Here is a 72,089-nt window from a genome sequence, read left to right as displayed (position 1 = left end):
AAGCTTGCACAGGATAGAGTAGCATGGAGAGCAGCATCAAACCAGTCTCAGGACTGAAGACCACAACAACAACGTTTGTCAAGACAATGTGGTAGATTATTTTATGTGTTTGTCTATTTTTCGTTTGTCTGTTGTCGATGTATTATGCTGACAGTAAAATATCGTAACAGTGTGACAAAATTGTCTCTGATAGTGCTGTTAAAGGAATTAGTGTTTGTTGCGCGTATGAAGAGTCTTGGGAGAGAAGGCTGGATATTTTTAGCAACTATTCATCTATGAGATTGCAGGTTCGAGTGCTGTTGTCAACGTCTCTTCCCGTACACGTCGCATTCAATCTGAAACAATTCTGCTATTTCAATACTTCCAAAAATACTAATAAAGGTCGTGACGCTCACCTTTGTTCTCATGAAATATCAGCGGTTTATTGTGTCTCTTGTACAATTCTCCACATAACCTCAAAAGAATCGGACAGAAAACTTTATTTACCCTTAGTTACGAGTAAACCACAGACAGAGTAACATTCCGAGTCAACGATATAATTGTCATAGAGTCTCTCAGATAACGTCTTTGCCACTTAGCTTTCTCACAGCCGATTCAGTACATTACATATTTATTACACTGCAACAACCAAGAACACTTAGGATAAAATATATTTGAGGTTGGTTTCGGCACGTTTTAAGTGTAGTGGTCTTGAGAGAATATCGTGAAGTAAAGCATTACTGGCCGACTTCAGTCTGCTTATTCTCATGAGTTGTTGCCCTTTCATGATGACAGTGCGAAACAGCAAAGTTTAACCCTAAAACCCTACCTGGGCTACTGCAGCACATCGTGCTATATATATTCCTCACTTTATGTAAGCTAGTCGGCAGCAAAGACCTATACATCTGCATACCGTCCTTCTTGCCCTTGAAGTTGTTGGTGAACAATTGTTGAAATTAGTAACACTGGGATTCAGTTTAATTCCAGATGTGACTTTGCAAATAGGGTCTGAGATTGCTGTTGATACTAACATTATAGACAAATCTAGGGAAAAGTCACATCACATGGCCAGTAGTAGTAGGCTATCTGAGCAAGATATGCAGCATCTTCTGACAAATGATGAAAATTGTCAGGATTTAAAATCTATTAAATATGAATACAAGAGGGTAATAAATCACTTAAAAATTGAAAACAAGAGATTGCACAAAGACGTGAACTGGATAGATGTTTACAATACCTCTGATTCAAACTCAAAGCACAAATCATTCATTAATAAAGTTATTTCCTCATTTAAAAATGGTTTTATCCTAAAGCTAACTCAAATCAAACAGACGTGTAAAAATAAACGAGGAACCCAAATATTATGTGGCACAAATAGGATACTACATCTACTACCTATGAACGACTCTGATGTTAACATTTTAATTCATTGCAAAGAATACTGCAAAATACTGAAGCAAGTAATGCAGAAATGTAAGCAGCTCTATTATGAGAAAATGTAAATTGCATCAGGCAACAAAATATAAATAAAATGGAATTTAGTGAAGACAGAGACAGGTGGAGTCTTAAAGGCACAGAAATGATTGAGACGTTGGTAAATCGTGCTTGTACTGTTGCAAACCTCTGAATCTAGTACTTTGTTTCTGTTATTGACAGCTTCAGGTCATCACATTGACATGAATATCCAACCAGGAACTGTTAGACCACTGGAGTAAACATGTCAGTTAGATTTCAGATTTGACAGTACTTGCTGACAGCACTGAAGATTAGATATTTTATGTATGATAAATTTACTAAAAGTGCATAATTATGTTTCATTCTAACAGTGTATTAATGCTGTAAATATTAGCAATTCCAGATTACTGTAATGTATTCATATATCTGGACTGTTTCCTGACAAATTAACCGGTAAGTGAGTGGTATATTCATACGTTCTATATACATTATGTTATACTTTGTGGCATGTTTCACATCCAGGAGAATCACCTCATGTTTGGATCTACAGAGGGATCTACACTGAATCTAATGTAATCTAATCTTATTAGCTGAGTGCAAAGCTTCGGTAAAGAGGTGGTATTCCAGAATGTTATGAGTACTGCTGTATCAGATTCTAGCTTAATAGGATAACATACTTGTGGTTTTCACATGAAACTGATGATTCTTATGAACTTTCATCTTTTTAAGTCTAATACTTAGCGCCTTCGATTTTTGTGTAAAAATATCTATTTTGAGCAAAATATTGCTCCGATGAGGCTGAAACTTATAGTTTAATTTGAAATACATGTTATTTTGTATGAAATTTTATACTGTTTTAAATAATAGATAGATAGATAGATAGATGGATATCCAGCTATTAGAGGCCCTACAGGCCACGCTCTGCTTCCACAAACTGCCTCCATTTCTTCCTGTTTTGTGCCCGGTTTCTCCAGGCGTCTTCAGTCACCAGGGCTGCTAGGCCCTTCGCTATGTCGTCTATCAAGTTCTGCCTTGGTCGTTCAATGCGGCGTTTGGTATTTGGTTTCCCCTCTAGCGCCATCTTCGCCTGTCTTCCATCTGGCATATGGTCTACATGGCACACCAATTACATTCTTTTGCTCTTTCAATTTCTGTAGGGTAGCTGGTTGTCGCATCAGAAGGTAGACTTCGTTGTATTTCCTTCTCCTCCATTGTCCGTTATCTAAAATAGGTCCCTATATCTTCCTCATTACTCTTCTTTCTAATATTAATAGTATTTTTCCTTTTCTCTCTTAGACCTGCTCCATGTTTCTGAACCATATATTACTGCTGGACTTACCACTGGGTTGTAGATTTTCACCTTAGTGTTGAGATCGATTTAGAGTAGGGCGTCTCTCTGAGGGAATGCAAGCATTTCATTCCCACTGCTATTCTCTACTTGATGTCCATTCTTATGTTCTTATCCATGGTAAACCAAGATCCCAAGTATTTGAAATGGTGTACACTCTTTAACCTCTTGCCATCTATCTCAAGAAATTCTTAATGCTCTTGTCTTCTTTCTAATTGCATGTAATCTATTTTGTCTTGATTCAATTTGAGCCCTACCTTCTGTGTATAATTGTCCATTTTCTGATACATTCCTTTCAACTCATGCTTTGATTCACTTAGTAGCACTATGCCACCTGCATCTGCATATGCGAGACAATTGAAGTTACCGTCCATCTGTACTCCTGTTACCTAAACTCTTTTAATACTTTTTCTAAATGACATTGAACAGGTCGCATGAGAGAGAATCCCCTTGCCTGAGGCCTGTCTCAATCTGGAATGTTTCCGATTCGGCTACACTGAAACGTACTGCTGCCTTTGACCCTTCCATACAAGCTTGCACCATTATCACTAGCTTCTTAGCGATTCTGAAGTCACGCATTGCATTGTATAGGCTATTCCTCTGGATGCTGTCATATGCACGTTGAAAATCGACGAATAGGCTGTAGATATCTTTATCAGTGTTTTTGAAACAGTTGTCTTAGAGTGTAAATGTGGTCTATTATCGATCGGTTTGGTCCAAAACCAGCTTGGTACTCCTGTGTATTGTTCTCTATGAATGGTGGCAACTTTCTGAGGATAATGATGGACAGTACCTTATACATTACATTCAACAAGCTGTTTACTCTGTAGTTACCTCATTCCATTTTGCTCCCTTTCTAGTATATTGGGCATATTATAATCAATTTCCATTCTTCTGGTAGCGTCTCCTTCTCCCATACCAACGGGATCAGTTTATATATCTCTAAGTGTAAGCTCTCACCTCCATCCCTGATTAACTCTGATGTCGTCCCATGGGACTTTGTTGTTTCTGAGTCCTTTGATTGGGATCTTCAAGTCTTCTTCACTAACTTCTCATTCTTCTTCATCTTTCCTTTCCTTCGTAGTGTCTGTAGGTAACAACTCATCTGGGTCTTGGAGATTCAGCAGTTCTGAGAAGTATTCTTTCCTTCTTTGTAGAGTTCTTTCGTTATTATTTATCAATTTGCCGTTCTTATCTGTAATGAAAAAAGCTGTGCTCTGAAATCCACCTTTCGGATTTTATGTGTACTGGAAGAATTGCCTTGAATTGTTGTTTTGGCTCTCTGCCTCAACTTGTTCTAGCAAACTGGTTAGACATATTCACTTATCTGCTCTTAGGATTCGCTTTATCTCCCTTCTGACATTGATAATATGTTTCCTTTTCTGCTCACTCTTCCTGTCATCGAGCCACTTCTCCCTCAACTTCCTTCTCTTTTCTGTAGCCTTCTGGCATGTGTCTTCTTCATTATCTTATCTCTTCCCAATATATTCTCCGCTACACTTAGTACCGCGGAATTTCTTTCTTTCCACTTTCCTTCCGCGTTCTTTCTTGTTTCCAGGGTCTCCAGGACCAGAAAACAGTTTTTAATTTCTATAGCATATTGTTCTTTAATGGTAATTTCTGGCAGTTTCTCAACATTCACAGAATTTTCTAGTGTCCCCTACTTCTTATGCACGTAGGTGAACATGAGTTTAAGCCTGGCTCTGTTCGGAGTAAGTCCAACCTACTCTCAGCTACTGTGATATAGCTAAGTTGATCACCCTCTGGCCATTCTCATTGGTCTCATCATGCAAACTGTGCCTTCCTATAGTTGGTATCTAGATTTCTTCCTTTCCTGCATTTTCAGTAAAATCTGGCAGCACTATCCTGATATCTCTAGTCGATGTGCTATTAATTGTTTGTTCTGGCTGGTCAAAGAACTCTCCCTTTTCCTCATATGTTTTATCCTCAGTGTGCGCGTGAGCATAGATGAATGTGATGTCTGACTCTTGGTTTCCAAGTACTTTGTAGGATGTTCTCTTGTGAACAGCTTTGATTTCTTTAAACGAATTTACTGGTTTGTTGTGTATTACAAAACCACAATAATACGTGTTTTAAATATGTAGGTGGTTTGTGGCGAAACAAGCGCTGTATCTTTTGAGAGATACAGAGGCGAATGAGTGTCCCGGGAATTACCCCATTTCACTACTACTAGCGCCTTTATGTCACCATAACGCTTTTGTACGTAGCCTAAAAGTATTGCAGCATAATGTAAGTATGAAATTGAAAATTAAATATGCTTTTACAAACATTGTCAACAAATGCTTCATTATTTTAATGTTTAAATTGTCAAATCTTAGAGTGATCAAATGAGTATTTTCCTAAATACATCACTTTAAGAAAAAACTAAGTGGCGTTAAATAATAAAGCTATTAAGCCAAAAATTGGTCAAAATGTACAAATGTACGTCAAAATAAATTGTAAGTTTCAGCTTGATTGGAGCAATATTTTGCTCAAAATAGATGTTTTTACGCAAAAATCGAAGGCGCCAAGTATTAGACTTAGAAAGATGAAAGTTCATAAGAATCACCAGTTTCATATGAGAACTTGAAGTATGTGACCCTATTAAGCTACTTCTAATAGTTTTCGAGTAATTTACTGATAACTGAATTTCGAACAAAAACGACCTTATGTGTAGTAGATAAAGTATTATTTATATTAATAGTAGAAAATTTTTATCGCAGCACCTGATGAAATCCATTAAATAATAAAACTATAACAAGTTTCAAGATTTTGATATAAATAACAAACAAAACCATTTCTCTTATAGTTGTAGTTCAGAGGTCATGTTCTACTGTCAGTTCCGCTCTAAAAATTGGAGACGACAAAGTTTAAACACACTCGAGCTAATTGTTTTTCTGTGATTACAGTCAACTTAATTTCATTCATACAAAATTTACGGAAATTTTAAACTAATTCTCAGCAGTGTTATAAAATATTACGTGTCGTAGGACGCTGCCATTTACAGGCTATTACCGGGGACGTAGAGTGGATGACAGCAGGTGTTTCCTTCGCCGTCCGCTGCGCCCACATACAAATACGACCGGGCAGTGTTAAGACTGCCCATCTACAGTACGGTCCGCGTCAGTCAAACGCCGGCTTACGCACTGCCTCGCGTGAAGTCACAACATGACCGCTACTAATTCATGTTTGTAGTAATAATAGTGATCCCGCGAGGACTGTACACCGTCCCGGGTCGTTCAGATTCCTGAAAAGACTTCACTTCACACCGTGCTACGATACGGTCCGCGTCAGTGAAACGCCACGTTGCGCGCTGCCTCGGGTGACGTCACAGCTATACTGTGGCTAAATGTATGTTTTTGGCAAAAATAGGAAGGGAACTCGCGAGGACTGTACACTGTTCTGGATCGTATAGATTTCGCGGAAGTGACTACGTGACGACAGTAATGTTAACAAAACCATGCACGCAGCAAGTGACGAGATTACTTCCCACATTTGTGTAGAGTAATTAAATTAGATTAATAGAAGTCACTGCGAAAGACCATTTGTTGGGAACCTACCGTAGAGGTCACATCTGAACTGCTCATAGTGCTGTTTGTGATAGAGACAGCATTAATCTTATTATAAGCAGTTATACTACTACTTTGCACGCCGGCCGGTGTGGCCGAGCGGTTCTTGGCGTTTCAGTCTGGAACCGTGCGACCACTACGGTCGCAGGTTCGAATTCTGCCTCGGGCATGGAGGTGTGTTATGTCCTTAGGTTAGTTAGGTTTAAGTATTTCTAAGTTCTAGGGGACTGCTGACCTCAGATGTTAAGTCCCATTGTGCTCAGAGCCATTAGAACCATTTGAACTATGTGGCGCATGCGAAAGTTAACAAATATTTTTGTCAATTAGAGCTCGAAATATTCAGTTATAATCATAGATTCGGATTCCGCTGAGTAAATAGAGAGTAGAAACATTTCTTTCCGTAGGCAAGACAATAATGTGGATTTGCAGACTGGAAACTGTGGTCAGTACATTCTCCATCACTTTCTGACTGACCACAAAAATAGTTTTCAGGCTCTCGTACAAGACGGCGCCGCCGCCCCACAGATTGTGCTTTATGAACTGAAAACCATCTGCTTTTCTTCAGATATGGTAGGCCCAACCCAAGTTGAATTATTGTTATCTGTAGGCGACTACGACATTTTAGCAAAATGAATAGCGCTGACCAAAAATGAAATGCTCACGACCGCTGAGTGAGAATGAAGTTATGGAACTATTACTGAAATCAAATGATGACTGCCCCCACCCTAAGTGACTTCTTTTCGACAGTGAATGAAAAGTAGTAGTTAAAAACAACAGGCCCGAAGGTAATAGTGATATCAAGTGGAGGAAAGAAAGTAGTCCTTCAGGGGATGTAGAGAAGTGTATTTCACTAACAACTGAAAACAGGTCTGAAGAAAGTAATGTGCATGGGGGCTTAATTAAATTTTTTGTTTATGCAAATAATTTTTACTGTCTGTCCGGCTACGCAGTCTCGTAACCGGTTGGCCCTGACTAGTATTTATGTGTGTGCAATCTGACTGCATAGAATAACAACAAGAAATGAAACAAAACCTCCGTTAACACAATTAATTAATTAAGTGCCCAGCAACTATAAAACCTACGAAACAACAAAACACAAATGTAACTGTTCTGTGTGTGGAAGTGTGATTCAACGTACACATCTGGCACGGTACTTCCTCAATAAGACAAGATATTTTAGATACCATTTAGACTGAATTAATTAAATAAAACTGAAATACTATAATTGCACATAGAAACCCGAATTATGGTCTAATACATGAACACGAGCCAGATGCTTTGTTGACTGAACCTGTGACCAAGAGGCATTATATTTTAAGACATTGAAATAATAAAAAAAGGAATTTTGTACCTTCAAATATGTTGACGAAAAGTACACTCTAGTCCATCAAAGCAATATGACAATATCTGAACAAGCACTCTCCATGGGATATTCTCAACAACGACTCGCTACTGCAACATCTCCACAAGCACTCTCTCCCACCGCTTCTCGACAAGAACTCTCCACCACCGCTTCTGAACAACTACTGCCTGTGGAGGCGGCTGAATAATACTCTTTGGCGCTATCTCTGGCGCTGTGACTCAGTGTAGCCAACTTTCATATGCCCCTCCTCCATGGGCTAGAATTTGATGGTATTTTTGCCAGCATTGGTGGTGAAAATACCACCAAATTCGTCCAAAAAATACAGACAAAAATAAAAGATAATATTAATAATTAAATATCACATAACTAGATAAAATTTTGGCTTTGCATTGACGCTTCAATAACCTAATATATAAAATACAGTAAGGAATACAAATGGTTGCATACATGTGATTTTACATAATAGTTTACATAAGTATTATTCAATCAATGGCATCAGAAACGACGAACAGGTGTAGGTAAGAATCTCATAACATTTCATAAACAGTAAACATAAAAAAAATCAGTTTTTACAAATATTCAGATAAAACCCTTTCAATAGTTAAATAAACAAGTAGAACTTCACAGAGTAGTTGACAGTTCCAACAGTAGCACCCAGCAATGATCAACAGGTGCAAATAGCAGTCTCATAACATTTCATCAGCAGTATTTAAACAGCTCCAACAGTGGCACCCAGGAATGTTGAACAGATGCAGACACCAACAAGTGATATCCTTTCAGTAGAAGCAGTCCATTAGTGGCACCCAGTAATGCTGAACAGGTGCAGACACCAACAAGTGACATCATTTCAGTAGAAGCAGTCCATCAACGGCATACACTAATGCTGAACAGGTGCAGACACCAACAAGTGACATCATTTCAGTAGAAGCAGTCCATCAACGGCATACACTAATGTTGAACAGGTGCAGACACCAACAAGTGACATCATTTCAGTAGAAGCAGTCCATCAGTGGCACCCAGTAATGTTGAACAGGTGCAGACAGCAACAAGTGACATCATTTCATTAGAAGCAGTCCATTAGTGGCACCCAGTAATGTTGAGCAGGTGCAGACACCAACAAGTGACATCATTTCAGTAGAAGCAGTTCATCATTGCACCCAGTAATGTTGAGCAGGTGCAGACACTAACAAGTGACATCATTTCAGCAAAAACAGTCCATCAGTGGCACCCAGTAATGTAGAACAGGTGCAGACACCAACAGGTGACATCATTTCAGTAGAAGCAATTCCATCAGTGGCACCCAGTAATGTTGAGCAGGTGCAGACACTAACAAGTGACATCATTTCAGCAAAAACAGTCCATCAGTGGCACCCAGTAATGTAGAACAGGTGCAGACACCAACAGGTGACATCATTTCAGTAGAAGCAGTTCCATCAGTGGCACCCAGTAATGTTACGCAGGTGCAGACACCTACAAGTGACATCATTTCAGTAGAAGCAGTCAATCAGTGGCACCCAGCATTGTTAAACAGGTGCAGACAGCAACAAGTGACATTATTTCAGAAGAAGCAGTTCCATCAGTGACACCCAGTAATGTTAAACAGGTGCAGACACCAACAAGTGACATCATTTCACTAGAAGCAGTCCATCAGTGGCACCCAGCATTGTTAAACAGGTGCAGACACCAACAACTGACATTATTTCAGTAGAAGCAGTTCCAGTAGTGGCACCCAGCAATGTTAAACAGGTGCAGACAGCAACAAGTCACATTATTTCAGTAGAAGCAGTTCCATTAGTGGCACCCAGCAATGTTCAACAGGTGCAGACACCAACAAGTGACATTATGCCAGTAGAAACAGTTTCCATCAGTGGCACCCAGTAATGTTGGGCAGGTGCAGGTAATAGTCTATAATATTCACTATCACTAATTAGACAGTTCATCAAAGTTCATTAGCACAAATTAAACAGCTCCTAGTGGCACCCTTCATGTTGAACAAGTGTACATAACAGTCCGTAATATTCACTATCACTAATTAGACCGTTCATCAGAGCTCATCAGCAGAAATCAAACATTTCCAAGTGGCACCCAGCAATGTTGCATAGGTGCAAGCACGAACAACAGTTTGAAGGCACACACAATTGCTTTTACAAAATCATTATCAATGCTCTTACACTAAACATACAAAATAAACCAAACACAGAAATGATATCAGATAATTGTCATATTAACTATTACAAAGACACAAGTATCAGTAAACCAATAATATTTATGGGTGTCAGTGCAGGCCACAACAAACAAGTAAAATAATATTTAGGAGATAGGTCAGTACCAATTATTTGGGATTAGGAAATGAAAACACACAAAACACTCTCACTCATCTTTCATCCACATTAAGTACTACTGTGTAATTGAATAGTGTTAACTGTGTAAATGCAATTCTGTCCAAAATTTTATGTTCAACTTGTGTATCAAGTCGTAGTGGCAGCAATGTATAACAGTCAATAATAGTTAGTCAATGTCATAGTCATCATGTCAAGACCAATGTTTGCCAAGCCAGATCAAAATGTACGGTTGCTGAACAACTGTCAGTGTGCTAAGATATGCAATTACTTCCTCTCTCCAAAAAAAAAAAAAAAAAAAAAAAAAAAAAAAAAAAAAAAAAAAAAAAAAAAAAATTATATATATATATATATATATATATATATATATATATATATATATATATATATATATATACTTATTATTGGTTTAACAAGGTGTGTGTATAGACAATCTTCTTTCCACCTGAGCGTTCTCATCTGCCATCTTTATTCTCCTTGTTCCATATAGACCAACAAAAAAAAAAAATGCTCCTCACTTACTTTACGTCTTATCCACCAAAACTCCAATAATCATCAGCATCACATAATCTTAATACTTCAATAATACCTCTTACGTCGATACATATAAACCTTATCATCAATATCAATTACCTTACCTCTTGTCCACCAAACCTTCAATAATCATCAATTTTACACAATCTCAATACCTCAATAATACCTCTTCAATACGTCGATACATATAAACCTTATCACCAATATCATTTCACTTCCATAACAACTCTTTCCTCTAGTCAGTCTCCTCGAACAAGTACAGACAAAATCCTAGTGCAAATTTCAATTCATCACCCCATACAATCCGAAGACACAATGTCCACACACAACCTCTGTGTAGTCCACCTAAGCCAAATCTTCTACTCATTATGAATTATAAAATACACTTTGGTTACCTTGTCCATCATAAAATAAAAGAAATGCATACATGACCTCTAACAGCCTTCAGTTTGAAAAACTTTCAGTAAGTAGGTGCGAGTACGTAGTATTAAAGATCACATAAGACTTTGAGTGAAATATAATATTTCACAGTGTGTACACCACTTCAAGAATCATGGCAAAACAGAAGCAAACATGTGGAGTATTTCTTGTGTCAAGTGTCACTTGCTATTTCAATTGCTCACGAAGAATGCAGTGTAATAACTGTCAATGGTTTAAACCTAGTGTTGGTATTTTATGTCGTTAGCTTCCTTTCTATTAGCATAAATTTGTACAGGTTCCATAAAACCTCCAGCTCATTTGACTTCTATGAAGTTTCTTGTACCAATGTCGTTCGTCGAATTATAGTAGTTCATTTTCTTATCCTAAAAATATAAGGCACTGAGCGTAAGCAAAACATGCAATAGCGAGTAAATATACCAGTGAACAGAATGTCAACAAGTGGATGCAGCACAATTCCTACAACGAGGCTCTGCCAAGCAAACAATCTATAATTAATACCATAGTGTGACGTAAACTCCATGTTCGTACACAGTATATCAGCATTTCTATATACCAAATTAAAGAATAGTTATGACAACAAGCAGAAATGTGTAAATATGCAATCCATACGCAAAGCAGCAATTATATATCTTACATAATAAACAGGTCATTAGCATCATACAGGGTGTTTCAAAAATGACCGGTATATTTGAAACGGCAATAAAAACTAAACAAGCAGCGATAGAATTACACCGTTTGTTGCAATATGCTTGGGACAACAGTACATTTTCAGGCGGACAAACTTTCGAAATTACAGTAGTTACAATTTTTAACAACAGATGGCGCTGCAAGTGATGTGAAAGATATAGAAGACAACGCAGTCTGTGGGTGCGCCATTCTGTACGTCGTCTTTCTGCTGTAAGCGAGTGCTGTTCACAACGTGCAAGTGTGCTGTAGACAACATGGTTTATTCCTTAGAACAGAGAATTTTTCTGGTGTTGGAATTCCACCGCCTAGAACACAGTGTTGTAGCAACAAGACGAAGTTTTCAATGGAGGTTTAATGTAACCAAAGGACCGAAAAGCGATACAATAAAGGATCTGTTTGACAAATTTCAACAGGCTGGGAACGTGACGGATGAACGTGCTGTAAAGGTAGAGCGACCGCGTATGGCAACCACAGAGGGCAACGCGCAGCTAGTGCTGCAGGTGATCCAACAGCGGCCTCGGGTTTCCGTTCGCCGTGTTGCAGCTGCGGTCCAAATGACGCCAACGTCCACGTATCGTCTCATGCGCCAGAGTTTACACCTCAATCCATACAAAATTCAAACGCGGCAACCTCTCAGCGCCGCTACCATTGCTGCACGAGAGACATTCGCTAACGATATAGTGCACAGGATTGATGATGGCGATATGCATGTGGGCAGCATTTGGTTTACTGACGAAGCTTATTTTTACCTGGACGGCTTCGTCAATAAACAGAACTGGTGCATATGGGGAACCGAAAAGCCCCATGTTGCAGTCCCATCGTCCCTGCATCCTCAAAAAGTACTGGTCTGGGCCGCCATTTCTTCCAAAGGAATCATTGGCCCATTTTTCAGATCCGAAACGATTACTGCATCACGCTATCTGGACATTCTTCGTGAATTTGTGGCGGTACAAACCGCCTTAGACGACACTGCGAACACCTCGTGGTTTATGCAAGATGGTGCCCGGCCACATCGCACGGCCGACGTCTTTAATTTCCTGAATGACTATTTCGATGATTGTGTGATTGCTTTGGGCTATCCGAAACATACAGGAGGCGGCGTGGATTGGCCTCCCTATTCGCCAGACTTGAACCCCTGTGACTTCTTTCTGTGGGGACACTTGAAAGACCAGGTGTACCGCCAGAATCCAGAAACAATTGAACAGCTGAAGCAGTACATCTCATCTGCATGTGAAGCAATTCCGCCAGACACGTTGTCAAAGGTTTCGGGTAATTTCATTCAGAGACTACGCCATATTATTGCTACGCATGGTGGATATGTGGAAAATATCGTACTATAGAGTTTCCCAGACCGCAGCGCCATCTGTTGTTGAAAATTGTAACTACTGTAATTTCGAAAGTTTGTCCGCCTGAAAATGTACTGTTGTCCCAAGCATATTGCAACAAACAGTGTATTTCTATCGCTGCTCGTTTAGTTTTTATTGCCGTTTCAAATATACCGGTCATTTTTGAAACACCCTGTATCAGCATAAGCAAATAAATGTTCATATGTAATCTTAATAAGTAAACATTAAGGCGCAAGCAGATAAATCACAAAGTATAACTTACATACATAACAATATCAGCACAACTAATCAGGTGACAATTATAATTTAAATAAATAAACACAGCACGCACATAATAAAGAATATGACATCAGTGAAAAAGCATAGCAGCCAAGCGATGCATAATATACACAAGTAACAACCCTGTTCATTAATCAATCTTTGTCAAAATCAGTTAATGCACGCAAGCACGTCGCTTCACAAGTAAATTCATAGAACATAAAATTTAGCACAAAGTATAAATCATGTAATCGCGAGCAGCAAATTAGTCTAAAGTACGTACCTAAGTGGAAATAAGTTACCTGAAAAATAAACTCAATTAATAGTTACCTTTTTAGTTTATTTCTTTCGTCTTCGAAATGACATTCTTCCTGAAAATTTCTCGATAGGAAGTCCTCTTAACGTCGGACACACACAGAATTTACCTGAAGGTTTTAAATATTTTATACAACCGTATCCTGAAAAATACTGAACGTTAATAACATAATTTATCAAGTCACTATAGATTTATACTGAATTTATTCGGGGAAATTAGACTGTGTATTTGTTTATGGCTGTCATTGCATTCGCACTGAGTGCTCGATCAGCTGTAGCTACGCGTGATGTAGGAAGTAATTGTTTGCGGTCAATGACTGCCTTGTGCGGCGCGCAGACTTCACTGTTGCTTTGAGTATGTGCCGCCGCCGGAACGCGGCGCGGTATCCTTGTACTCTCCGTGTGTTTACGTCTAACTGTTTGTTTCTCAAAAGTCTGTCATTCCACAGAACATTTTAACGTTCGATATATGATGTATTCCCTTAGAGCGTCGAGATTTAAAAGTTTCTACTTCGTCAGTGTTATCATGAATAATTTTGCGAACTCTATATGGACCGTTATAAAGCAGAAAAAATTTGCGACACAAGCCGTTTCCTTTGTGAGACAAACGGTGAGACTTAATTAACACCTTTTGACCAACAGACAAGGCTTTTAAACGACCAGGACGTCTAGCTGGTTTCTCTCTTCTAGCAGCCGCAGATGCAATATTTTGCAGAGCAAGGTTGACAACTTCAGAATGCCGCAGTTTCCGTGTAGGCGGAAAAGGAACGATTTCAGAAATGCGATTTGTCGGTGCTTTATTTTTTAAAATCAATATAGGTGGTAAAGAAGTTGAATCATTAGGGAGTTCATTCAGAATGTTTTGAAAAATATGAAGATACTGATCCCACGTTCTGTGATTCTGATGACAATAAAGTCGACACAATTTATTGATTTCCTTCATCCATCTCTCTGAAGCGTTAGATTGAGGGTGAAAAAGTTAAATGAAAATTGGTTTAATCTTACGACGCCGTAGAGTACGGAGTCAGATTTTAGAACGAAACTGTGATTCATTATTTGCTTTGCGTAAAGGTGTAAAACACACATATTTTGATGTCAATTCCACTGCTACCAAAATATACGCAAAACCATTAGTAGAACGAACCACTGGACCGAACAAATCGACTGCAGCCATGTCCTTTAATTTCGCTGGAATGATAGGAAACAACGGTGCTCTGTGAGAAATAGTTGGCGGCTTAGCCTCTTGACATAATTTGCATTTGGCAAGAACAGATCGAATACGTTTTTCCATATTACTGAAGTAGCAATTTTCTCGTAATTCATGAAAGCATTTTCTGGGACCAAAGTGTGCATAACTGAAATGTGTGTACCAAATCAATTTATTAACCCACTCATCAGGAATGCAAACTAACCAAACAGAGCTATCAACCGATTTTCGTTTGAAAAGAATATCATTGCGAACTAAATAATACTGTCTAATCGCTACGCTTTCCTTTCTCCTCCACTTCTCCTTAATGTCCTCCCAGATTTGATCCTTATTTTGCTCCTTAGCGATGTCTTGGAGCGAAGACGAAATAAAATTTTCGAACGCAACACCTTGAATATATATCAAGCAATAATTGATTTCTTTGCAGTCCTCTTCAGCACTTTGTTTCAAACCCATAGGTGCACGTGATAAAGCATCAGCAGTAATATTTGAAGAACCCTGTACGTAAACAATACTAAAATCCAATTCCTGTAGATACAGCGCCCATCGTGACAATCTTCCATGTGTTAATTTTGTTGACATAAGAAATTCCAGAGCTCGATGATCAGTGTAAACCTTAGTATGTCTGTCATACAAAAATATACGAAATTTTGTGAAAGCCCATACAACAGCCAAAGCTTCAACTTCCGTAATCGAATAATTCTTTTCTGATTTAGAGAGAACACGACTTCCCAATGAAATAGTTTTCTGTACTACAACGCCGTTTTCTTCTATCTCTTGAAATAAATGTGCACCTAGGCCTTTGTATGATGAGTCCGTCGCCAAACAAAAATCTTTAGATAAATCCGGGTGTGAAATAAGTGGAGCAGCAACTAAAGCATCACGAAGTTGTTCAAATTCTGATTGAGCTTCCTCATCCCAACACCAATTAGATTTCTTTCCAGATAGTTCACATAAACGAGGTGTGGTCAAATCGTCCAATCTAACAAAGCGTCTAAGAAAATTACAGACACCAAGGAAACTACGAACATCACGTTTTGTAGTAGGAACAGCATAATTACGAATAGCGTCTAGTTTTTCTGGATCAGGAAGAATCCATCCTGTAGAAATAATATGACCAAGAAATTTCACCTGAGAACTACCAAATTCAGATTTTTTCAAGTTCATTGTAATGCCAACTCTTGCAAAAATACGTAATAATGAATCCAAAATTTTGTTGTGCTCACTCCAAGAACGCTTAGCAATAAGAATATCGTCAACATATGAAGTAATATTGTCACGAAGATGAACAAGTAAAATTTCATTTAAACTACGAATGAATGCTGCAGAAGATACAGTAAGTCCTAACGGTAATTTCCGAAATCACATTTGGGTAAAATAGTCATATCTGGTTATTCTTTAGCGTCTCTCTAGATAGATTGATAGTTGAAGAGTTGTTTCGATAGATGCAAAGAATAGTAAAAGAGTAGGCAGCGGTGCAGAAAACTAAAAGGGAAATAGCACCACTACAGCTCGGGGCCCTGTGCACGCTACGGCACATATTTACTTAGTGTAGCGAATCCCCTGAGGACATTAATAGCCGCACATAATTTCCAGTTTGTGACTTAGTGGCCAATTTGGTGGAAGTGCGAACATAAATTGATCGAACCATGAACATGGATGTATGTCGTTCTTGGAATTACGAAAGATCTTAAATTTCCGAACAGTTAAGAAGTGTTTATAGTCAAAGTTTTCTCCTCGTGGCGACAAAGACCTACCGCGTCTGTCCCAGTCCGAATGTCGATTATTGTCAAGTTCGCGCGCCTGGCGCTCTCCTGCTGCATCTCGCAAATGAAACAAATTATGATCTTCAAAGCCCTCTGCCATCTGTGATTCTAAATTTCTTCTGCTGTCTTTTCCTACGATTTCGCCTTCAATATGTTTGACTTGCTTCCGTAATGCCTCAAATTCCCTTTTAACGCTATCATTAAATTTTCCCTGATTTTCAACATGCTTATTTATATTATGGTACCCTTCTGTTTCTGCAAATGGCAATGGAGCTGTATCATCCAAATCTCTGTCCCCAGTTAAACTAAGATTTGTCAATTTATCTGAAATCTCCTCAACTCTTTCCGATAAGTCACCTATTTTTTCTTTCTGTTTATTTACGTCTTCCGTAAGTGTCACGACTCGGGTTTCAGTATTGACACATTTAGTAGTTAACTGTTCATACTGTTGTGTTAGGTTATTTATTCGTCATTTGGTATGGATTCCTCGATTCTTTAAAATATTTCTTCCTTATCGTGTGCACGTTGTAAATTTAACTCTAAAAATTTTAGTACTATCACGCGATCTCTTTCTTCCTGTTCTCTATCCTGTTCCTTTTGTCTGATTTCTATTGAAATTAATCTGTTATTGTGAGCATTCAAAATTGGTTGTGCTTCTTCTCTAATTTCTTTCTTTAATTCATATTTCATGTTTTTGAAACATGTCCCTATTCGTGAGTCTAACCGTGTTTCCATTGTTCCCATATCAGATTCTAACTGTGTTGCCACTGTTTTTAATTCAGATCCTAACTGTGATCCCAATGAGTCTAACCGTATTTCCATTGTTCCCATCTGTGTTTTTAATTCAGATCTAAACTGTGTTTCCATTGTTCCCATCTCAGTTTTAATTGTTCCTATTTGTGATCCCACTGTTTTTAATTCAGATGTTAATTGTGTTTTCATTGTTCCCATATCCGTTTTAATTGTTCCTACCTCTGTTTTAATTGTTCCTATTTGTGATCCCAAATTTAATATAGCACCCATCAACTGCTCCATCTCTTCTGTCGTTAATCTCGTATTCTGAAAATTTTTGGATTGTGAAAAATTTTGATTTGGTTCCGGACTATTTTCCCAACTCACTAAATCGCTTTCCACTTCATTATTCATCATCCTGTTCTCCTGTGTTGGCGAGTTCGCCATGTCAACAATTTCGTCATTCTCACTATCCATCATGATAGCCTTTTTCATCGATCGCGTTATCATTTACAAAACATACAAAACTCATCACTATACTAAAATTACACACAATGTGACACTTTATCACCAACAATACCATTCACACGAAATGCTACACTCAAACACGATTAACGAACAATTGAAATCTTCATAATTGCACAAAATTGTCAAATGCGTATACAAGACATCAAAAATTAAATTCTGCCAGAATACCATTAAAAGAATGACAAGACAACTACAAATGTTCAGTTACCAATTCGACACATGCAATGTAGACTACAATTACTAAACTACAAATTACTACAACAATAGTACTGTCTGATATTTTTACTATCAGAAGAATTCTAAGGGACGATCCTGGCAGGGTCGCCACGTGCATGGGGGCTTAATTAAATTTTTTGTTTATGCAAATAATTTGTACTGCCTGTCCGGTTACGAAGTCTCATGACCGGTTGGCCCTGACTAGTATTTGTACGCAATCTGACGGCATAGAATAACAACAAGAAATGAATCAAAACCTCCGTTAACACAATTAATTAATTAAGTCCCCAGAAACTATAAAACCTACGAAACAACAAAACACAAATGTAACTGTTCTGTGTGTGGAAGTGTGATTCAACGTGCACATCTGGCACGGTACTTCCTCAATAAGACAAGATATTTTAGATACCATTTAGACTGAATTAATTAAATAAAACTGAAATACTATAATTGCACATAGAAACCCGAATTATGGTCTAATACATGAACACGAGCCAGATGCTTTGTTGACTGAACCTGTGACCAAGAGGCATTATATTTTAAGACATTGAAATAATAAAAAAAGGAATTTTGTACCTTCAAATATGTTGACGAAAAGTACACTCTAGTCCATCAAAGCAATATGACAATATCTGAACAAGCACTCTCCATGGGATATTCTCAACAACGACACGCTACTGCAACATCTCCACAAGCACTCTCTCCCACTGCTTCTCGACAAGAACTCTCCACCACCGCTTCTGAACAACTACTGCCTGTGGAGGCGGCTGAATAATACTCTTTGGCGCAATCTCTGGCGCTGTGACTCAGTGTAGCCACCTTTCAAGTGTTAACGAGTGTTGTAAGCAAAGTGGTGCCTCAGGAAATGACAAATTTGGTTCAGTGCTTTCTTCTACTCCTGGTGAACACAACTCAAGAAGAGAATCTGGAGACCCCCTTTCAGTGACTGTTGTCTTTGGCACACTTCTTGGAAAAAATGTAGGCAAAATAAATGGTAAAAATTCAAAGAACGTGTGGTTTGCCGCTGAGCACATTGTGCTTCGTCTCACTGGAAGGCACTTTTAGGATTATATTAACCGACAGGAGTTATGCTAACGAATTCCCTGACTAACCATGAACTATTTAATAGACACTCAGGTGGAATCTATTTTCGTGGTATAATGTCACAGGCTAGATTCGAATTCCTGATTGCTGCTTCTGCTTTGGTCTTCGAGAAAGTACTAGTGCACTTCGAATTAATACCGTCTGGCTGCAATTAGACAGACCACGTTATGAAAACCAGGCAGGAGTTCTATGTGACATCAGAGTGCTGTAGGATTGACGAGCAGTTGCTTGGTTTTGAGAGGCTGTATTTTTGAAATGTTCATTCCATCGCAACATGGTAAATGTGGGATTAAGATAGTACTGACCTATGACGCTAAGATATTTCTTATGTTAAATGAAGATGTTTAAATCTGTATGGATGCAACTTCTAAGGAAATTTATGTTGCTCTGTATTATTCTACAGTAGTGATCTAATCTATTCACGGCAAAAATAGATATGCACTTTTAATGATTGGGTCACTTCTGTTCCATTGTCATATAAACAATGGTGGGAACAATGAAGTTAAACAAGCCTTAAATTTTCTATTATTTACGGATCTTTGCGACCGTAAAAGCAACAGTACAATGCCCACTTTCAGTGGTGAAATGACTTGTGTACTCTCCTGCATTACCAAGAAGATGAAAAAGACTGAAACTAAGTTGTCTACGAAGCAACGACAAAAGGATGAGTGTCAAATTGTGAGAAATCCTGAAATTAGAGAATTCTGCTATGACTCAAAGGATGGCGTTGTTTGCTTCGATAAATTACGCCGAACTTACTCGATCTCCAGCAGGACTCCTAGATGGCCCGTTTGCGTATTCTGTGGGTTGCTGAATGCCACTGAAATCAACTCTTTGGTGTTTCTATTGAGTTCTGATTCAAAATCTGCAAAATCCGTGCTAAATCGAGGAAAATATCTAAAGAAGTTATCTATTGACTTTATAATGTAACATTTTGAGGCAAGATAAAGATCCACGAGCTTGTCTTGTAATCTCAAACAAACGGTAGCAGGGATTGTGGGCATACATGCACAACAGCAATTGTCTATCCAATGGAACACTGCTTCAGTGAGAACGTCAAAATTCGTATATGCAGAACATCAAGTCCATGCAATGAAAGGACAAAAAAAAAAGAATATCTTCGTTGATATATAATTAGTTCAACGGTACTGTGAAATATTAAATGTTTCAATTTTGAGTCAGTTGCTGTGTGGCGTGATACAAGACTATAATATGGAGGGTATTCAAAAAACAAAGAGTCGAATACTTTGAGAGGCGGTAGTACTCATCGAAACAAGAAAATGAGTCCAATAAACATGGGTCTGGAAACGAATATTTTTCGGGATTAACCCTGTAACACTGATTATACGTGACGCTTCGTTGCGGGTATTAGGACAGTCGTTGTATTGGTGCCCTGTCAAATGTGCTGGCACGGTATTATGATTTCTTTACTTACAGTACTATACCTGTCATTATGTGGTCTGCAGTCAGTTCTGTGCTTAGAGTCGAGTGGTAGGCTCCGTTAATTTTGTCGAGTTTTTGTTCCTTATTTCACAGTACTGTTACCCGTGCGTACTTATCATAGTATCTTACCTTCTCTCAAACGTTGATTCACTTATGTATTTACTATTAGTGTTGACTGTACATACAAATGACATAGTACATTTAGATTACTCTGTTCCACCACTTGTTAGCAATGGAAGCCTGTTGTTGTTGTGGTCTTCAGTCCTGAGACTGGTTTGATGCAGCTCTCCATGCTACTCTATCCTGTGCAAGCTTCTTCATCTCCCAGTACCTACTGCAACCTACATCCTTCTGAATCTGCTTAGTGTATTCATCTCTTGGTCTCCCCCTACGATTTTTACCCTCCACGCTGCCCTCCAATATTAAATTGGTGATCCCTTGATGCCTCAGAACATGTCCTACCAACCGATCCCTTCTTCTGGTCAAGTTGTGCCACAAACTTCTCTTCTCCCCAATCCTATTCAATACTTCCTCATTAGTTATGTGATCTACCCATCTAATCTTCAGCATTCTTCTGTAGCACCACATTTCGAAAGCTTCTATTCTCTTCTTGTCCAAACTATTTACCGTCCATGTTTCACTTCCATACATGGCTACACTCCATACAAATACTTTCAGAAATGACTTCCTGACACTTAAATCTATACTCGATGTTAACAAATTTCTCTTCTTCAGAAACGCTTTCCTTGCCATTACCAGTCTACATTTTATATCCTCTCTACTTCGACCATCATCAGTTATTTTGCTCCCCAAATAGCAAAACTCCTTTACTACTTTAAGTGTCTCATTTCCTAATCTAATTCCCTCAGCATCACCCGACTTAATTCGACTACATTCCATTATCCTCGTTTTGCTTTTGTTGATGTTCATCTTACATCCTCCTTTCAAGACACTGTCCATTCCGTTCAACTGCTCTTCCAGGTCCTTTGCTGTCTCTGACAGAATTACAATGTCATCGGCAAACCTCAAGGTTTTTATTTCTTCACCATGGATTTTAATACCTACTCCGAATTTTTCTTTTGTTTCCTTTACTGCTTGTTCAATATACAGATTGAATAACATCGGGGAGAGGCTACAACCCTGTCTCACTCCCTTCCCAACCACTGCTTCCCTTTCATGTCCCTCGACTCTTATAACTGCCATCTGGTTTCTGTACAAATTGTAAATAGCCTTTCGTTCCCTGTATTTTACCCCAGCCACCTTTAGAATTTGAAAGAGAGTATTCCAGTCAACATTGTCAAAAGCTTTCTCTAAGTCTACAAATGCTAGAAAAGTAGGTTTGCCTTTCCTTAATCTTTCTTCTAAGATAAGTCGTAAGGTCAGTATTGCCTCACGTGTTCCAGTATTTCTACGGAATCCAAACTGATCTTCCCCGAGGGCGGCTTCTACTAGTTTTTCCATTCGTCTGTAAAGAATTCGTGTTAGTATTTTGCAGCTGTGGCTTATTAAACTGATTGTTCGGTAATTTTCACATCTGTCAACACCTGCTTTCTTTGGGATTGGAATTATTATATTCTTCTTGAAGTCTGAGGGTATTTCGCCTGTTTCATACATCTTGCTCACCAGATGGTAGAGTTTTGTCAGGACTGGCTCTCCCAAGGCCGTCAGTAGTTCCAATGGAATGTTGTCTACTCCGGGGGGCTTGTTTCGACTCATGTCTTTCAGTGCTCTGTCAAACTCTTCACGCAGTATCGTATCTCCCATTTCATCTTCATTTACATCCTCTTCCATTTCCATAATATTGTCCTCAAGTACATCACCCTTGTATAGACCCTCTATATACTCCTTCCACCTTTCTGCTTTCCCTTCTTTGCTTAGAACTGGGTTTCCATCCGAGCTCTTGATGTTCATACAAGTGGTTCTCTTATCTCCAAAGGTCTCTTTAATTTTCCTGTAGGCAGTATCTATCTTACCCCTAGTGAGACAAGCCTCTACATCCTTACATTTGTCCTCTAGCCATCCCTGCTTAGCCATTTTGCACTTCCTGTCGATCTCATTTTTGAGACGTTTGTATTCCTTTTTGCCTGCTTCATTAACTGCATTTTTATATTTTCTCCTTTCATCAATTAAATTCAATATTTCTTCTGTTACCCAAGGATTTCTACTAGCCCTCGTCTTTTTACCTACTTGATCCTCTGCTGCCTTCACTACTTCATCCCTCAAAGCTACCCATTCTTCTTCTACTGTATTTCTTTCCCCAATTCCTGTCAATTGTTTCCTTATGCTCTCCCTAAAACTCTGTACAACCTCTGGTTCTTTCAGTTTATCCAGGTCCCATCTCCTTAAATTCCCACCTTTATGCAGTTTCTTCAGTTTTAATCTACAGGTCATAACCAATAGATTGTGGTCAGAGTCCACATCTGCCCCTGGAAATGTCTTACAATTTAAAACCTGGTTCCTAAATCTCTGTCTTACCATTATATAATCTATCTGATACCTTTTAGTATCTCCAGGGTTCTTCCATGTATACAACCTTCTATCATGATTCTTAAACCAAGTGTTAGCTATAATTAAGTTGTGCTCTGTGCAAAATTCTACCAGGCGGCTTCCTCTTTCATTTCTTAGCCCCAATCCATATTCACCTACTACGTTTCCTTCTCTCCCTTTTCCTACACTCGAATTCCAGTCACCCATGACTATTAAATTTTCGTCTCCCTTCACTATCTGAATAATTTCTTTTATATCATCATACATTTCTTCAATTTCTTCGTCATCTGCAGAGCTAGTTAAGCCTATGACTAGCGAAATGGAAGATATGCTGCTTTGCTATGGTTTAGCAAAGGGACGGAACCGGTCAGCACGTGCCCTCCACTCTGAAAATTATCCACAGTGCAGAGTGGCTGACCTTTCCAGCTTTGAGGGACACAGGAACGCTTGCACCTCGGAAGACTGACAATTGAATGCCAAGCACAGTCTGCATGCCTGCCATAGATGAGTATGTGCTACATTTAGCGAAAAAAAACCTGGGACCAGTGTGCGGCGATTGGCAGCAGCAGAATGCGTGTCTCACTCTCTTATTTGATGGGTACTTCATGAACAGTTGCAGCACCCACATCCTCTACAGCGCGTTCAGGCCTTGACACCAAAGGATCGTCAAGGGCAGACTGGGTTTCCGTCAATGGCTGTTGCAGAAGTGTGCCGCAGATACACTGGTCACATCCAAGATTTTATCTACCGTTCACAAGATATGGTGTTGTGCATTTCCGTAATTAGCCTGTATGGGCAGGTGTATATCCACAAGCAATTGAGGAAAGAGGGCAGTATCCCTGAATCTCAATCAACGTATGGGCAGGTGTACTAGGCGATAGATTAATGGGGCCATATGCGCTGCAACAAAGGATAACTGGGGCACATTATCTGGTGTTTGTCATTAATGTATTGTCTACCTTGGGCGGTACTGTCCCATTGCAGCAACTAATACAGATATGGTTCGTGCATGATGGCGCACCAGGACACCTACATCACAATGAGTGCGAACATCTGACGCAGACATTGCAGGACCGTTTCATTGCTCCGCAGGACCCCACAATTTAGCCTACTCGTTCGCAAGACTCAATCCCCTAGACTTTTGATTATGGGGACACTTGAAGAAAATGGCCTATGCCATGCCAATCAACGATGTGCTGACACTAAAGGATCGTATCTTCTATGCGAGCCAGCAGATACAACAACAACCGTGTATATTGAAAGGGTGAATCATTCCTTACGCCAGAGGGCAGAGGGATGCATTGTCATGAATGGATGCCACGTTGAACACCTCCTGTTAACACGTGTTTATAGCAGAAAGTACGCTTTCAATACCCGTCTCTACTGGACTCATTTTTCTTGTTTTGATGAGTACTACCATCTCTCAGATTATTTGACACTTTTTGTAACACCCTGTATATTATCACATGTAATGGTACTGAGAACATGGCTAATGATAGTGTGAGCTGGAAAATATGCATTGTGATTGGACAAAAGTTGACTGCATATTGTGAAGAGTTTGTTAAGCCACCCAGCAAGATATTGGGCCAAAAAGCTCACTGGTATGCCGCATAGAGCCACACTTGTAGAGAGGGTTGATTTTGATATGCATTCTTCCGATGTGCGTAAACTATTCGCCAGTCATGTTACAATGTGACATTCTTAAATGTTTATAAAATAGGTAGAGTTATTAAATTAAATAACTATACTATGTGGATATAAAAGGCAAGGAATGTGTAGTAAAGGTCTGTCATGAAAGGAAGATTCCTGTTACTGTAATAATCTTCAACATATTTCAGCTAGCCCTGTATAGTATAAATAGTTTTTATATGTTGTGAAGTAATTACTTGAGAAAGCTGACAGCATTATTCTAGTTATGTAGACAAGTCACAGACAAACAGGAATATAGTGCTGTATGGACTACAGGTAAGTGAGTGTTAATTGGCATTAAAGTGGGGACAGTGAGGGGATACTAATGCGACTCTATCTAAGCTTAATGCTGCCATTATGTGGACACTGGTAAACTCTCTTTGCGAGTTGTTACACTAGTTGTATTTTATGGGCGCGTTGTTACTGGCTTATTTTTCATAATATTTGCGTTGTTTGTTTCGTCTACATATTTCTTTTGATAATGCAAGTGACATCCATTATACAGAATGCTACACATGCTACTTTTCGTAGGAGTGTTTTTGTTGTGAAGGCATGTGTGAAAAGTCAGGAAAGTAACGTTTATTTAACTGTTCACATGGTTCAAGCAATTGTGTTTTATATTGTTGATTCTGAAATGCACCAGCCTAATTACAGTACTCAGTGTATATGATTGGGGAAGAAGTAATAATTATTTACTGAGCTTTGCTTGTGTGTATTTTGGTGGTGTTTCTGTGATTTATAAGTACCAGCAGTTTCAAAACAGATGTATTGGCACATTAATCATGTATAACTTGATTGTTTATGAGACGCAGGACTACAGACTGCTGTCGACCGTTTACTTTCTCATTGGTGTTAATAACTATTTGTGTGTATTATAATTCAGTACACAGCATTGCAATGATTTACCTTTCATTTTCGTGTCAGATTGCATTAAATATTAGACAGGGTACTTTTCACATGCTAGTTGAATTATAGATAGCAATTCATTTTAGTCACTTTCATATAAATGAGACAGAAGTGATGCAGAAAAGTGAGGAGGGGGGGGGGGAGGGTGGACATTACAATGACCCGGCTCAAGGAGTGCGCTTCACACATCGCCGTCGGAAATCGTTAGTTCTTTGGCTGCACGTTGTGTAATGGTGCACACTCAGAGGTCTACTAGGTCCCCGTCTGTCTGATCAAAGGGATCCTGTTTCACGAAGGCGGCCATCGTAAATGATATACGTGTCTGTCATATCGGTTTACAGTGTAAAGCCATCAAAAACATGTCAAGCTCAGTAGAATCTTTCATGTGCACGTATCATAGCATGAACAGTAATAGAGGAAAGGTTTATCAGGTGATGTGGATACTGTTGGCATTAATGAAAACTTTTCTTTCCAAACAGTAACGTGTAACAGTATTGCAAGTCATATCCCTGTGTCAATCTGTTGCATACGAAGCAGTCGAACTATCTATGAACATTGGCCTAAGTGATACGTAGTGTCAAATTCTGCTGGGACCACAGGTGCACTAGTGACATTTGCATTACATACAAAAGTTATTTTTTTATGCGTAGTTTGCTCAGTTTGCTTCATACTTCATAAATTTTAATTCCTCTCCCGTACAAACGGCTTCGTAGTGAGTGAACAGGCTCCGATGCTTACAGCATTTTATAAAGATTTTGGAAAACAACAGGACATTGGGATAGAATCGCTGAAGAATCGACAGAAATACGGATTCGTGAAACACAAGTTAATATCTACGAATGTGCCCTTAGTTTGGCATTGATTCCCACGTTGGAGGCATTATGAAGGGAGTGCGCTCAGGGTTCTCCAGTGCACTACACGTGCCTGTAATCCTCAAGCTAAGCTTCGAGAGCAGCCTTCGTTCAGCCAGTCGCCATTCACCACTTCACCACCAATCGCCTCTCCGACCGCTGACCGGAAAAGACTCAGACTTGGAGCCTAGTGGAGGGGATTATAAACATTTGGACTTACCCAAAATCTCGAAACACCGCCAGAAGGTGATGGGATGACGCTCGTCGAAACATATCCTTATCTTTACAGAGCCACGCCGCTGGTATCACGAGAGCGTTTCATCAGTTGTATGTGCAAGGAAGGTCTACATTCAGACATGCTTCGAATAAAATCGCAAACATTTTCCTTTGTTTTTCCTTGGTGCTTTTACTGTTTACAGCTCACTCTACCACCACAATAATTATTCACTGTTATCTTAACAAACATCACTACTTGTGGTCCATTACTTATGTCAGTGTTGTCCATATATTCCATTCCTCGCTGATTCCTTAAAGATCCTTTACTGTCAGGTGTCTCCCAAGTTTCCAGCATCCTTCTGTAGCACAACGTCTCTTATGTGCGATTCATTTATCCTCTAGTGCACCTGTGATCTCAGCAGAATTTGACACTACAGATCCTTTAGGCCAATGTTCATAGATAGTTTGCCTGCTTCCCAAAGTCCATGTGTATACAATGTGAAACGTCCCCTTTTGACAATTTATACAAAACTGTGCTTGAACTGACACACAATGTTTTTAGCGCAACGCAATCTGACTATCAAAGATCCCTGCAAAAGAATGGCCCTGAGTAACATTAAACTATACCTTTCACAAATCACTTACCTCACAAAAATCTTCGTTACTCGAACTACTGCAATACAGCGAGCGCCACTACTGCCAGCTAAATAAAAGATTCAAACTACTGAAGGCACTAACTACTGATAGGGATAGTTAGCAAATGAAAGATATTAATAGAGAACAAACAATGTATTTACCTCAATATTCATAATATATACAGCAGTTCATGACATTTTTCAAAACTCCGCCATCTCTCTCCCCACATCCACCACTGCTGGCGGCTCACCTCCAACTGCGCAACGCTACGCGCTGTTCACATCCAGCTATAGCAGTTCATGACAACAATGGCAGGCAACAATGCAAACTAGCCACAGACTGCACACAGCACAGCCAGTGATTTTCATACAGAGCGCTACGTGGCATTACCCATATAAAAATCTAAACAGCCTACTTACATAGCCCCCATGCTCCCCACAAAAAATTTTACAAATTTTTTTGGCCAGTGGCCAATATTGATTTGAGAATTTTTTTTTTATAATTACACTAACAAAGATATCCAATGCACACACTTATTGATACAATGTTGGTCAAAAGCTAAAATTTTCTCACAGTCCATAAAGACAGTCCTGATCGTTCATCACAATAGTAATTACAGTTTTTTTTTTCAGATTGTCTCATTAGTAAAAAAAAATGCACACAGAAGTAGTGGATTTCCATGCAGTCTTGAAGAAGTAGTGTGGTCCTTCCAACGGAAAGACAGTGCTGACTCTTGACATGCAGACAGGTAATGGGTCACAACAGAGCAAACCCACAGCAGAGTCATTCGACGTTTTGAAGAAGATTGGTAGATAGGTCATCACAGAGTAGACCTACTGTAGTCCTGGTAGAGATTGTGGTATTGGTGGGCCACCAGAGGTGCAGACCCAATGAGGTCCTTGTAGAAAGTGTGGACAGGCCCACTGTAGTCCTGGTAGAGATTGTGGTATTGGTGGGCCACCAGAGATGCAGACCCACTGTAGTCCTTGTAGAGACGGCCAGCAGCCATCTGTTGCGACTGTGCGGGTGCACAATCACCAGTGAAGAGTCTTGCAGTTAATATAACAAGTCGATAACCACCACTTGTGCACTCACAAAGTTTTTGGAATTGTCCTTAGAACCAGCAATGCTGTTATCCAGTCCCTTGCTGAATTATTAACACACGTGCAAACACTCATTAAACTATACCTTTCACAAATCACTTACCTCACAAAAATCTTCGTTACTCGAACTACTGCAATACAGCGAGCGCCACTACTGCCAGCTAAATAAAAGATTCAAACTACTGAAGGCACTAACTACTGATAGGGATAGTTAGCAAATGAAAGATATTAATAGAGAACAAACAATGTATTTACCTCAATATTCATAATATATACAGCAGTTCATGACATTTTTCAAAACTCCGCCATCTCTCTCCCCACATCCACCACTGCTGGCGGCTCACCTCCAACTGCGCAACGCTACGCGCTGTTCACATCCAGCTATAGCAGTTCATGACAACAATGGCAGGCAACAATGCAAACTAGCCACAGACTGCACACAGCACAGCCAGTGATTTTCATACAGAGCGCTACGTGGCATTACCCATATAAAAATCTAAACAGCCTACTTACATAGCCCCCATGCTCCCCACAAAAAATTTTACAAATTTTTTTGGCCAGTGGCCAATATTGATTTGAGAATTTTTTTTTTATAATTACACTAACAAAGATATCCAATGCACACACTTATTGATACAATGTTGGTCAAAAGCTAAAATTTTCTCACAGTCCATAAAGACAGTCCTGATCGTTCATCACAATAGTAATTACAGTTTTTTTTTCAGATTGTCTCATTAGTAAAAAAAAATGCACACAGAAGTAGTGGATTTCCATGCAGTCTTGAAGAAGTAGTGTGGTCCTTCCAACGGAAAGACAGTGCTGACTCTTGACATGCAGACAGGTAATGGGTCACAACAGAGCAAACCCACAGCAGAGTCATTCGACGTTTTGAAGAAGATTGGTAGATAGGTCATCACAGAGTAGACCTACTGTAGTCCTGGTAGAGATTGTGGTATTGGTGGGCCACCAGAGGTGCAGACCCAATGAGGTCCTTGTAGAAAGTGTGGACAGGCCCACTGTAGTCCTGGTAGAGATTGTGGTATTGGTGGGCCACCAGAGATGCAGACCCACTGTAGTCCTTGTAGAGACGGCCAGCAGCCATCTGTTGCGACTGTGCGGGTGCACAATCACCAGTGAAGAGTCTTGCAGTTAATATAACAAGTCCATAACCACCACTTGTGCACTCACAAAGTTTTTGGAATTGTCCTTAGAACCAGCAATGCTGTTATCCAGTCCCTTGCTGAATTATTAACACACGTGCAAACACTCATTAAACTATACCTTTCACAAATCACTTACCTCACAAAAATCTTCGTTACTCGAACTACTGCAATACAGCGAGCGCCACTACTGCCAGCTAAATAAAAGATTCAAACTACTGAAGGCACTAACTACTGATAGGGATAGTTAGCAAATGAAAGATATTAATAGAGAACAAACAATGTATTTACCTCAATATTCATAATATATACAGCAGTTCATGACATTTTTCAAAACTCCGCCATCTCTCTCCCCACATCCACCACTGCTGGCGGCTCACCTCCAACTGCGCAACGCTACGCGCTGTTCACATCCAGCTATAGCAGTTCATGACAACAATGGCAGGCAACAATGCAAACTAGTCACAGACTGCACACAGCACAGCCAGTGATTTTCATACAGAGCGCTACGTGGCATTACCCATATAAAAATCTAAACAGCCTACTTACATAGCCCCCATGCTCCCCACAAAAAATTTTACAAATTTTTTTGGCCAGTGGCCAATATTGATTTGAGAATTTTTTTTTATAATTACACTAACAAAGATATCCAATGCACACACTTATTGATACAATGTTGGTCAAAAGCTAAAATTTTCTCACAGTCCATAAAGACAGTCCTGATCGTTCATCACAATAGTAATTACAGTTTTTTTTTTCAGATTGTCTCATTAGTAAAAAAAAATGCACACAGAAGTAGTGGATTTCCATGCAGTCTTGAAGAAGTAGTGTGGTCCTTCCAACGGAAAGACAGTGCTGACTCTTGACATGCAGACAGGTAATGGGTCACAACAGAGCAAACCCACAGCAGAGTCATTCGACGTTTTGAAGAAGATTGGTAGATAGGTCATCACAGAGTAGACCTACTGTAGTCCTGGTAGAGATTGTGGTATTGGTGGGCCACCAGAGGTGCAGACCCAATGAGGTCCTTGTAGAAAGTGTGGACAGGCCCACTGTAGTCCTGGTAGAGATTGTGGTATTGGTGGGCCACCAGAGATGCAGACCCACTGTAGTCCTTGTAGAGACGGCCAGCAGCCATCTGTTGCGACTGTGCGGGTGCACAATCACCAGTGAAGAGTCTTGCAGTTAATATAACAAGTCCATAACCACCACTTGTGCACTCACAAAGTTTTTGGAATTGTCCTTAGAACCAGCAATGCTGTTATCCAGTCCCTTGCTGAATTATTAACACACGTGCAAACACTCATTAAACTATACCTTTCACAAATCACTTACCTCACAAAAATCTTCGTTACTCGAACTACTGCAATACAGCGAGCGCCACTACTGCCAGCTAAATAAAAGATTCAAACTACTGAAGGCACTAACTACTGATAGGGATAGTTAGCAAATGAAAGATATTAATAGAGAACAAACAATGTATTTACCTCAATATTCATAATATATATACAGCAGTTCATGACATTTTTCAAAACTCCGCCATCTCTCTCCCCACATCCACCACTGCTGGTGGCTCACCTCCAACTGCGCAACGCTACGCGCTGTTCACATCCAGCTATAGCAGTTCATGACAACAATGGCAGGCAACAATGCAAACTAGCCACAGACTGCACACAGCACAGCCAGTGATTTTCATACAGAGCGCTACGTGGCATTACCCATATAAAAATCTGAACAGCCTACTTACAAATGTTAGCACATGGTGGGAGTTACTGCTTCCGCCGTCCTCTCTTTAAGAACACATAGCTTAAATATAAAAATTAATAGTGTGTTACCGAGTGAGGAAATTAATTAATAGTCATTAACTTAGTGATACCAATAATCAGTGGACCAAGTCAACATAATAGATGTTAATTGTCAGATCAGGTAGTCACCTACATAAATTGTACCCTGCTTCTACTTTCGTCCCATGAAGTGCGACATCGATAGCGAAATTAATTGAATCACCTTACTGTCTCGAAAAAGGGTGAGAATGCCCCTTCGAAAGTCATGGGCAGTGGGAAGAGCACCAGTTTTGGTAGGCGGAGGGATATGTAGAGCTCAACAACCTGGCGTCGTAGGTGCGGAACACAAAAGTGCTCCCGCTACGTTCGACGCTAAAAGATCATGTTTTGCCAACTGTGGGAGATGCTCGTCCATCGTTTGGCAAAGGAAGAGTCCAGTGTGGTTCTTTTCCGGTCACCACTGCTTGAGTTGGTTTCGGAGCCCGGTAGTGCGGAACCTGCCTGACGGAAAAATTTGTACCCCATCCCTGTGTTACGCTCTCAGTGCTCAGTTTCACTGCAGTTATTGAGTCGTTCTCGGTTCGTCTCCTTTGCCGCCGAAACAAGTGAGCAACGTCCCACGACATAAGCCCGCGTCGTCATTACTCTACCCCGCTACGTTTCCTGTATGTGTGTGTGTGAGTGTGTGTGTCTATGGTGTGTGTGTGTGTGTGTGTGTGTGTGTGTGTGTGTGTTAGTGGATGGGTGGTTGGGTGGGTGAGCGAGTGTACAGCAAGATGCTAACATAAATGAATGTGGTTCTGCTAGGCCAACGGCCTACTCATTGCAAAATCCTTAATAGAATCCATGCTTCCATCCCATAAACGTATTATGTTACTTTGGTGGTTCACTGTGTCATATTCCTTGCAAAATACGGTAAACAGAGAATCTATTGACAAAATTATAGGCTTTGAGCCTCTCTTGCTGGTAGGCAAACGAAACCGAATAGCGCCTGCAAGGAGTAAAAATTTTTTCCATCCTCGTTGCTTATGAAATAATTTCACAGTTGCGGCCGCTCCTCTCTAGACGACTACCTTTCCCAACCACTTACGTCGACTCCCACCTAATCGCAAAAGTAGTGTTCCGAATGTACATTCTCAGAAATATCTTCCTCAAACTAAGTTCTGTTTGACACCAGCAGACTTCTTTCGGCAAGTAGTTTCCTCCTCCAAGCTGCTTCCTTTGTACTCCTTTCGTCGTACATCATGCATCATTTTGTCACCCAAGTAGCACACTTATTATTTTGCACTGAAACACCGCCGCACGGAGTGGCCGTTCGGTTTGAGGTGCCATGCGCGGATTGCGTGTCCCCTCTCGTCGAAGGTTCGCGTCCTCCCTCGGCAATGGGTATGTGTTTAGTTCTTAGCAGAAGTTAGATTAAGTTAGTATAAGTAGTGTGTGAGTCTAGGGACCGATGACCTCAGCAGTTTGGTTCCTTAGGTATTGGCACACATTAGAACATTTGAACTGAAACTCCAAAGAAACTGGTACAGGCATGCGTATTCAAATACAGAGATATGTAAACAGGCAGAATACGGTGCTGCGATCGGCCACGCCTATATATGATAACAAGGGGCTGGCGCAATCGTTAGATCGGTTACTGTTGCTACAATGGAAGGTTATCAAGATTTAAATGAGTTTGAACTTGGTGTTATAGACGGCGCATGAGCGATGGGGCACAGCATCTCCGAGATAGCAATGAAATGGGGATCTTCTTGTACGACCATTTCACGAGTTGTACCGTGAATATCAAGAATCAGGGTAATACATGAAATCTCCGACATCACTGCAATCGGCAAAATATCGTGCAAGAACAGCACCAACGACGACTGAAGAGAATCTTTCAAAGTGACAGAAGTGCTACTCTTCCGCTAACTGCTATAGATTTCTGTGCTGGGACATCAACGTGCGAACCATTCAATGAAACATCATCGATATGGAATTTCGGAGCCGAAGGCCTATCCTGTACACTTGACGACTGCACTCCAAAAACCTTTACACCTCACCTGGACCCGTCAACACTGACTGTGGACTGTTGATGACTGGAAACTTGTTGGCTGGTCGGACGAGTCCCTTTTCAAGTTGCATCGAGCGGTTGGACGTGTACGGGTATGGAGTCCACCTTAAGATACGATGGACCCTGCATGTCAGCAGAGGACTATTCAAGCTGGTGGTGGCTCTGTAATGGTGTGGGACGTGTGCAGTTGGAGTGATGTGGGACCCCTGATACCTCTAAATACAACTCTGACAGGTTACACGTAAGTAAGCATCCTGTCAGATCACTTGCATCTGTTCATGTCCATTGTGCATTCCGTTGGACTAGGGCAATTGCAACAGAACAGTCTGGTACCCAACTCGTTCAGAATGGCTACAGAATGGCTCTAGGAACACCCTTCTGAGTTGAAACATTTCCGCTGGTGACCAGACTCACCAGACACTAACATTATACAGAATATGCGGGATGCCTTGCAACGTGCTGTTCAGAAGCTACCTCCAACCTCTCGTACTCTTACAGACTTTTAGACAGCCAGGCAGAAATCATTGTGTCAGTTCCCTCCAGCACTACTTCAGACATTAGTCGAGTTCATGCCACGTCGTGGTGTGGCACTCCTGCGTGCTCGCGGAAGCCCTACACGATATTAAGTAGGTGTACCACTTTCTTTGGCTCTTAGGTGTACATATTTTCAATCGGAATTTTAATACCACACATGTATTCTGCTTTTATTTCCTCACATCTCACCTGCATTACTTCTTGTAGTTCCCGTACATTCTTATTTACGTTATCAGACTTACCTACCGATGGGCCTATTTCACAGAGTATTCCAAAAGTCGTAAACCAATTTAGATCGTCAAACGATTTTTATAAGTCGAAAACCGTATGAAGTGTCGTGATTTATTTTACGTCTCGCCTTTACTATTAGAATCAACATGAGAGGAAGAGGAGGAGGAGATTGGTGTTAAACGTCTCGTCGACATTAGAGACGGGGCACAAGCTGGATGAATTGAAGGACGTAAAAGAAAAGGGCCGGAAAAGAAACCATCTCTGCATTTACCGTAAGTGAATTAGGGAAATTACAAAAAACCTAAATTATGACGGACAGAAGGGTTTTACAGTCTGAGAACAGCCTGTCTGGGGCTTTATCTTACCTACAGCAAAACTGATTATCAACTAACCGTTCTTCTTTCCCAAGCGAGGTGGCGCAGTGTTTAGCATTCGAGAAGACAGTGTTTCGAATGCCTCTCCAGCCTTCCAGATTAAGGTTCTTAGTCAGATCCGTAGCTGGCTTACGGAAAACTCCGGAATGATTCCACTGAAAGGCAACGGCCGAATTCCTTCCCCATACTTCCGTAATCCAAACTTGTGCTCCGTCACTAGTGACCTGGTCGTCATCGGGATGTTTAATATCTTCATTTCTTAATTTTCTTTCCAATCTTTCTGTATGTCATTCCAGTCAATAACTTATTTGCTTAAGGACACAGAGCAGTGGTTTTTGCATTTATCTCTACTTGCCATTACCACTATATTGTGGATGACTCAGTATTTTTCAGAAGTTCTGGTGATTTGTCTCCGGTTTCATGGGTTCAATGCAAGTACCTGGGTAGTCGTTTGATTGCTGTGTCCCCCTATAGTTTTAGAAACTACCCGGGAATGTTATGTAATTCTTATGTGTTCTTTGATGCAAACGTTCGGAAGCTAATCAACTCTAATTCAGGTGGCCTATGACTTCCAAATCGACACAAATTTCCTTCACTTGCTAGTCAGCCGGCTGGTCTTCTCCCTCGTGGAGTCCCTTAACGTACTCTTTCCACCTAACCGCTTTGTTCTTCGCACTTAACAGTGGGATTCATTTTTGGTTACGCTGATGCCTTCGTCTTTCATTTCATCGAAGGGTGTATTGACTTCGCTATTTGTTGAATCTTTCCTTCCGAGTAGCTTTTCCTGTTCGACTTCTTCACATTTTTCCAGCTGCAGTTTCGCTTTAGGTTTCATGAACTTCTAGTTCATTACAGTTTTAACCCTAAAACGGTGTTGTGACTTCTTTGCATCATAAATGGCGTTGGGGGATCTGAAACGATACCATTCCGTTTTAGCCATGAAAAGTTATTTATTTTCTTTTCTATACAATTATTCATTCTTAAATTTCGTATTCCCAGATACTAGAATACGAAACATCATTTTAACACAAGAAACTCGAAGTAAGTCACAAAAAAAACTATGTTATGTAGCACTGTTTAACAGTGACGTGAAGTGCAACATAAAAATTCAAACGAGTTTAGTGTATCGTTAATAAAACGAAAACTAAATGTTTGCTACAAGATGAGCACACAAGCTGTGAAAATTAAGCAACATAATGGACTTCACATATACAACGATATTCAATTTTTCACAAATGTTCAATGTTCACTCAAGTGCTCCTCTCCACACACCTGATACAGCACTGAACGAAGAGTTTAGCAAATTCCATCTAAAATATCTCTAATAAACACTCCCACGCTTCTGATGAACTGCAAGAGTCTCCCAATCTGATTGCTTGGCCCTTCCCTGTAGAAACTTCCATGACACTGTTATGGCTGGTGTTTTTACACTCCTTTAACGTCCAATAGCGGACCAGGAATATATATTTCTGGGACAAAAACTAGAGTCTCCTCTCTGTTTATATTTCCCTCTTCGTTATCTGGTTCACTTCAGTCACAGCATTTTTCTGAAGCAGTTTCGTTTTCACTATTGCAAGAAGGGTCATTTTCCATCTAGGAGATAATTTGCATTGCTACATTCTTCATCGAACGTTTTCCTCACATAGTGCAGAAAATCTGTAAATTTTTGGTAAGGTCTTATGGGACCAAACAGCTGAGGTCATCGGTTCCTAAACTTACGCACTACGTAATGTATCTGAAACGAAATTACGCTAAGGACCACACACATGCCCGAGGAAGGACGCGAACCTCCGACGGGGGGAGAATCGCGGACATTGCAAAACGCCCTAGACAGCGCGGCTACCTAGCGCGGCAGTCAGGAAAATTTGTGTCAAGCATTCACATTTATGAATAAGAACTCGGAGCCGCTTCAACGGGGAAAACAAGTGAAAACACTACTTGAACCTAAAAATAAAATGGTTAGTTCGTAAGTAAATTTTCACCTTGCAGGAAACGGGAACATTTATACTGTCAATCTTGGCTCAAACAAAACTAAACAGCGGTGCACTGAGAAAGTGGGCGACTGGTCACTTCTTTAGTTCGTCTTCAGGTCGGTTATCAACTGCCAGCAAGGTATGTAGTACAATGACCAGAAGAAGATATGGCAGGGATGTGCAGATTTACCACATCTGAAAGGGCCCCACTACCCTATTTGAGGGTTAAGTAACTTACGTCGCCGTAATATGTCAATTCATGGACATTCTTAAACTTCCTTCTTTCGTCGATCACTGGATGTATTTTTTCTGTTACTCAATGTGCCGTCGTACTTATCTGTCTGCTCCGAATTCGTAATTGTGGTTTTCAGAGATTTCAACTGAACTATTGCAGTGACTACAGTCTCACACTTTATACTCACATATTCCTTGATGAGTAGTGTGTCACTTCTTTCCACAGTGGTTCATTCTGACGACTCTATTAAACTTCAACCTACACTCACCACTACTTTATTCTGATGTGGATCTAGATTTACTACTTGGAACACATTATAATAGAGAATCTTCTTTTGGAATCTCTGTCTGACCATGATGCAATCAAGCTGTTATGTTTCCTTGTCTCCAGGTCTCTTCCAATTATAACTCCACCCAGTGTGAGTCATGAAGAGTGTATTACAAATAGGGTGTTGAAACTTCCTGGCAGATTAAAACTGTGTGTCGGACCGAGACTCGAGCTCGGAAACTTTGTCTTTCGCGGGCAAGTGCTCTACCGTCTAATTAACGTTTTCACTCTTAGTAACGAGTCCGTAAATGTGTCTCCTGTTCCTTCTCCTACTATACCATCCATCTTTATCAGATTTTTCATCTCTCTTTACACAACAAGATTCCGTTCAGTGTTGACATATACTTTCTGTATCTCCTCATTTTCTGCTGATGGCTATCGCATGTACAAATAAACTGTTCTTCTTTGCGTTGCTATCGACGTTCAAGAGATTGCCCACAGTAACTCGTTGTATGCCCTATATTCATATTCATAACGAGTACTACTCCTGTTTTAGGTCTACTATATTATGAAACTGCCGCACTACATCTAGACTGAGACTATAGATTTCCCTATTGAGCCTTTCCATCTTCTCCAGAACATTTAGTTCTTTAACATACTAAGTTTCGGCTCATGAACGTTATCCTTTCATATGTTATCAATCTTATGACTTTCGTCGTCTTGTTTGTTGTCCTCCCTAGATCCAACTTGGAGGGACTAAAAAGAGTCTTTTCCCAATATCGAGATCGTTATGATAATTTTCTTTTTTCTGTCACTTACAGTCTACATGTTCTGTGGATACAAAATATATTAATTAAGTTCATTCCTTAGCCTTCTGCCACTCTTGATATACGCTGATTCTTCGGCTTTTAGGGCAGTTCTCACATCACCGGGGTGAGATGTCTGACCCTCAGTCTGCCATTCCAACCTCTTTGACAAGGTAGTTGGCAGATCGATGGTGATTCCTTATATCAGCAGACTTCGCCCGCCATTGTTGATGGTTTTCGTTCCAAATATACGCAGTGACTGGCATCGAATATGTGACACATCTTGTTTTTGCTAGTATCCGCCCTTACATCGTCAGATTGATGCTCACTATATCAAAGTTCCAGATATCTCTGCTTCTAGTGATGTTTCGGACGAGGTTGAAGTATCGTGGCAGCTAGAGCGTATCGTGTTTACTTGTGCTGAAAGGGGCATCCCTAGACACGAGATGTAATATCGGTTGTGATTGTAACATGTGTGATAACCGCAGAGGTTTTTTCATGCCGGTTGACCCTCTTCAGTTTCATCTGCTCCAGTTTGTTTGATGTAGCTTTAGATACATTCAGTTTGTCGATAGGACGATCATTTTCCACGGAATTATCATTTATGTTGTCGTTATAATGAAGATGTCCTCTAGGCCAGTTTCGCTATCGTATTAAAGCACACATAGTGATCCATTGCCCCTACTGCATTGCAACCTGCAATGTTATAGCCACATTCATAACCACATGCAATATTTTCATATGCTCTCTCTCTTTTCGCGCAAAATATTATTCCACAGAAAAAATTACCAGGAACTTTCTGTGGAATACTTTATGCCATTAAATTGTGTACTGCTATATGTTTTTGCTAGAGACGGTAGTTTTCGAGTTATTATAGAGAAATGTACAACAGCGATATTCAAATGCACCTCAACTGCCACACTCAGCCTCCTCCCGTCGGGGTTAGTTTTTGTTCATGGCACTCCCTCCTACCACTGTACAAATATTTGACACTGTACTAATTATTTCCAACATTCGACCGTTTTTGGTCTTCATTCACTTCATTATTACGCTACCAGCTTAGTCGAGCAATTACAAATTGTGAAATTGAAGTTCGTTTATGTTTTAAGTAATAATTTTGTGAATTTTACAGCGCTACATCGTTGTTCCTGAGGTCTTCCGACAGTGAAACTACTGTGCTTCTCAGGGTGACGTTTGTTTCGCATTTTCAACGTAATTAGTTTTAGTGCAACGTTTACAAAAGTCGTTTTTTATTCATTGCCCTCACTAGCGTGTTTAAATTAATAACGTTAACGAACTAGCCGACTATGCTTGTGGCTTAATAGCACAGTCGATGAAGACAAATAAAGTGGAATAGATCGTGTTGTTGGCAATTTTTATACAGTGGTAGGAAGGAGTGCCACGGACAACTTGATACAAATCGTGACTTGTGAAGGATGAGAGTGGTGTAAAGGTGTATTTCCAAATCACTTTTCTACACTTTTCTTGAATCACTGGACAACTGTGGCATCCAGCGAAAACCTATCCCAGGGAAAAATTTAACTAAATTCAATTGGCCACATAAATGTCCAAAAACTTATTTCTAGGATTAACAATTACGCGTAGCGAGCGAGGGAGTATGAAAATATGGTTTCCGGTTTGTGAAGGCGAGCTTAACATTGCGGGTTGCGTGAAACAACGCTAGGGTCAACTGAACACACTGTATTGTGTTACGCTGTCAAAACAGAAATAATACTTACCGTTCCCTTCATCGATTATTCAGGCTGCTATATTAACTTCCCAGTGCGACCACGAGCCTCGTAAACAGCGGTAGTTACGTCTTCTCAGAGATAGTTCACCATATTCATCAGATTGGAGAAAGAGAACGAAAACAACGGCAGATTCATCGCCAACAGCACGCTACATGAACGTGGCTGACAAAATCACATTTAGTTCGTAAACATAACATTTGTTAACTCCACAATTTACGGGATGTGTGGGAGAAATTCTTCAGGGATTTTTATCTAAAATTATTGAGCGGTATGTTGCAAATGCAACACTTTGTAAAGAGATGCCACAAATCACGTTTTCCACTTAATAAACACCATACAATAACTTATAAAACTAAATGTAAGAGAGACAAAATCTGTTTATGAACACAATCACTTTAATAGGAGATAATGACGGGAAATGCTCCAGGTCGGCCGTATCGTTTGCTGATATTCGTATCCGAGCTTTCAGTTGTATCATATTTTTTCCTTACTGCATCTCTCTAATGTTTTGTGACACATAGTGGTATTCGGCAAACTGTTGTGTCAATCAACATCTCTAAAGTTAGCCTGAAGCACTTCTGCATTTCTCTCGTTTTTCTATTGTCCTTTCATTTCAGTATAGGTGATGCAAGTTTCATCATCGATGATTTGCCTCATTTTCACTTCTGGCCGGCGAATCTTCCCCTCAGAAATATCTTAAATTGAAATACACGCACAGACATTTTATCTCTTTCCACAATTACTTTGCTTGTTAGACAAATTTTACGTTGATCCATAGGAGAATCTCGTCGTTCCACACACTATCATTCCATCTGATATTCTGTAACACAGTATTTCAAAGGTATCTGAATGTTTCATACCGCCGTCCACTATTCCTGTAGCGTTTCAGTAATGAGCCGTGTTTCAAATTACAGTTTTTAGAAATTATTTTCTCGTACTAAAGTTTGTAGTTTTGGTTGTTAACTGCTTCTTATTATAAAAATACCATTTGCCCTATGAAATATTTTGTACTACGTCTTTTTTTTACATTGCCCTCCTTTATTTACTCTATTTCCTAAATAACAAAATTTGTACATGGCCTCAGGGTTCTGTTTCCTAGGATGTCTACCTGCTGAGAACTTGACTATCTTGGTTCCCTTATGACTTATCTCCAATTTATGGATGTGAGCCAGTACTCTGTCATTTTTATGAAGCACCAATAATTATCTTGATTTTATCGGCGAAGGAAGGATACTGGCAAGATGGGACAAGTTATTATTAGCCAAAAAGAGCTTTTAAACATCTTTTACGTACGATTACTGAAGACCTGAGGTGTCTTCGGGAGGTGAAAATTAGCACTGCAGCAGCGAAGGAGCATTCGATAGAAAGAAGAGATTGTTATGTGGCAAGCTAAATAAACGCCTGAAGAAAAGACTTCGCGATTGTTATCTCAGGAGGCAGATACGTGGACACCGAGACGAGAGAATGGAAAAAAGGTAGAAGCATTTGAGACGTAGATGAGGAGGAGAATGGGGAGGATAAACTGGATGGAAAGAGTAAGTAATGTAAGAGCGCGGGAGTGTGTTGGTGAGAGGTGCAGCTTATAGGAGAAAGGAAGAAAAACTTAATGGGATATTAGTTGAGAAGGAGTGCTTGCTAACATGCGCTTTGGAAGGTCTAGTTTATGAGAGGAGATTGAGAGAAAGGAGGGGATAAAAGTTTATTGGCGACATAAAGCGGAAATTAAGCCGACCTGAAAGGATAGCAGCAGACCGGAGTGCATGGAGAGTTATTATGTGAAAACATACCAGAACACTAAACATGGCTGTGATTTGGATTTTCTGACCCATATTAGTAAATATTATTGGAGTATTTTGTGTCTGCCACATTATTAAAACGCCAAACATATAGGCTATGCCTGGAATAGAGAACAGATTACCCTAGTTTTTTCGAGGGAGGACAGTATCCACGGAGAAGTTTTATCTGCTAACGTCGTACGGCTGTTGAGCAGCCGTGGTGTATAGGAGCTGACCGGAGCCTCCGACTCTACTCCCTGGATGCAGCTGACTCTGAACGACGGCGATCATTAGTACAGAGTTTCCAGACACTGCTAGAAAAATAGCTTCGTTAGCGCACAAGCGGGAAGCGCTAACAAGAAGGTAACCTCCTGGCATAGTTTTATGATGCTTTGATCGCTCACTGCACAAAGTTATTTTGAGTTTTTGTTTTCAGCGGGAACACTGCAGAGTGAAATTTCAGAGAATCTGGACCGCAGCAGCTTGTTACCGTGCGCTACCATTAACGATGTGGCCGTGATGAGGAAGAATGCCTTCGGGAGGGTACAGCTTAAAGCTCGCATACAGATTTCCGCTAGTATCTATGTATGATGCGTTTTTTTTCCTTTTTTTCTGAGAGGTGGGAATCAGTGTCCTCAGTCTTCTCACGGTTTTTGTTTCTCCAGCCACAATTCATCTTTGTGAGTCAGGTTCTTTTTGAGTATCTCTTGTACTCAGCATCCAAAATTATTTTTTATATATATTCCAAAATATGTCTTTTCCTACAGTTTTTATGATCTACACGTTCCTCCAGTACAATGGAAGTTAATCATTTCTTAGCACGCATGATATCTTGTTGTACTTTATTCTTGTCATTATTTTCAACAGTTCCTCTCGTCACCAATTCTGCAGAAAACCTGCTGTTACTCTGAATTGCAGACCCATATCACTAACGTTGATTTGCAATAGGAATTTGGAACATATGCTGCAGTCGAACGTTGTGAATCACGTCAAAGGAAACAATTTATTGACGAATAGCGACCACGGAATCAGAAATATCGTTCTTTAACAACACGGATGGCTCTTTATTCCCACGAAATAATGAGTGCTATCGACAGGGATGCCAAATTTATTCCATATTTTCATATTTCCAGAGGGCGTTTGATACCGTTCCTCCCGCACATGCTTATGGAGTGTCCTCTCAGATATGTGATTGGATTCGAGAATCCCGGTAAGAAAGGTCACAGTTCGTAGTAAGCCTTGACAGAAAGTAATCGAGCAAAACAGAAGAATATCCTGCTTTCCCTCGGGAAGTGTTATTATCCTTCCTTTGTTCCTGTACTACATAAAAGATTTAGAAGACATTCCGAGAAGTGTTCTTAGATTGTCTGCATATTATTCCATCATTTACCACACTATACGTTTAAAAGTAGTAGCAGAATGTTTTACACAAGATATCTGTATGGAAAAAAAGTGTCAGGTGACTCTAAATCAAGAAAAGTGTGAAGTCATCCTCAAGACCATTACAAAAGAATCACTAAATTTCTGTTACACGATAAATCACACAAGTCTAAAGGTTGTAAACGCAGCTAAATACTTAGGAACTACAATCACATACATAATGTCGTGGGGAAAGCAAACCAAAGACTGCAATTTATTGGGAGAAAATGTAACAGGTTTAGTAGAGAGGCTGCTGACACTACGGTTGTCCGCCCTCTTCTGGAGAATTGCTGTGCGGTGTGGGATCCGCGTCGAATAGGATTGACAGAGGACGTCGAAAAATTTCAGTGATGAGCAGCTCGTTTTTTACCATCGCGAAACAGTTGTGTGATACATGTAGGGTGGCAGTCATTGAAACGAAGCCTTTTTTTTTTTGTAGGAACATCTCATGAAATTTCAGTCATCGACTTTGTCCTGAGAGTGAAAATGTTTTTTTGGCGCCCACATATGTTGGCAGAAATGAGCAACATAATAAGCACAACTCGCACGGAGAAATTTAAGAGTTCGCTTTTCCTGCGCGCTGTTCGTGAGTAGCATGGTGAAAAAGTAGCTTATAGGTGGTTCGATTATGCTTCTGTCAGGCAGTTAATTGTGAATTGGAGAGTAATGATGTAGATGTGGACGTTAATTTAATTCACCTAATTCTCCAGTACTGGCCGATCCTATCTGCCTTCTATCGAAATCCATTATATTTTTCACTTTAACAAAGCAGATACCAAAAGCCGTAATTTCATTTAATAATTATATTTAACTGCTAGTTTCGATGCCTAATTGGCACCATGCTCTGAATACATGTAGCCAGATACACCATCTAAACGTTTGGGTTATTAGAGGGACCACTGTACCCAACTAGTTTCCGTAGATTTCATCTCGGTAGGCGCTGATCCTTCACAACTCTAACGACAACAGTCAGCACAGGCTCTCAAACCAACCCGATACCGGGAACTGCAGCCTCACCACCTGGCATCCACGACCTGGCCGCGCGCCTGTAGGCTGATACGAGGTGGGTGCCGTGCTCTAGTCCAGAGACACGCTAGGGCTCGCTGTGCATGCCATCACTGTTGCAGCCACTGCGGCAGTGACGGCCAGAATACAGGATACTCTGGAGATGAATACGAGTGAGCTCAATGGTCTGAGCAAATATTTAAGAGAATCCGAGAATACGGCTCTGCTTCTCGAACAGAAGCTGATCGAGATATCTGACGAATCTGAAAGGTATCAGAGACGGAATAATGCCACATTATTAGAGTTTTCAGAGAAAAACAGAGAGAACGAAAATAACTTAGCGATTTATTTTGCCCGAGAGAAGCAGGGCCTGCCAGTGACACAGACTGACGTAGACAGACGACATAGAATGGGGTGTAAGAGAAGCGTAAGAGGCGGGGATCTTCTCAAGCTAGACCCACAGTAGCGACGCTTGTGTCATACAGGAAAAGATGTCAAAATTTCAGAGCGAAGAAGAAATTCTACAAGACAGATCTGATGGAACGCGAGGAGCCCAGCCTTCACAGTCTGAGGATGTTTAACAATGAGATTTAGAGATCTGGGCTATTAAACGTCTGGACGTACGATGCCAGGATGATGAAGACCGGAAATGGGATCGATGTAGACGAACTCGAAAGCTTGTGTTTTGGGAGCTAGAAACATGTCAGCTCTTGCTGCATCTACTTTGTGGTTTTTCTTGTGTGTCTTTGTATTGTAAAGATAAAATTGATTTTCTGATACTCTGCCTAAAACTATTCCCTGTTATTATCCTTTCTTTGTTTAGGTCTACTTTTAGTACTAATTATGAATTTTCTGTTCGGCTTTCATACTTCTAATACCAAAATACACTACTGACCATTAAAATTGCTACACCACAAAGTTGACGTGCTACAGACGTGAAATTTAATCGACAGGAAGAAGATCCTGTGATATGCAAATGAGTAGCTTTTCAGAGCATTCACGCAAGGTTGGCGCCCTTGGCGACAACCACAACTTGATGACATGAGGAAAGTTTCCAACCGATTTCTCATACTCAGACAGCAGTAGACCGGCGTTGCCTGGTGAAACGTTAGTGTTATGCCTCGCGGAAGGAGGAGAAATGCGTACCATCACGTTTCCGACTTTGATAAACGTTTTTTCGGATGAATCCAGGTTCTGTGTACAGCATCATGATGGTCGCATCCGTGTTTGGCGACATCGCGGTGAACGCACATTGGAAGCGTGCATCCGTCATCGCCATACTGGCATATCACCCGTCGTGATGGTATGGGGTGCCATTGGTTACACGTCTCGGTCACCTCTTGTTCGCATTGACGGCATTTTGGACAGTGGACGTTACATTTCAAATGTGTTACGACCCGTGGCTCTACCCTTCATTCGCTCCCTGCGAAACCCTACATTTTAGCAGGATAATGCAGTTGCAGGTCCTGTACGGGCCTTTCTGGATACAGAAAATGTTCCACTGCTGCCCTGGCCAGCACATTCTCCAGATCTCTCACCAATTGAAAACGACTGGTCAATGGTGGCCGAGCAACTGGGTCGTCACAATACGTCAGTCACTGCTCTTGATGAGCTGTGGTATCGTGTTGGAGCTTCATGGGCATCTGTACCTGTACACGCCATCCAAGCTCTGTTTGAATCAACGTCCAGGCGTATCAAGGCCCTTATTACATCCAGAGGTGGTTGTTCTGGGTACTGATTTCTCAGGATCTATGCACCCGAATTGCGTGAAAATGTAATCACATGTCAGTTCTAGTATGTTATATTTGTCCTATGAATATCCGTTTACCATCTGCATTTCTTCTTGGTGTAGAAATTTTGATGGCCAGTAGTCTGTTTTGTTATTTCACTATTACTTCACTATTCTTGCAAGTCTTTGGATCAGATGATTAATTTTATGTCTAATTATGTACTTGCTCATTATTAACATAACAGATAATCTTCCTTGTTGCTCTTCACATTATTATCTCATTCCCGTTTCAGTATAGCCTGTTATTTTCCAGAGCTATCTCTTTTTCTTACTGTTTCTCTTTACATTATTATTTTCAGTTTAATCAGTGTATCATTAACAAGTTGTCGTGGTTTTATAACTAGCTCAATTTGTCACTGTGTTTTTTCGATCTCTAGATCTTCGGCAGTCTCCTACTGTGTCCCGCAAGCTTACCTGACATGGAACCTTTCTGTCTCTCTCCTCGTCACTGTCCCCGACACCTACGTGTCAGTTTCCATCTCCGAGCGGCCTGCTTCTGCCCCTCCAATGCGCTGGGTCATGCCTGTCCTGAGTACAACTGCGACTTATATCTACCAACTTATAGCAGAAAAGTCTCTTGACAGCTCTAAGCCACAGTTCGCTCACGCAGATGTGTATTCCTAACCGCGCACTTGACTCAGTTCCGCTGCAGATTTCAGGACCTCAGCTTCCATGTCTGAGACACGACTGAAGTCGAGTACCCCCTCCAGTACTATAAGTTCTTATGGTTACATCTTTCTGGGACGTGACAAGTTTAATAGACGAGGAGGCGGTGTGGCAGAATATATAACCGCAAATTTGCTCACGAATGTCAAGCTCACGTCTAAAGACGAAGGCATGAATACATGATCATTGAAATTAAACCTCTCAACAGAAAGTGTCTTCTCAGTGTAATATACAGTCCATCTGAAGCTGGACAGCTCTCTTGCTTTGCATCTGCGCTCGCAAGTCATGAATTTTCGTATTAACACGGGACTGTAACCAGAGATAAGGTCATAATTGTTATAAACAATATTCCTTTTGTATCAAAATTCACGTGCATAGGTCCGTGTTCAAACTTGTTCAAACCTTACACTGATTCCACTTGGCACCACGCACCATATAACATGCTCTCATGCTTCTATAGATATTTTCGCAAACAGAATACTTCGCACCCCTCAGATTTATGCCCCTCGCTTGTCCACCGCGGATGTAACGTTCAAGACCAACCCGTTGCAGTGCCCAAAGAACGAACTGCAAGTGGCGACTTTAAGGGGACATGCTCGTGAAAATGACCAAAAATTTAAAAAACCAATTTCTTGATCTGTAGAAAAGAGCATTTCATGGTGATTTCAAAATGTATAGTTTATGGGCATTGTTATTTTCTGTTCGTTCTAAAATTGAGGTTGAACGTAATGTTGCTCTGGGGCCACACCTATCTGTCAGTCTGAAGTGCGTCCGAATATGTGATGCATTGATTTCTTCTTCCGTTTTTTCTATCGTTAGTTACGAGTCGTTAACAAAGCTGTATTCTAAAAGACACTGAGTCCCGGAACCAAAGTACAAGCATGTATAGAAGGCTATGATTTGAATGTAAACAAAGATGTGAGTATATATGGTTTCGGAATTTCATAAGCGTGTAGTTTTGTTGTTATTTTGTTTTGTTTCTGTGAGGTTGTTTCCTTTGCTACAAATGCCGAGAGTAAAGAAACTTAGCTCCAAACGAAAGTTTCACGGCAACCAGTTCCAAACACAGCCGAATAGTACACATCAGTTGCTTCAAAAGTCACCTGCGTAACTGTGTCTATAGGCAGTGCTTCTTGGTGTAAGCTTCAGCTTTCTGAATGTAGTAAGAACAAGCCTAGCAGTATTGTGGGTGTCAATAACGACGGAAACGTTATTGTGAACCTAAATATGCTGTCAAGGGTTTTGAAGATTGCTGTTAAAAGTAAGTGCTGCAATTGTGAAGATAATATTGACGTTTATGAGGACATTTCAGCAATGAAGGTTATTTAAAGTCTGTTAGTGATTGCCTCTAACACGTGTAAGATGCACAGCGATACTATGACATCGCCAGTAACATTACAGTGTAGATATTCAACTTGGTTATGCAATGCGATTTGTTGGAAGGGGAAGGAGAGCTGCCCACACTTTTTGTTCAGATATGGATGTGCCTCCACCTTCACTGAGGTTTAACACATACAATAAATTAATACATAACGCTTAATGTGGTGTAAGTGAACATGCAATGAAAAGAGCAGCAGAAGTAGCAGTAGCCTTGTCTGAGAATACAGACATTGTAGCAGCATTTGATTCATCTTGGCAGAAGAGAGATCATACTTCTCTGAATGGGGTTGTAACTGCCACATATAGAGCAACTTGTAAAATACTAGATAATGAATATCTAACAGAGCACTGCCAGGATTTTTCAAGATATTTTATTCGCATCCAAGTTTGTGTAAAGAACATTGATGGTCCAAGTGGAAGCATGGAAACGAAAGGAGTTCTAAACATTTGTTGAAGATCAGAGATCAGTTATGGTGTGAGGTATGTAGGCTACCTTGGGGATGGAGACTGTAAAGGACACACTACTGTTGTTAATGACAGACCGTATGGGGCACTCTGATAGAAAAGATTGAGTGTGTTGGGCATGTACAAAAAAGAATTGAAGCTTGGCTGAAAAAAGTATGTAAAGGCTTCAGTGGAAAAAAAACACACACAAAACACATAGGTGGTCCAGATCATCTTACAAAAAGTGAAATAGATTCTTTGACTCAATATTTTGGACTAGAAATAAGGAGAAACATAGGAGATTTGGAGAACATGAGACGAGCTATTAGGGCACCATGGTTTCACAGAGTGCCAACACATGAAACACGAAAGCATGGTTTGTTTCCAAAAGGGAATGATTCGTGGTGCAAGTATCGGTTGTGCACGCTACAGGCATACAATACACCCACAAGGATTCATTACCACTTGCTTTAATTAGGTCTATATGCAGGGATCTGGCAAATAAAAATCTACTTAGGAAATGCAAATGAAAGCTTCAACAGCTGTATATGGGAGAAAATACCCAAACCTGTATTTGCTTGGCTGACAACGCTGAAGATTGGTTTAATGGGTGCACTAATGACATTCAATGATGGTGTAATTTCAAGGATCAATATTATGAAGAAATTGAACATGAAGATGAGACGGAATATGGCTTCATCTCTAGCTGCTATTGATAAGCGGCGGGTAATCGAAGCAGAGACAGCTGCAGAAGCTGCCAGCAAGGAGTCAAGGATAAAGAAAAGAATGAAGGGAAAGAGTATGGATGATAACGAAACAGGAGGACAACTGGAGTACGTAGCTGGAATGTTCTAAGCGAGCATAGTGGCAAGTTAATAAATCTGTAAACCTTTTTTTTGCAACTTTCTGAAAACTTGAAGTCTTATCATTCAGGTACACTTTCCTCCTAAATGACTGAAGCTAAACTCACAAATATTGCTACAGATATTTAGAATAACGCACTCTAGCTCCTTTGCATACAATTTTCAGAAAAATTTATAACTTGGTGACGGTGATATTTGAGCTACATTTTAAAAATTTTTGTTGTAGTGAAACAAATTACTTGTCTTTTTCACAGATCAGCATCAGGGAAGGAAACTGAAGGCACGAAACACATATGTGAATGTTGTCTGTACTCTGACTCTTTTTCCAAGCCGTGCAGTCAGTGGTTCAAAAGAAAATGAATGTGAAATCGTGTTCCATTTTTTATACTATTATGAATATTGTTGTCGGTACCAAAATATAATAAATATCTCAATGATTTTTTGGGAAATGATTTGACTGATGACCGTAATTGTGGGTAGGAATTTTGAGCTATCTCTCATTTATAGATCAGTTCCACATTTTACTAAAAATGCAGCCCGTTTAGGGGTGTGGCTATTTAAGAAATTTTAAACCCTAGAATATGTCTCAGGCCTATGATATTTCATGTTGGACAACGGCAGGAAATAATTTCGACTTATCAATGAAGTACTTAAATTAGGAAGGAGTCTTAACAGTTTATACGGTAAACATGTCCTCTCAGTAACAGTAAGGAAAGCATCTGCACTACAGCTTACAAATCACCTCCAACATTTTATGGGTATGAGAGATAAGGCACAGAGACATACAAACAGTAGCCCACACCTTATAACCATCTCGCCTACAAGCAACTGTTGAGGAATCAGAAATCAGGTGCGCTCACTCGTCAACTGAGCTCTTTCTCAGATCCGTTGTCCTGTAGAAAAACCAATTGCGGATAATTTCTGCACAGGTTGCAGGCGTTAGGTATACCATCGATTTCCATTCATGATGCATACACAATATGGTCTGTTAGCATTCTCCAGGCTAGAGTGTTTTTGTTCCTGCAGCTTTTACGGAGGTTGGAGCGAATATCGTATAGAACCCGTTGGAGCACAATGATGTACATTGTGCAAGACACAGGTCATTAGTGAAAATGCCATTACCGCTGTCGTTGTTCATTTGTCAAAAGAGCAGGTAGCATTGTCTGTCAGGTTAAATGGCTCGGTAAATAGCTCCTCCCACTCAACTATTTCCTCGTACACGACTGTTGACGATCTCGGTTTTCTCTTGCAACAAGTAATGGGCCATTGTGCTTTCGATTAGCTGAAATCAAAGAACCTGCAACACAGAGAGTAATGTCACTCGTAGTGCCGCATCTGATGGCAAATCCGCATTGGTTAATCAACAAATTGGTAACATATTAAGTGTAAGAAAATTTCGTGGCACTTATATTTTGCGGCAAAATGACTGTCAATATCTGGAGGTGCTTAGAGAAATTGTCGGCAAATATCTGCAATTTGCCGTTGATAATCACTCTGGATATCCTACGTACAAAAATTCGGATTTTTTATTTTGCTTAGTTCTGCACTGTACAATAAATTTAAAAAGATCAAAAAAGGGGAAGAAAGGTAATGGAGTCCTTCTGTCTGACCTATCCCCTCTTCTTTTATTCTGCGTCCTTTGGGTTTGTGTATTTCAATACTGCTGTTTTCTCTATTAGGAGTTATCACTGTTTTAATTTTTCTTACTTTTATGATGAAAATTGATAATTTAGATCACCTGCGACTTATTTCACGATTACAATTACCGCCGCATCAGTTGCTCTACGGAACTGAAAGAAATTGGTAGCATGCATCATGGTCGAATGAAGTTTTGTATGGGATTGTTAGAGGGTATTTTACGTTCCGTAATAGGTGTCTAATGTGAACAACATTTGGCAGTGACGTTGTTCCCGAAAGATGGTCCAGAGGAAGTGCCACACAGTCGTTAATGGCAGGACCGTAGCGATGTTTGTCCGGAGCACATGTGCTGGCGCGCAAGTGGTGAACGCTAATGGCACTATTAAACTCACTAATGACCGGCAAAATGCGCCGCCAAAAGTCGTGGGTAATCGACAGCCTTGCTCCACCGACAGCTTGCACAAATATTGGTCGATGTCGTGCACCGCAGGTCTTGTTCCTGCTATTAGAGTGAATGTCGTATTCACTTGTAGTTTCAACGTGGTTTATTTGCCATCGGGCATATATCTCCCAATTAATCCGTCAAGGGGCCCCGTAGTGTAAAAGCTTCGCAGAGATACTTAGTCTACTCCAGTGCAGAAGCTACGAGAGAAGCTTTGATCATAATCTGTGCTTTCCTGTTCAAATTCCCACAACATAGACTCCTACAAGTATGACGTAAAAATAGCATGCAGGCCAAACTGAAGTCTTTAGTCACACATGTGCTTATTGATAATATTTATCTTCCAACGCATTATTGGGGACAGAAAGTCAGAGTGGTATAGATAATACCCACTCTCACAAACCACATGATGGTTTTTGGGATGTAGACGTAAATGTTAATATACACTTATGGTACTTGGTCTAACTACGTCGTTACTGCAAATTTCAGAACGTTAGGAAAGACAACTCCCACCAGACATGGTGAAATTCGCGTTACAAAGTCTTAGGACTTGTAGACAATATTATGAATTGGAACCTGTGACTTGGAACGTACCATTTCCGTGTTACAGTCTTCTGAAAACTTGTTATGCATGCAACAGGTTAAACATCGTGTGCGGTGTTTACATTGGACTGACTGTTATCATTTCATATTTGTACTAGCTCTGTGATCTGGTTCGAACCTCTTTCACCTGTCTGTGAGTGTTAGAGTAACATGGTTGAATACACATTTGCTGAATACACCGCCGTGATCGTTTTTCTTCGCGAGGTTCAGGGTAATAGAAAAGCTGCTCGTCACCTTTGTCAATATCGTTACCCACAACGTATGACCCAACCACACACCCTTTTTGCCACAATTACGCAACGGCTCCGAGAAAGGTGCACCTTCACCGTCACTAAGTGTGACTATGGTGCTCCAAGGAGACTCCAAACACCCGACGTGGAGAGACCATTATGCATCATTTTCAAGAGAACTCGTCAACGAGTACATGGGCAGTTTTTGTACTTATCAATGAGTGGAACTGTAAAGCAAGCGATGTACTGGGTCACGCCTAATAAATTAGGCCACTTGTAAAAATTGTCTCTTTACCAACATGTGTACAAATCGTTGTAGCACGAAAGTAGTACATTTATGGATATAGGTTCCCACTCAAAATAATATGTACTCGCTTCGATTTTCATGTCGCAGAAGTTTGTGAAGGAAATTTTCGAACTCCCGGCGTTTTCTGAAGGCATGAACCTCTACTGTATGCTTTCATCATGGTGACATCTTCTTGGGTAAAATTGCACAGATAATACAAAATAACACAGACCCTCATTTGGATCACAGGGTGAGAAATGCTGAGGTGGATGTTGTCTTCAGGAAGAAAAATTCTATGGGTCGGAAAGTGTGTTCTTAGCTCACTTGATCTGGTGGTAGGTTAAGGGTGTGCCAGTTGGTTTCTCTTTGGCACTCTGGAATTCAGTCCGCAACCATCGACTGAAATAATTGTTGTGACTGTTTCGCCATCTTCAGTCAGCAGTATTTTGTGCACTGTTGTCGAGTGGTGGTGTCCAACCTGGAGAGGTCACTGGTAGAGATGGAAAAAAAAACAATCTTCTCACAGATCGGATCAGGACTGCTCACCCACAGGAATGAACCAGCTCTTCTTCATGACCCACTACTCACCACTGACTCACAGAAATAAATCAAAAGAAGTCACATTGTCTTTATAATCCTAGTTGTTATATTTGTATTTCTACCTGTTTTGATCCTAATTTGAAAGATCATACAAGAAAAGTAATAAGTTTATGGTATGCTATGTCATTATTAATTTCGATACTTAAATGTTCTGAATTTCTTCTGTGGTAAAAACTGAAAATGTTACAACAAAATGTAAAATACTTTTTATGAAGTGGGGAAATTTTAAAAGTAACACTTATCCTCCATATATTTTCGTAGTTTTATTGGAGACAAAATAGAATATATGAAATATTGCATTACTGTAATTAATTTATAGCATCTACAGTCATCATTTAAAATCAATATGAAAATAATATAATTAAGAAAAATTAGTCAGTTTTAGCGCTTATAAATAAAATGTGATCTATTTTACTTGATATGAGTCAGTTTCTTTTCTAGGTGCATATGTGAATATTTTTGAAAAGATTCTCTCACTGGGCACTGATATCGCTTGAACACATAATATTTTCTGCACCAATTACTAGACTGTTGGATATAGCAATTTCTGGTTTCCTGTCCAGCTTAAAGAATAGCTGTTTCTATGCAAATTTGCGTGAGATAGATATTCCCCTAGGTTGACAACTGCCACTATGCTGGTGTAAGCGGTCGCCAGCACACCGCTCAACAACGATGTAGCAAGATGATCGACAGTAGGCGCTGAATCAAGCGCGCCTGTAAGGAGAGAGGCCAAAGAGACATTCACAAGAATCATGCTGCCAACTCGCTCTCGACTGCAAGTATTTACGTCACCGCCGGTGATTGGAGGGCTCAGTCTGTCTCAGTCACTATGTCAGTCTCAGTCAGTATTCTAGTTGGCATCTGTGAGGACACTGCGACGAGAATAGTCAACATATCAGGACACATACTTGACCAGCAGTGAGGCTAATGAGGACTAATACTTAAGATCTTATACCACAACACAGGCACGCTCTTAAACTTACGTAGCAGTTATCTGTTAAAGTAAATAGAGAATTTTGTTAATATATATCTGCAGTTGTGTTGGAGAAAGAGGACATTCGCCACCAAACAACGCCGTCTTTCTTGATTCCTATGGTTCAAGACTCTACAGTGGCAATGAGGACACAACGGCTACATGTCTACAGGTCATGACTCGCTTGGAGTGGAGAACACAAGTGAGACAGCTCTTAATATTTTCTCCACAAATGCTAAGAGATTAACGTGTTACTATCTTCAAAGAAATGGGATGTTATTGCTTTCAGGATTAGAAGCCAGTTTCCAGAAAAATAATAACTAATTATCAGAAAGAAGGAATTCTTAACTCTTTCAATGTCTCAGGAAATAGTGTCTCAATCATGATAGAAACGGACACACAAAAAGGAGGGAAATTTCATTACATTAACAGAACAACTAATACAACCTTCAGAATGAAACTAAGAAAGGAAACTACACACAGTCTACTAAATTATGTGAGAACCAATTTCGACATTTTCGATTCACTACTGACTAAACGGAAAGAAAAACAAAGTAAACAGCACAGCCATTGGAGATTTGGCTCCTGAGCGGAGCAGTTGTGTACACATTATCTGGTAAGAAGGTGGATGCTGATATCAGACAAGACAGTGAGTGAAAAGCTTAAGGAACACTCGAAAAGGTGAATGGATAATATAATGGAAGACACACTATGTGATCAAAAGTATCCGAACACCCCTAAAAACATACGTTTTTCGTATTAGGAGCATTGTGCTGCCACCTACTGCCAGGTGCTCTATATCAGTGACTTCAGTAGTCATTAGACATCGTGAGAGAGGAGAATAGGGCGCTCTGCAGAACTTACGGACTTCTATCGTGGTCAGGTAATTCGATGTCACAGGCATCATACGTCCGTATGTGGGATTTCCACACTGCTAAACATCCCTAGGTCCACTGTTTCCCATGTGATAGTGAATTGGAAACGTGAAGGGACCCATACAGCACAAAAGCGTACGGCCCGACCTCGTCTGTTGACTGACAGAGAATGCCTACAGTTGAAGAGCGTCGTCATGTGTAATAGGCAGACATCTATGCAGACGATCACACAGGAATTCCCAACGGCAACAGGATCCACTGCAAGTACTATCACAGTTAGACGAGAAGTAAGAAAACTTGGATTTTATGGTCGAGCGGCTGCTCATAAGCAACACATCACACTGGTAAATGCCAAACGACGCCTCCCTTAGTGTAAGGAGCGTAAACAATGGACGATTGAACATTGAAAAAACGTTGTGTGGAAAGACGAATCACGGTACACAATATCCGATGCAGGGTGAGGGTATGGTGAACGCCCGGTGAACGTTATCTGCCAGCGTGTGTAGTGCCAACAGTAAAATTTGGAGGCGGTGGTGTTATGGTGTGTCGCCTTTGTCATGTAGGAGGCTCGAACCCCTTGCTGTTTTGCGTAGCACTATCACGGCACATGCCTACACTGATGTTTTAAGCACCTCCCTGCTTCGTTCTGTTGAACAGAAATTCGGGGATGGCGACTACATCTTTCAGCACGATCGAGCACCTGTTTATAATGCACGACCCGTGAAGGAGTGGCTCAAAATGGCTCAAATGGCTCTGAGCAGTATGGGACCTAACATCGGAGGTCATCAGTCCCCTAGAACTCAGAACTACTTAGACCTAACTAACCTAAGGGCATCACACACAACAATGCCCGAGGCAGAATTCGAACCGGCGACAATAGCGGTCGCGCGGTTCCAGACTGAAGCGCCTAGAACCGCTCGGCCACACCTTCCGGCGTGGAGGAGTAGTTACGTGACATTAAGATCCCTGTAATGGACTGGCCTGCACAGAGTCCTAACCTGAACCCTATAGAGCACCTTTGGGATGTTTTGGAATGCCGACCTCGTGCCAGCCTCCCCGACCGGTATCGATACCTCTCCTCAGTGCAGCACTCCGTGAAGAATGGGCATGCTATTCCCCAAGAAGCCGTCCAGCACCTGATTGAACGTATGCCTACGAGTGTGGAATCTGTCTTCAAGGCAAAAGGTGGGCCATCTCTACACTGAATTCCAACATTACCGATGGAGGGCGCCACGAACTTTTACGCAATTTTCAGACAGGTGTCCGGATACTTTTGATCTCATTGTATATCAGAGTATACAACGAAGTGATGAAATGATGCCCAGTGGGCATAATGTCTTTAGGAAGACTAAGAGAGTGGTGAAAAGATCAATAATTGCCATCAAAAGGATATCACAGGCAGATTCCTGATACATGCAAATAAACAGAGAAGACATAACGTAATAAACACATTATGATTTTTTAAGTAATTTTGATGTAGTAAGTTTTAAGATTATGTACAGAAACCTGGTTCAGTGTAAGAGATATCCTGGAGACACCAATCTGATTAAAAGTAAATAAATAAATAAAAATTAAGAACTCTACATGTACATACAGATGCATATACTAGAATTAATTATGCAAATACATACAGTTATTTAGGTAAAGAAGTGTATCCGGTCGAGCCCTACTATCATGGACTGACACTAAGTCAAGGAAGCGAGCTAAAAGCTATGTTACTGAGTGAACCAAAAGCACAGAGAGCAGAGTGATTGAGAGTTGCTTTGCCAACCACTCCATACGATTTCCTGGCAAGCGGTATCCGCTGGCGATAGGGATGAACTGGCGATTAGGGTTGGTTGATGACTGGGATCGGCTAGCGATATTTATAGGCTATTGTTCAGGGGTGGTTGGTGATCAGGGTCGGCCGCCAAGCCAAAAGAAGGGGTCGCTATGCGACGTGCTCCATGGGAAAGGTGGCTGAAGACTGAGACACGAAGAATCACATTATCACCAAAAACGTATTACGAGTGTGCTACTGCGTCAGAGGATAAGAAGTGACAACTCATTCCATAGTATTTACATATTCAATGGGCTTCATAAGTCTGAGATTTTGTTTTCAGACCAAGAGGAGAAATCCAGTGCGTAAACGATAACTGTTTACTACGTTCGTCGATACTGTAGAGAAAGTCGAGATGAACAATTTGATACAGGATACTTTTGACCTTTCAAGTCGGAAAGTTACCTCAAACTGGCCAAAATCTATGTAAAGTAATGTGCACGTCCATCGAACACTATTGTTAGTATTCTCCCAACATATTCGCGCAAAATATTAGTCCTTGCGGAAAAAAATGAATAAAACCTTTCTTGTAGGAAAATTTAGTTTTATTTCCTGTTTGGATACGTTTTTGCTGCTGGCCGAATTTTCCGTTATTCAAGAAAAGCGTAGAAAAGTGACCCTCAAACCTACCCCCACTCTCTTTTCCTACAAGTTAGAATTTCCACCGTTGCTCACAGCTCATCCAATAACCAATGTACAAAAATATGCTGCTACACGCATTATTTTCCATATTCGCCAGTTTTGGTTCTTCATTGAATGAACCACTATGCAACAGGTTTAATCAGATACTGGATTAACACTAACTTAAAGTTTCCTTTGAAGCCAGATAAGAAAAAGGACATTTGTAAACGAAAGTAATTACAGTTACAGTTCAATCCAAACTTAACATTACAAGCACTGCAGTTACTTTTTATGAAGGCCAGACTAAGAAAACGATTTCACCGTTAATTTTATGCTGTCAAATTCAGAATACTGTGAGGCGCAACTCACACAAACATTCGTTTTACAATTTTAAAGTGCACAACGAAGCTAATGACGTAATAGCCCAGTCAGTCAAGACAATAAGTGGTCGGATATGGGATGCAATTCGTGAAGTCGCACAGTTTTTTACAATGGTAATTGCCAGTGACATCAACAACATAGTAGGATTACTGACTGATAAGCGTTGAGTGTTAGGGTGCGTGTGTGTTTGAAGATCGTCATGTATGTTTCTCTTAAACAAACTGAAAAGCGTTAAGTGTAATAGAAATGTGTCCCAGTTCCAAATTAAAGTACATTAAATTTGATATTCAAGTATCCTATTCGTTTTTCTCTAAGACAGTAGTTGGCGCGAAGCAGCGAGATGTATGTCTTATAGCTTGAGTAATTTTTATAGGCCAGTTTCATGTCGTTTCCCGACTTAATAGACCACAAGCGTCCTAACTCAAACTGTATATTCTCCACTACCTTGCACCACTGTGGTAAGTTGTAAATAGCTTTAGCTTACATCGGCGCAAGACGCAAATTGTTTTCTGCATTAATACTGTGCTCTGTAGTACTTTTCTTTCTCCATTTTCTATTAATTTCAGGGCACAGAAATGCTGCTTACATTAGCAAGATATGCAAATCCCCTTTCTTTTTGTACATTGGGGCCTGAAGCATGACGGTCGTCATAATACATTTTGAATTGAAACTTCGAATTGAGTAGCCAATACTTTTATTACGTTTCTTACAATAAGCCTATTTATGCGGTATTCTCATTGCGATGTGCACCACTCCTAAATAAATTACTTACTACTGTAGATATGTCGACGACACCTTACAACATGCAGACGGAAATTATTTCGACTTCAAAATAACCCATCAAGCACTGAATAACCTGCAGACAAAACTGATGTTTTCCGAGGTAATAGGGACAAATAAATCTGTAAAACTGCTTAATTTAACAATTAACAACAGGTACAGCAAACACACTCTTGAAAGATACAGAAAACCAGCTGCAAAACACCATAATCAACTGCAACTCTTGTTGTAAAAACTCCCTAAAATATGCCTATTTCACTCCATGATCAATAAGATTGCAAGTGTATTGCTGGAACAACCAGCAGCACAAAAATAAATAAGTACACTCCAAAACACAGCCTACAACTGCTGTACAAAAATTGTATAAAGGGAAACAGAATCTACCAATAACCCAATACACAGTAGTACAACACTTATAAGAGGAACTCCAACCACACAAAGTATCACACGCGAACCAGCAGTCTACATGACTAAACGGTCAAACAAGGTGAATAATATAATACAAAGTCACATTCAGAACTACCAACAACTTAAACACGAAATTCCTCTCTTGAAGAACCAAATACAGGCATAAACTAATCCAGACAAATACAAATTTACATGTGACAACTGTAACAAATTTTACATTGGCCAAAGAGGGGGAAATCTTCATGCCAGATGTGGAGAGCATATCAGAGGTAGTGGTAACAATCAGTCGAGTCTCTTCATGCATGTAAAGAACCATAACTATAAAGTGAACAAAATCGATTCTGCATTATATTGGCACATAATGCCAAAAGGACTTGCCATCAACATAGGGAAAAATTGCACATTTAAATACACTCTAAAAATTATCCGCCTGACATACAAAGAGGGCAACTTAAAACGTAGATATGACCTAGAAAATATCATTGGCCTCCTGGAACATGTCAATGGAGAAAAATAAAGAATCAAAGATTACACAAACAACTGTATTACCCACATGGAGGTAAAAAGAAGTGAGTTGTCATTGTGTCACAAACGTGAAGCCTACGTCCACCATCTTAGATAGCCCAAAACATTAGTTTCACCGCAGTCATACCTCCATGGATCGTCACAGTGATACTTCCCCGTGATGTCACTCTGACGCTGCCGTACTCAGCTTCGACTATTGGGATGTCTATCGACTTTTGTGGACGTATCCCAAATAACATGTGGTGCTCTGATCGAGTGAAGACGTGGTTGATTCATTACAAATGCCACCTTACGTCGTTAACGGGTGTGCTAATCGATCCGATCGCATTCCAGAATTTAATGAAATCACATATCATTCTTAAGTGGAGCCGTTCAATCAATATTTTCTTTTGCGTACGTGAAATACTGTTGCGCTGTCTACTTTTATTCTTTACTGTGTTTTTGTTGCCGTCCAAACAATAAACGCTCCGACATCCGAGCATATTGTGTCAACGGTCTCGTCCCCTCACAAGGCACGGCTGTGTGACTGAGGTGATTGGTGGTGCACACAGCACCTCATTCCCCTGAATTCCTACCACCGATAATTGCTCATTGTTCACATTTTCTCCCTCTTTAAAAAGATTCTCGCAAGGAATGCTGCAGACATCGGTACTGTGAGTGTGAGTTTTGAGTGTGTGATTGTATGAATGGTGTGTGTGTGTGTGTGTGTGTGTGTGTGTGTGTGTGTGAGAGAGAGAGAGAGAGAGAGAGAGAGAGGTTTGCTTCCTTTCTGAAGGAGGCTTTGCACAAAAACTTAAAAACTTATTTAAACATTCTTTTAGTCGGGACGACGTGGCGTGTGGGTGTCTAATTTCATTATTGTACAGTTATCCCCTCATGAATTTCGTTGTACATTATTCACTGCACTTCAACAGGAACACTGATGGAAATAACGACAATAACAGAAGAAAAAATTACATTCATGACGCCACATTACGGTTTTCTAAGCACAAATAGGGGTCCACGATGCTGTAGCCTAAAGTTTTGATATCTTATCCAGAGGGCCTGACTGAGAGCAAAGTAAAATTTGAATCTAAACTGAAAACGTTTCTCCTTGAAACTTCCCTTTGTTCTTCAGAAGACTATCTATTATTGTAATGTGTGAATGGTGATGGTGGGAACTGAGATCTTTCTGCACTTCATTGGACAAGCAACCAATAAGTGCCCGGGGAATATTTACAACTAAAAAATAATATTAATGTAAAATGACTCGTTCCACATCATTACAGTTTATTGTGCAAATAATACAAGGAAAATGAAAATAATTAAGTAACTACTGCTATATCACAAATCACTGTATATACACTCCTGGAAATTGAAATAAGAACACCGTGAATTCATTGTCCCAGGAAGGGGAAACTTTATTGACACATTCCTGGGGTCAGATACATCACATGATCACACTGACAGAACCACAGGCACATAGACACAGGCAACAGAGCATGCACAATGTCGGCACTAGTACAGTGTATATCCACCTTTCGCAGCAATGCAGGCTGCTATTCTCCCATGGAGACGATCGTAGAGATGCTGGATGTAGTCCTGTGGAACGGCTTGCCATGCCATTTCCACCTGGCGCCTCAGTTGGACCAGCGTTCGTGCTGGACGTGCAGACCGCGTGAGACGACGCTTCATCCAGACCCAAACATGCTCAATGGGGGACAGATCCGGAGATCTTGCTGGCCAGGGTAGTTGACTTACACCTTCTAGAGCACGTTGGGTGGCACGGGATACATGCGGACGTGCATTGTCCTGTTGGAACAGCAAGTTCCCTTGCCGGTCTAGGAATGGTAGAACGATGGGTTCGATGACGGTTTGGATGTACCGTGCACTATTCAGTATCCCCTCGACGATCACCAGTGGTGTACGGCCAGTGTAGGAGATCGCTCCCCACACCATGATGCCGGGTGTTGGCCCTGTGTGCCTCGGTCGTATGCAGTCCTGATTGTGGCGCTCACCTGCACGGCGCCAAACACGCATACGACCATCATTGGCACCAAGGCAGAAGCGACTCTCATCGCTGAAGACGACACGTCTCCATTCGTCCCTCCATTCACGCCTGTCGCGACACCACTGGAGGCGGGCTGCACGATGTTGGGGCGTGAGCGGAAGACGGCCTAACGGTGTGCGGGACCGTAGCCCAGCTTCATGGAGACGGTTGCGAATGGTCCTCGCCGATACTCCAGGAGCAACAGTGTCCCTAATTTGCTGGTAAGTGGCGGTGCGGTCCCCTACGGCACTGCGTAGGATCCTACGGTCTTGGCGTGCATCCGTGCGTCGCTGCAGTCCGGTCCCAGGTCGACGGGCACGTGCACCTTCCGCCGACCACTGGCGACAACATCGATGTACTGTGGAGACCTGACGCCCCACGTGTTGAGCAATTCGGCGGTACGTCCACCCGGCCTCCCGCATGCCCACTATACGCCCTCGCTCAAAGTCCGTCAACTGCACATACGGTTCACGTCCACGCTGTCGCGGCATGCTACCAGTGTTAAAGACTGCGATGGAGCTCCGTATGCCACGGCAAACTGGCTGACACTGACGGCGGCGGTGCACAAATGGCTGCGCAGCTAGCGCCGTTCGACGGCCAACACCGCGGTTCCTGGCGTGTCCGCTGTGCCGTGCGTGTGATCATTGCTTGTACAGCCCTCTCGCAGTGTCCGGAGCAAGTATGGTGGGTCTGACACACCGGTGTCAATGTGTTCTTTTTTCCATTTCCAGGAGTATATTTACATACATTTAAAACCTCAAAATGAAATTCAAAAGTAAAATAAAGGAGATGATCAATGTATATGTGCAATTCAGTTGTGGCATTCTTAGTTAGTCCTGAGAAGTTGACAGAGTTACTGGTGGGAAATATTTCGTAAAAAGACGCAGGCAGGCTACTTTTGGAAAGATGCGACTATATGTTACACAGCTTAGGGTTGTTGTTGTTGTTGTGGTCTTCAGTCCTGAGACTGGTTTGATGCAGCTCTCCATGCTACTCTATCCTGTGCAAGCTTCTTCATCTCCCAGTACCTACTGCAACCTACATCCTTCTGAATCTGCTTAGTGTATTCATCTCTTGGTCTCCCCCTATGATTTTTACCCTCCAAGCTGCCCTCCAATACTAAATTGGTGATCCCTTGATGCCTCAGAACATGTCCTACCAACCGATCCCTTCTTCTGGTCAAGTTATGCCACAAACTTCTCTTCTCCCCAATCCTATTCAATACTTCCTCATTAGTTATGTGATCTACCCATCTAATCTTCAGCATTCCTCTGTAGCACCACATTTCAAAAGCTTCTATTCTCTTCTTGTCCAGACTATTTACCGTCCATGTTTCACTTCCATACATGGCTACACTCCATGCAAATACTTTCAGAAATGACTTCCTGACACTTAAATCTATACTCGATGTTAACAAATTTCTCTTCTTCAGAAACGCTTTCCTTGCCATTGCCTGTCTACATTTTATATCCTCTCTACTTCGTCCATCATCAGTTATTTTGCTCCACAAATAGCAAAACTCCTTTACTACTTTAAGTGTCTCATTTCCTAATCTAATACCCTCAGCATCACCCAACTTAATTCGACTACATTCCATTATCCTCGTTTTGCTTTTGTTGATGTTCATCTTATATCCTCCCTTCAAGACACCATCCACTCCGTTCAACTGCTCTTCCAAGTCCTTTGCTGTCTCTGACAGAATTACAATGTCATCGGCAAACCTCAAAGTTTTTATTTCTTCTCCATGGATGTTAATACCTACTCCAAATTTTTCTTTTGTTTCCTTTATTGCTTGCTCAATATAGAGATTGAATAACATCGGGGAGAGGCTACAACCCTGTCTTACTCCCTTCCCAACCAATGCTTCCCTTTCATGTCCCTCAACTCTTATAACTGCCATCTGGTTTCTGAACAAGTTGTAAATAGCCTTTCGCTCCCTGTATTTTACCCCCGCCACCTTTAGAATTTGAAAGAGAGTATTCCAGTCAACATTATCAAAAGCTTTCTCTAAGTCTACAAATGCTAGAAACGTAGGTTTGCCTTTCCTTAATCTTTCTTCTAAGATAAGTCGTAAGGTCAGTATTGCCTCACGTGTTCCAGTATTTCTACGGAATCCAAACTGATCTTCCCCGAGGTCGGCTTCTACTAGTTTTTCCATTCGTCTGTAAATAATTCGTGTTAGTACTTTGCAGCTGTGGCTTATTAAACTGATTGTTCGGTAATTTTCACATCTGTCAACACCTGCTTTCTTTGGGATGGGAATTATTATATTCTTCTTGAAGTCTGAGGGTATTTCGCCTGTTGCATACATCTTGCTCACCAGGTGGTAGAGTTTTGTCAGGACTGGCTCTCTCAAGGCCGTCAGTAGTTCCAATGGAATGTTGTCTACTCCGGGGGCCTTGTTTCGACTCAGGTCTTTCAGTGCTCTGTCAAACTCTTCACGCAGTATCATATCTCCCATGTCATCTTCATCTACATCCTCTTCCATTTCCATAATATTGTCCTCAAATGCATCGCTCTTGTATAGACCCTCTATATACTCCTTCCACCTTTCTGCTTTCCCTTCTTTGCTTAGAACTGGGTTTTCATCTGAGCTCTTGATGTTCATACATGTGGTTCTCTTATCTCCAAAGGTCTCTTTAATTTTCCTGTAGGCAGTATCGATCTTACCCCTAGTGAGATAAGCCTCTACATCCTTACATTTGTCCTCTAGCCATCCCTGCTTAGCCATTTTGCACTTCCTGTCGATCTCATTTTTGAGACGTTTGTATTCCTTTTTGCCTGCTTCATTTACTGCATTTTTATATTTTCTCCTTTCATCAATTAAATTCAATATTTCTTCTGTTACCCAAGGATTTCTACTAACCCTCTTCTTTTTACCTACTTGATCCTCTGCTGCCTTCACTACTTCATCCCTCAGAGCTACCCATTCTTCTTCTACTGTATTTCTTTCCCCCATTCCTTTCCACTGTTCCCTTATGCTCTCCCTGAAACTCTGTACAACCTCTGGTTCTTTCAGTTTATCCAGGTCCCTTCTCCTTAAATTCCCACCTTTTTGCAGTTTCTTCAGTTTTAATCTACAGCTCATAACCAATAGATTGTGGTCCGAGCCCACATCTGCCCCTGGAAATGTCTTACAATTTAAAACCTGGTTCCTAAATCTCTGTCTTACCAGTATATAATCTATCTGATACCTTTTAGTATCTCCAGGGTTCTTCCATGTATACAACCTTCTATCATGATTCTTAAACCAAGTGTTAGCTATGATTAAGTTGTGCTCTGTGCAAAATTCTATCAGGCGGCTTCCTCTTTCATTTCTTAGCCCCAATCCATATTCACCTACTACGTTTCCTTCTCTCCCTCTTCCTACACTCGAATTCCAGTCACCCATTACTATTAAATTTTCCTCTCCCTTCACTATCTGAATAATTTCTTTTATTTCATCATACATTTCTTCAATTTCTTCGTCATCTGCAGAGCTAGTTGGCATATAAACTTGTACTACTGTAGTAGGTGTGGGCTTCGTATCTATCTTGGCCACAATAATGCGTTCACTATGCTGTTTGTAGTAGCTTACCCGCATTCCTAATTTCCTATTCATTATTAAACCTACTCCTGCATTCCCCCTATTTGACATTGTGTTTATAACCCTGTAGTCACCTGACCAGAAGTTTTGTTCCTCCTGCCACCGAACTTCACTAATTCCCACTATATCTAACTTTAACCTATCCATTTCCCTTTTTAAATTTTCTAACCTACCTGCCCGATTAAGGGATCTGACATTCCACGCTCCGATCCGTAGAACGCCAGTTTTCTTTCTCCTGATAACGACATCCTCTTGAGTAGTCCCCGCCCGGAGATCCGAGTGGGGGACTATTTTACCTCCGGAATATTTTACCCAAGAGGACGCCATCATCATTTAATCATACAGTAAAGCTGCATGCCCTCGGGAAAAATTACGGCCGTAGTTTCACCTTGCTTTCAGCCGATCGCAGTACCAGCACAGCAAGGCCGTTTTGGTTATTGTTACAAGGCCAGATCAGTCAATCATCCAGACTGTTGCCCTTGCAACTACTGAAAAGGCTGCTGCCCCTCTTCAGGAACCACACGTTTGTCTGGCCTCTCAACAGATACCCCTCCGTTGTGGTTGTACCTACGGTACGGCTATCTGTATCGCTGAGGCACGCAAGCCTCCCCACCAACGGCAAGGTCCATGGTTCATGGGGGGGGGGGGGTCGTCACGAAAAAAAATACTTACATACAACTCAAGGTAAATTATCTATTTTCCGTAGTCTGAGCGTTTGATACCATTCCCTTAATCTCAGTAATTGTACTGCACAATGCTGGAACATGTTTAAAAAATTACACCCTTTTTTACGTTAAAAATTGCCATTATTGATCATATACTAAATGGCACCCATCATAGGTAAGATATCAAATTGAGAAGTTGTGTAAATTACGGGGGATTAACTCACTGACTGTCTAACGTAACAGGAACTCTATTCTGCATGGTCTTGCGTTTCTGCTTCTTTGACAATTCAATGATCACTCACTTTGTTGGCATGCGCAAGATACGATAGCATGCCTTGTCTCTTTCCTCACTGAACACCAAAATGGACTAGCAAGAACACGTAGATAAGATGTTTGCAGCCATGAACATTAAAAATGTTGTGCTTGCGAACTGAATACTGAGAACGATACAGAAAAAGATGCAGTACCAGGAAGCAAAGAGGAATTGGTTGCGGAATTAAAACTTGATTTGCTACCGACACAAATACAATAAAAGCGTAAATAATTACGTTACGGAAGCATGCTTATAACATTTCACGCTTCTCTTCTTGATTATCCGAAACGTATCAACAAAACCGAGTTACATTAATCGTGGGAATTTTGTCGTATTTCTAGAGAAAATACGCATTCAACAACAGAGAAAAGTTCGAAATTGTCTCCCTGACGCCACTTTATTCATATAAGAACTGTAATTTTTAGTGTTTAATACAGTTGTTGCGTCGTTAAAATGACAGAAATAATTAAGAAGAATCAATCGTAAATAGTATTCTGTTGATGTTTCTTCGCTGTTTAAGATGGCGGAAGACCACACCCACTGACTTCAAAACAACATACAGTGTATGCCTATAGCGCCATAGCGCCAACCCCCTTTTTCGTTTCCTCTATGATTATCTGTAACTCAACGAATACCGTTGCCTAAGCCACAGCCACTTTGAAAACACGCAGTATGTTTCAGAACTGTCAACCACCTGTCACATTACTAGATGACTTTATCTTACCACCATAAAAGCGGCAATTGTTGATTAAAAAAAATAATCGATGACACAATATGTACATCTGGCCCAGCTAAACGTAAGAATACATGTACAGTCAACTTCTCAGTGAAATATCGCAAAAGTAAGTCACATTTACATACTGTGATATTCACATGTGTACTTGACAATGGCAATACCGTCGAAATAGGTCTGTTCTACGAAATAACTTGAAAGATTAAATTCAAAATGTCATATGGAAAGCCATACGCGCGCACTGTCCACACTGCAATTTTTTGCAGCCTGGGGAACGTTTCCTTCACCATGTGGCGTGAGGGGCCTTTGCAGCAACATGACACAGAATCTTCGTTCTGCTCACTAATCTCAGTGGAGAGACCCATCGGATCAGACAAGGGAACGATCCTTTTTCCTGAGTCGCTGATCGTACAATCCACAAAAGGCTCTGGATATGCGCATCAGTTCAGGAGCGGATCGCCCATCTCCATTCAGGAGACAAAGTGCCGTCGAGGTGGGCCTCCGTGGCTGGTCGGCGGTGATTGCTACAACAGCGTTGTCTGAGAACTATGGCGATCTTGAGTTTGGCGTTGGCCATAGACATGTAGTCAGTTTTGTTTCGTAAGACGTGATTCAGTTCAGCCGTTGGATGATGATGTTTGGTTTGTGGGGCGCTCAACTGCGTGGTTATCAGCGCCCGTACAATTCCCCAACCTTTGCTCAGTCCAATTTCGCCACTTTCCTGGATGATGATGAAATGATAAGGACAACACAAACACCCAGTCATCTCGAGGCAGGTGAAAATCCCTGACCCCGCCGGGAATCGAACCCGGGACCCCGTGCTCGGGAAGCGAGAATGCTACCGCGAGACCACGAGCGGCGGACTCAGCCGTTGGAGTTTGGAGAAAGGTTTACTTGTGAGTGCTGCTTAAACACCGTCTCTAGATCTGCCAGTTGCCAGGCCACAGTCACGCAACAGGATAGTGCAAAACGCTGTTGAATGGTGCCGCCAGTACGAAAGACAGCTGAACTTTTTGCAGCTCGTCACACTGCTGGTTGTGGAGTGGTTAATGCATTGCAATTCAGTTACCGTTTACATCCAGTTATAAGAAAACAAGCGCCGGTGGGCACTGTTTCGTGAAGTATTATTCTCCTTTGCGTTGGTGCTATGTACTACATTAAGATCTGACTGGTCTGGAACCGCGCGACCGCTACGGTCACAGGTTCGAATCCTGCCTCGGGCATGGATGTGTGTGATGTCCTTACGTTAGTTAGTTTTAAGTAGTTCTAAGTTCTAGGGGACTGATGACCTTAGAAGTTAAGTCCCATAGATCTCAGAGCCATTTAGCCAAGATCTGACTGGAGCAATGGAGTTAGTTGATGTTGAATTGGTTCCGCTTGTGAGAGAGTACGGATTAACGCCTTGTTCACGTAGTTCACATATGGAGCTAAGCTTTACGCTGTTGTGAACACCTGCTACCGAAAATGGCTTTGTGCTTTTGACGCCCCCGATTGTTCTACAGTCGATTATTTGAATAGGTCTGAAAAACAGTAATCACTTCATTTCGGCAGCGGACCTTACAGATTAGAAGGTTTGCTGTGAGACTGATTTATCAATTGGGATGGTCAGACGATTCCGGTAGTGAAATCGTGTTTTGAAAAGATTTATGTTTATTCGTTATTGAGCAGCGCCAGCTTTGTTTGTTTCACTTTAGAATCTAGTGTCGTGTAACTGTTCCGCATTCTGTGGCGCGTCTTCTGTACTACTTTAGCGAAAGTAGTTACACTGACACACGCCTGTCTTCGTAGTGGTGCACCATTGTAGTTACGTGTTTCATCTAAGTTATCGGTTGACCGTAATTATTATTTAGGGTGCCGTAGCTTCCAAGCTACTTATCCCAGGGCACACACTTACTCCGATTATTCGATGGCACCCAACATCTAATGGAAACTGTACACAGGCAATCGTATTACGGCGCAAGGAAGCCCGCTAGTGTGGCAAGGCACTCTAAAAATGTTTCAAATGGCTCTGAGCACTGTGGGACTTAACTACTCAGGTCATCAGTCCCCTGGAACTTAGAACTACTTAAACCTAACTAACCTAAGGACATCGCACACATCCATGCCCGAGGCAGGATTCGAACCTGCGACCGTAGCGGTCACGCGGTTCCAAACTGACGCGCTTAGAACCGCACGGCCACACCGGCCGGCTGTAAGGCACTCTATTATTGTAACTTATAGCTAGGTGTGTGCGGCTGTATATGGTGGTACAGTGGTTGTAAATTGTGCTGTTCTGTGCGGCCCAGAGCTAATGGAGCTATTTGTTGAGAAGTGTAGTAATTTAAGACGGCAAGGTTGATCCATTATTTTACGCAAAGTTGCAGCCCAGTGTGTCACTGTGATGCGCTGTAGTTGTTGTGTGTAAATTGTGCGGTTTTGGCTTAAAGGCGTTAGTTAAAAGAAAGTTTACTTTACTATGATGATAATTGTTGTGTTTTTTATCGACGCATTGGTCGCAATTTCAGCACTTAACCAGTGCTGTTCTCTTCTTGGAGGTTTCATTCAAGACTTGTTACAGTAGCCAAGGCTGCCTTAGATATTTTAGAAATTATATTATTAATATTAGCTAAGTTACTCTTTCGAAATTTATTTGTAAATTTATTACTGCTGCATTAACTTGGCTGACTATTTTTATTAAACTTATTTATGATGGGCCCGTAGCATGTGAAATCTTGGAAGCATCTCTTTTAATGCTTCTGGATATTTGATGTTGCTTAGTGGCAAGAGGGTTGCACAATCTCATAAGGTATACGTGCTAACTGTTCTGCGTCCCACAAGGATATTGTTAATCGTACTGACCTTGCAGGCTTGTCATTTGTGATGTTCTTGTTGTTACGGAGGGCGCCATGGTCTTGACTAAATTATTGCCGACTGTAGTATTGATTTATGGTGACTATTTCAGGCTTCCGGGAAATATGCTAGAGATTCTCCCATACCCGATCCGCTGTTGAGAGCCTGGCGAATATGCTTTCCACATTCGGACAGAGAGAGGGTCACTGACGGGTATGTCGTCCATAACAGCTTCAGCCATTATTGCCAAGCACTAGTTTAATAAATCAGAATCAAATCAACTTCGTTAGAATTAATATCCCTGTGCAAGATCTTTTTTAATTCTAGCACCTCGGTTTTTGACTTCCAGTCTTGCTGTTCTTCTTGGTTTTTGTACATAGTGTATATTATCCGTCTTTCTCCGTACATACCACTATTTTTCTCAGAATTTCGAACCTCTTTCATCATATTACATTGTCTCGTGATTTTTCTTCATCAACAAATCCTATAAAAGGGCTTTCATTTTTCTTCAGTCCTGCTTTCATTAGGAGCAGCAACGTCAGAACTGTCTGTCAGGATCGTTTATCTTTGATAAAGCCAAACTGTTCGTCATCTGACAAATGCTCTGTTTTCTTTCGCATTCTTCCGTATTTCTTTTCTGTCAGCAATTTGGATGCAGGAGCTGTAAAGTTGATTCTCGGACAATTGTGGCACGTGTTCGCCTTTGTTATGTCCGTAATTGTGTGCGTGAAATTTTTCCGCAAGTATGATGAATTGTACACACCAAAGTGAACAGCACCCTTTCTTGCCAGTTAGTACAATGAATTAAAATATTTCTATAGTGTATTATTTACCACTTTTGCCTTATTTGATCTTTAGTTATCCATAGCTCTTTTATTTTCTTATTGTAAAACTGAGTCCCCTACATCCCCTCTGTCGTTTCCTACTTCTTCTTACCTCTAGTGGTCAGTAAGTCCTCTCCTTCATAAAGGCTTTCCACGTGCTCTTTCCACAAATCTATTTTTTCCACAGCATTTAACAGTGGAATTCTCACTGTACTGTTAATGTTACCGCCCTTGCTTTTAATGTTGCCCGAAGTCATTCTGACTTACCTGTATGCTGATTCAGTCCTTGTGACAATACATTCTTTGAATTTGTTCTCATTTTTCATGCTGCCCCTTCGCCTTATGTTCCCTGCACTTCCTATTTAATCCAGTCCTAAGTAACTTGTATTTGTGAATTCCCAGCACATTTTTATACTTCCTTCTTTCATGGATCAAATGAAATAGTTTCTCTATTACCCGTGGTTTCTTCGCAGTCACTTTTCTTTTACATACGTGTCTCTTTCCGTCTTCTGTAGTTGGTCTCATTAGAGACGTCCACTCCTCTTCGACTGCACTGCTGTACTTAGCCATACATTATCGCATTATCTGTGGCCCCATAAATCTTCGAGTCTCTTCATCCTTAGTACTTCCACATCCCTCTTCTTTGTACATCGTTTTTTCCTGACTAGCCCCTTAAGCTTCAGACTATTCTTCAGCATTACTGTGTTCTGAGTCCATATGTCCTCCAGGGAAGGCCTTACAATGCAATATCTGATTTCATAATTTCCACCTGACCATTCTTTAATCCAGCTGGAATCTTCTTTTATCTCCTGGACTTTTCCAAGTGTACCATCCTGTTGAGATTCCTAGTTGAAATTTATTGGAGGACTTAACTGGTATTTCTCCTTTCATATTCATACTACCATACCTGTATTCTCGCTTAACCATTTGTTCTGATCTTCCGCTACAACCGCATTCCGATCCCCGATGACTGGTAGACGTTCATCTCCCTTTACGTACTGAATTACCCGTTAAGTATCTGCATATACTTTCTCTATCTCTTCATCTTCCTTTTGCGACGTCAGTACGTTGTTTCAAATGACTGTAACACTACCACTTAACAGTTCACTGTAATTTTCTCCCTGTTCTATCTTCTTCCCTGCTCTATCTTCCCCCCTGCTCTATCTCCCTCCCTGCTCTATCTTCCTATTCATAACGAATCATAATCCCGCTATACCATTTCCTTCTGATGTCGATATAGCCTTTCAACAGTCTGATCAGAAATCCTTGTCTTCTGCCCTCTCATTTCACCTGCTCCCACTAAATGTAGTATGGGTTTAGAATTTCACTTTGCTAATTTTATAGCTTCCCTACCACGCTCAGACTTGTGTCATTCCAGGCTCCGACTCGTACAACGTTGCCTTTTCGTTGGTTATTCAGTCATCACCTCACACTTGGTAGATCCATCCCGAAGATCCTACTGGCGGGATAGTTCGAAATCTTTTGCCAGTGGAGAGATCATCATGACAATTTTTCATTTACAGACTAACTGCCCTGTAGATACACATTATATGTCTAACGCAGTGGCTTCAATTGCCTTCGAAGCATCCTCATGTTGTTGATCATCGTTGATTCTTCCGCCTTTTAGAAGCAATTTCCTACACCAAGAGCAACAGAGTGCCCTTATCTTTTACCTCTAGTCCTCCACCTTTTACAAGGTTTTGGCACAATGAGGACGACTTCTTATGCCGGAGGTCTTTGGTCACCGTTGGTTTTGGTTTTTAGTCAAAACGTAAGGCTGATGGAAGTGGTCATATTTACGTCCAGCGAGTCTGGTGGCCACAGCGATACGGTAAAGTCATGTTAGTGCTCTCCAAACCACCCAAGCACACTGTGTGACACGTCACATTGTCCTGGTGG

This window comes from Schistocerca cancellata, chromosome 6 (assembly GCF_023864275.1).
Source record: "Schistocerca cancellata isolate TAMUIC-IGC-003103 chromosome 6, iqSchCanc2.1, whole genome shotgun sequence".
Classification (NCBI taxonomy): domain Eukaryota; kingdom Metazoa; phylum Arthropoda; class Insecta; order Orthoptera; family Acrididae; genus Schistocerca; species Schistocerca cancellata.
The sequence above is the reverse complement of the archived record's forward strand: the minus strand, read 5'-3'. Positions refer to the sequence as shown.